The 52,562-nt window shown below is 36.8% G+C and overlaps 6 protein-coding genes and 1 pseudogene across 17 annotated transcripts; 5 read left to right on the top strand and 2 right to left on the bottom strand.

Moving 5' to 3' along the window:
- The first annotated feature begins 4,385 nt into the window (after nucleotides 1–4,385).
- On the top strand, nucleotides 4,386–7,943 carry LOC110745572 (uncharacterized). Its single transcript, XM_088245064.1, has 9 exons — nucleotides 4,386–4,744; nucleotides 4,859–4,968; nucleotides 5,646–5,764; nucleotides 5,878–5,975; nucleotides 6,171–6,258; nucleotides 6,349–6,501; nucleotides 6,651–6,759; nucleotides 6,970–7,100; nucleotides 7,446–7,943. The coding sequence occupies exons 1-9, from the start codon at nucleotides 4,683–4,685 to the stop codon at nucleotides 7,488–7,490; spliced, it is 915 nt and encodes a 304-aa protein (XP_088101190.1). The 5' UTR covers nucleotides 4,386–4,682; the 3' UTR covers nucleotides 7,491–7,943.
- Nucleotides 7,944–8,135: 192 nt separating this feature from the next.
- On the top strand, nucleotides 8,136–9,635 carry LOC110745579 ((1S)-1,7-diacetoxy-luvungin A aldo-keto reductase pseudogene; annotated as a pseudogene).
- A 1,652-nt stretch (nucleotides 9,636–11,287) lies between these two features.
- LOC110745575 (L10-interacting MYB domain-containing protein) lies at nucleotides 11,288–15,741 on the top strand. Of its 9 annotated transcripts, none has more exons than XM_021945685.2 (6): nucleotides 11,288–11,429; nucleotides 13,708–13,786; nucleotides 13,884–13,987; nucleotides 14,309–14,411; nucleotides 14,531–14,890; nucleotides 14,981–15,741. In XM_021945685.2, the coding sequence occupies exons 4-6, from the start codon at nucleotides 14,409–14,411 to the stop codon at nucleotides 15,587–15,589; spliced, it is 972 nt and encodes a 323-aa protein (XP_021801377.1). In that variant the 5' UTR covers nucleotides 11,288–11,429; nucleotides 13,708–13,786; nucleotides 13,884–13,987; nucleotides 14,309–14,408; the 3' UTR covers nucleotides 15,590–15,741. The 9 variants fall into 9 exon arrangements, with proteins under 9 accessions (XP_021801377.1, XP_021801375.1, XP_021801381.1 ...); XM_021945683.2 differs by having other exon boundaries at nucleotides 13,881–13,987; XM_021945689.2 differs by having other exon boundaries at nucleotides 13,881–13,987; nucleotides 14,309–14,434.
- LOC148291104 (phosphatidylinositol N-acetylglucosaminyltransferase subunit C-like) lies at nucleotides 11,301–12,772 on the top strand. The gene is made up of 2 exons (XM_088246185.1): nucleotides 11,301–11,429; nucleotides 11,709–12,772. Exon 2 carries the CDS (start codon nucleotides 11,716–11,718, stop codon nucleotides 12,625–12,627), a length of 912 nt encoding a protein of 303 aa, XP_088102311.1. The 5' UTR covers nucleotides 11,301–11,429; nucleotides 11,709–11,715; the 3' UTR covers nucleotides 12,628–12,772.
- Nucleotides 15,742–17,059: 1,318 nt separating the features above from the next.
- On the bottom strand, nucleotides 17,060–19,855 carry LOC110745582 (sequence-specific DNA binding transcription factor). Its single transcript, XM_021945704.2, has 5 exons — nucleotides 19,608–19,855; nucleotides 18,993–19,122; nucleotides 18,706–18,906; nucleotides 18,048–18,215; nucleotides 17,060–17,864 (listed from the first exon to the last, which is right to left on the bottom strand). The coding sequence occupies exons 1-5, from the start codon at nucleotides 19,739–19,741 to the stop codon at nucleotides 17,361–17,363; spliced, it is 1,137 nt and encodes a 378-aa protein (XP_021801396.1). The 5' UTR covers nucleotides 19,742–19,855; the 3' UTR covers nucleotides 17,060–17,360.
- Nucleotides 19,856–19,927: 72 nt separating this feature from the next.
- LOC110745580 (Polynucleotidyl transferase, ribonuclease H-like superfamily protein) lies at nucleotides 19,928–28,634 on the top strand. 2 transcript variants are annotated; one of them, XM_021945697.2, is made up of 15 exons: nucleotides 19,928–20,193; nucleotides 20,544–20,600; nucleotides 20,735–20,800; nucleotides 21,142–21,275; nucleotides 21,394–21,506; nucleotides 21,682–21,810; nucleotides 22,992–23,099; nucleotides 23,194–23,264; nucleotides 23,969–24,028; nucleotides 24,791–24,846; nucleotides 25,325–25,385; nucleotides 25,554–25,821; nucleotides 26,191–26,372; nucleotides 26,473–26,768; nucleotides 27,977–28,634. In XM_021945697.2, the coding sequence occupies exons 1-15, from the start codon at nucleotides 20,080–20,082 to the stop codon at nucleotides 28,098–28,100; spliced, it is 1,839 nt and encodes a 612-aa protein (XP_021801389.2). In that variant the 5' UTR covers nucleotides 19,928–20,079; the 3' UTR covers nucleotides 28,101–28,634. The 2 variants fall into 2 exon arrangements, with proteins under 2 accessions (XP_021801389.2, XP_021801390.2); XM_021945698.2 differs by lacking the exon at nucleotides 21,682–21,810.
- Nucleotides 28,635–34,605: 5,971 nt separating this feature from the next.
- SCL1 (SCARECROW-like 1) lies at nucleotides 34,606–38,031 on the bottom strand. 3 transcript variants are annotated; one of them, XM_021945701.2, is made up of 4 exons: nucleotides 37,880–38,030; nucleotides 37,405–37,582; nucleotides 36,395–36,699; nucleotides 34,606–36,274 (listed from the first exon to the last, which is right to left on the bottom strand). In XM_021945701.2, the coding sequence occupies exons 3-4, from the start codon at nucleotides 36,639–36,641 to the stop codon at nucleotides 34,881–34,883; spliced, it is 1,641 nt and encodes a 546-aa protein (XP_021801393.1). In that variant the 5' UTR covers nucleotides 36,642–36,699; nucleotides 37,405–37,582; nucleotides 37,880–38,030; the 3' UTR covers nucleotides 34,606–34,880. The 3 variants fall into 3 exon arrangements, with proteins under 3 accessions (XP_021801393.1, XP_021801391.1, XP_021801392.1); XM_021945699.2 differs by having other exon boundaries at nucleotides 34,606–36,699; nucleotides 37,880–38,031; XM_021945700.2 differs by having other exon boundaries at nucleotides 34,606–36,699; nucleotides 37,405–37,466; nucleotides 37,880–37,996.
- Between the last annotated feature and the right edge of the window lie 14,531 nt (nucleotides 38,032–52,562).

The following is a 52,562-nucleotide window of genomic DNA, read 5'->3' as shown; positions in this document are numbered from 1 at the left end:
GCAGAAGCCCTAAAAGTGAAATTTTCAATAACCCCGAAAATACCCTTGGTGAAGTAAAATATTAAAACATGCTAATTTTATTTATATGAGGGTAAAGAAGTAAAACAATAGTCAAATAAAATAAGTAAAAAAAGTAGATGGAGTAATTAAGAAAACCAAAATCTCAAAAATGAAATCCAACATGGAAATGGACGAAGCGGAGGTAGTGATCTTAGGTGGCGGCCCTGCCGGCATAGCAACCTTTGCATATCTTAATTTCCATAAAATCTCGAATGCGGTACTCGAAAGAGAAGATTGCTATGCTTCTCTTTCGAAGAAAAAGTCATATGATCATTTGAAGTTTCACTTCGCAAAGGAGTTCTTTGAACTTCCTCATATAACATTCCCTTCAAATGCCTCATATAATTAATGGCTTCTTCCTTCTTGGCGGCCTTTTTCCCAATAGAGTCTGAGGCTTCCATATTTGATATAGTATAAACCCTAAAACCAGAAGGTGAAAAGCCTCACCCGATGGTTTAGTGATGTTGCGACTCATGATAATATATATATATATATATATATATATATATATAAAGGCAAAACCCTAAAAGTGAAATTTTCAATAACCCCGAAAATACCCTTGGTGAAGTAAAATATTAAAACACACTGATTTTATTTGTATGAGGGTAGAGAAATAAAACAATAGTCAAATAAAATAATTAAAAAAAGTAAAAGGAGTAGTTAAGAAAATCAAAACCTCAAAAATGAAATCCAACATGGAAATAGAGGAAGTGGAGGTAGTGATCGTAGGTGCCACCCTGCCGGCGTAGCAACCTCTGCATGTCTTAATTGCCATAAGATCTCGAATGCGATACTCGAAAGAGAAGATTGCCATGCTTCTGTTTGGAAGAAAAAGTCATATAATCGTTTGAAGCTTCACTTAGCAAAGGATTTCTTTGAACTTCCTCATAAAACGTTCCCTTCAAATGCCTCATATAATTAATGGCTTCTTCCTTCTTGGCGGCCTTTTTCCCGACGGAGGCTGAGGCTTCCATATTTGAAATAGTATAAACCCTAAAATCAAGAGGTGCAAAGCCTCACCCGAATGTTTAGTGATGTTGCAGCTCATGGTAATATATATATAAAGGCAGAAGCCCTAAAAGTGAAATTTTCAATAACCCCGAAAATACCCTTGGTGAAGTAAAATATTAAAACACGCTGATTTTATTTATATGAGGGTAAAGAAGTAAAACAATAGTCAAATAAAATAAGTAAAAAAAAGTAAATGGAGTAGTTAAGAAAATCAAAATCTCAAAAATGAAATCCAACATGGAAATGGACGAAGCAGAGGTAGTGATCGTAGGTGGCGGCCCTGCCGGCATAGCAACCTTTGCATATCTTAATTTCCATAAAATCTCGAATGCGGTACTCGAAAGAGAAGATTGCTATGCTTTTCTTTCGAAGAAAAAATCATATGATCGTTTAAAGTTTCACTTCGCAAATGAGTTCTTTGAACTTTCTCATATAACGTTCCCTTCAAATGCCTCATATAATTAATGGCTTCTTCCTTCTTGGCGACCTTTTTCCCGACGGAGTCTGAGGCTTCCATATTTGATATAGTATAAACCCTAAAACCAGAAGGTGAAAAGCCTCACCCGATGGTTTAGTGATGTTGCAACTCATGATAATATATATATATACCGATGGTTTAGTGATGTTGCAACTCATGATAATATATATATATATATATATAAAGGCAAAACCCTAAAAGTGAAATTTTCAATAACCCCAAAAATACCCTTGGTGAAGTAAAATATTAAAACACACTGATTTTATTTATACGAGGGTAGAGAAATAAAACAATAGTCAAATAAAATAATTTAAAAAAGTAAAAGGAGTAGTTAAGAAAATCAAAACCTCAAAAACGAAATCCAACATGGAAATGGAGGAAGTGGAGGTAGTGATCGTAGGTGCCACCCTGCCGGCGTAGCAACCTCTGCATGTCTTAATTGCCATAAGATCTCGAATGCGATACTCGAAAGAGAAGATTGCTATGCTTCTATTTGGAAGAAAAAGTCATACAATCATTTGAAGCTTCACTTAGCAAAGGATTTCTTTGAACTTCCTCATAAAATGTTCCCTTCAAATGCCTCATATAATTAATGGCTTTTTCCTTCTTGGCGGCCTTTTTCCCGACGGAGGCTAAGGCTTCCATATTTGAAATAGTATAAACTCTAAAATCATGAGGTGCACAGCCTCACCCGAAGGTTTAGTGATGTTGCGGCTCATGGTAATATATATAAAGGCAGAAGCCCTAAAAGTGAAATTTTCAATAAACCCGAAAATACCCTTGGTGAAGTAAAATATTAAAACACACTGATTTTATTTATATGAGAGTAGAGAAGTAAAACAATAGTCAAATAAAATAATTTAAAGAGTAGTTAAGATGAAGACGTGTTGAAGAGAATAATAAGAACATCAATTAAATAAAAGGACTTGCCATAGTAATCTGCACCCCAAAACAAAAATCAAAAAGTGGAAGACTAAGGTAAACATCTGAGGATGAACACTTGTTACTTTATACTTTTAGATGAAATCTTGCAACTATCTGTATATTATTTTTTGCCTAAACCCAAGAAACTACTTAAATAAGTGAAGCTTGTCCCAGTACAAGAACAAGGCGAGCTAAGCTTGCTAGAGTTGTGCAAAAAGGAAAATGGAAGAGAAAAGATACCACAATAATGGGAAGTTCAAATGCACCAGCAAGTGATTTAGTTGCTCCATCCTCAACATCTGTCCCTCATGCATCAACTTAAGCTTCAATTGTAAATTCTTATTTATTGAGGAAACGACCTATGGTGACTTGAACAAGGAATGATGATGGTCTTGCCATTAGTCCTTTCGAAATGCACACTTGTCTTTGTTGTTATTTTGAAATCACAGTCTTGTATTAGCTGGTTGGGGTATGTTATTTGGGATTCACAAGACACTTTTAGCTTGTTAGGTTATATTGAGAACCACCTAAATCTTGCAAGGTTTCTTTTGTCGTTAGCCCTACAAAATAATAACATGGGTTTATTAGGCATGCTATAATTAGTTTTATGCTAAAGTGGCCCTTGTTTTACTATTGGGTTTAAATACTTGAGCGTGTAATTGTTTGTACACATAAAATCAAAACCTCAAAAACGAAATCCAACATGGAAATGGAGGAAGCGGAGGTAGTGATCGCAGGTGCCAGCCCTACTGGCAAAGCAACCTCTGCATGTCTTAATTGCCATAAGATCTCAAAAGCGGTACTCGAAAGAGAAGATTGTTATGCTTCTCTTGGAAGAAAAAATCATATGATCGTTTGAAGCTGCACTTAGCAAATGAGTTCTTTGAACTTCCTCATATGACGTTCCCTTCAAATGCCTAATATAATTAATGACTTATTCCTTCTTGGCAGCCTTTTTCCTCCAATTTAGCGAGCTGAGGCTTGGTCCCTTGAAAAAGTGTCAGAGCCAGCAATGGAGAGGAGACATAGACATCTGCACAATCCAAAAAGTCCAAAGAGAAAGATGATTTCAAAACAAGAAATGAAAGAACAAAAACTGAAAATTGAGGTTGAAGATGAAGATGAGAGACTGGAGCTCGTGAAATGAGCTCTGCTATGGCTTCAACGCCAGATAAAGGGATTAGAATTCCAATTCTCTAAATTTGTGTTATAATTTCAAGTTTGTTTTTTGTAGTTTTACAAAAATTGAATTCATGTTCTATGTTATTAACTGAAATATTTTTCTCAAAATTATTAATCCTTCTAAGTCTCTTATCTTTCTCTGTTTTTGTTCATGCTCAAAATTTTGAAGCCTACATTCTCGTCCTTACCAACTGTGGCTAATATCATTTCACCTCTAGCATCTCATTGCATATAAAGCGCGAAAGATAGATCTAGTTGCACTTGAGCTGTGAAAAATTATGAATTGGCAAATAAGTTGGTATACAAATTTTCTTCATAACCAACATGAAAAGTTGGTATCCAAAAAAAAGAAGGATCAACCCAGAATACAGACCAATAAATGTAATAAAAATAGACTCATTTGAAGGATCAACCCAGAATAATGATAACATTTTCACTGGGATTTCATACATCATATTATATTCAACGTACATTATCAAGCACACAAAGAAACATGGGAAGAAGAAAACAAAACGAAAAATACCAATGTTTTTCCAGAACGGTGAAATCCAATTACTTTCCTGCAACAAATCAATCCAAACATAAAATCTTTTAATTATGTTTTCACAGTTTTACCCCTTTTATATTGCTATTTTTGTTTTGGTGTTTTTAATAAAGCAAGGGTATTTTTGGGTTTCCAAATGTTTCACTATTAAGGCGTTCTGCGTTTTTTCATATCCCTAATTTTCTTCTTCTTCTTCCCCAGCACATCAAAGCGCCTCTTCTTTTTTCATAAAAAAAAAGGCGCCGTTTCTTCTTTCTCTCGCGTACTCTCTCTCTCTCTCTCGCTCGCTCTCCTCCTCCGTCTCGGCCTCTCTCTCTCTCCCTCTTCTCTGTCATTTTTTAGCAGAACCCTATTCTCTTTCTCTCACTCTTTGCCTCTGCAACTTGTATGGAGTTTTCAAATTTATTTATTTATTTATAATATACTGGGTCCGTTGCGGTCATCTGCTCAGCAAAAATCGAAATCGAAAGTGTTTGATTAAATATGCAGAACGACGAGGTCATATGGCAGGTTATCAGGCACAAACACTGCAGCTTCATGTCCAAGTATGACATTTTCTTTCTCTAATGCTCTTTTTGTCTGTAAATTTTTATAATTTGCCAGATTTTTTGGACTATTTTTTAGTGTTAATTGGTTTTTTTTTTCCTTGTTTTTGTCAGAATTGAAACTGGGATATTCTGTAGAAACCCATATAACGTCACTGGGATTTGTAACCGAAGCTCGTGCCCTCTGGCTAATAGTCGCTATGCCACCATTCGCGACCACGATGGTACTTGTTTCTCATTTTGCTTCGTGAATGGTTCTCTTTACTCTGCTATGAAGATGGCGAAGAATGACTGTATTTTAAGGTCATTTCCTGCTTTAACAAAGTGGTTTGGATAATATGTAGTTGACACTTGATCAGAGGTTGAGGGAATTTAGGTACTCTTTAGTAGAAATGAGGATAGAGGCCTGCATTTAAACCAAAGTCAATTATGTTAGCAGATTTTTCATAACCCTTTTAGCTCAGGGCCAGTTTTTTTATTTTGTTATGAATAGGCACCCATATAACTTTCTCCTTGATCAACACAAAAGCCTCTTAGCTGCTTCCGTTCACATACATAAACCTTCTGCCTTTCATCCATGGAGATGCCATCTTTGAACACGATATACTGTATGTCAAAAAGAAGCATCTAGAAAATGCTGCGCGCAACTTTCCCTCTGCAAAACTAAGAGCACTTGATGTACGACATCTTATAACTACAATATAAGAGATCAAACAATCTCCAATCTCCTTTGAAACCTATTTGTTTTCAAACTTATATCTGAAAAGCTTATATAGTCTTGTTGATTTTCTAAGAGTGTAAGTTTACTTAAAATTTATACTTATGCTGATACCAATGAATTTGTTTCTATACTTGCAGCAATGCATATAATGTTTTCCTATGTTATGTTTGTGTCCTGCAGGAGTCTTCTATCTTTATATGAAAACTATAGAAAGAGCTCATATGCCAAACAAATTGTGGGAAAGAGTTAAGTTACCCAGGAATTATGAGAAAGCACTTGAAATTATTGACAAACATCTGGTATTGAAAATCTGAACCCTCTTTTTAACTGTTTCTGATTAAATTTATGTTAGTTTTCATAAATTTAGAGGTTCTTGAAGTGATTAATCAGCATGACCTTCCTGAATTGGCAGATGTACTGGCCTAAGTTTCTTGTGCACAAAACAAAGCAACGGCTGACTAAAATGACCCAGATGAGGATACGCATGAGGAAGCTTGCTTTGAAAACAAGGTCTGTATCATCTCATTGTGTAATGTTTCGTGTCCATGTGGTAAATGTCCACTTCATCAAATAATTATGTATTTTAAAATAATAAAAATTTCTCCGAAAGTGACTTCAGAGAGCTGACTTCTTTACCTTTTTAATGTTGATATTGAAGAAGTTGTATTGAGCCATTGTATTGATGCAATTTATTGTGTTTACCAGGGAGAAAATAATGACGACACCAAGGAAAGAGAAAAAGAGAGAGGCTAGAAGAGAGGAAAAGGCTGAAAAAGCTGCAGTGTTGGATAAGGTTTTAACTTAACTGCCATACACTATAAATGTACTGGACTTGATCTGTTATTGTCGCTAGCTCTCATAAAGATTTACTGTCCTTCTGCAGAGCATTGAGAGAGAACTATTAGAACGTCTCAAGAAAGGAGTTTACGGTGATGCGTATAAAGATATATATAATTACCCCTTTGATAAATACCAAAAAGTTCTTGAAGGGGAAGAAATGCAGTTGGATACTGAGATAGAAGAAGAGGAGGAGGAGGTATTCTTTTGCAAGTTTATCATTTCCTTCTTTTTGGATGATCTAATATCTCAATTATTAGTATTTTGAAATGTGAAGAATTTCATGGTATGCTTACTTCAAATTGTATACTTTCATAATCTAAATACTTTTGTGGTTGGAATAAGCAGGAACCTGAGATAGAATATGTTGAAGGTTATGATGAACTTGAAGAGGAAGATGATATTGAAGATTTTGCTGGTTTTTCAATGGACAATTCTCATGCAGATGATGATAAAGGTAAAGCTAAATTCTAGTCTTAACAGAATATGAAATGAATGCATGCATAGTCCACACAAAATTTGCATAACAGACTCTAATTTTCTAGTCTGCTGTGACTAAAGAAAAAGGTTTATAATGCTTTGTTCCTACTGTTGTATAAAATTATGGGGAAGAGTTTGTGTGCTTGTGCGTGTCAAATGGACTCAATGAAGGATCTTATTGATGCAGTTGGAAGTGATGAAGAGGCAGAAGCAGTTACTCGCAAGAGAGAGAGAAAGGAATCTGCTTTTGCTTCTAGAAGATTTGAGAAAGATGAACCTGCTGCCAAATCGAAGAAGAAGCCGAGGGTACTTGTTGAGGTAATGGCTGGTTACATCTTTCAGTCTTGAGATCTTTAGTTGGTTCTGCATATTTTTCTCGCTTTTTCTTGTGTGAAAAGCATTGATATATCACTTTAACTAGAAATTATCTTTCCTATCCTTAGGACTAAGGGGTTGCTATTAGACCATATCGTATGTTAAATCCAAGCCGCATCCATCTTATCTCCCTTTTAGTTGTAATTGATTAGTAGAGCAGTACACTTAATGTGAATAATACCCTTTTTAAAATAATTGTGAAATCACTATAAATAACTTGCTACATCTACACGTCTGTTGTGATATGTAACTCATCCTTTGAATCTGAATCTATTCCTTATTTATCAGGTTGAGCATGAAGATGCTGGTGTTAGGCAAAAGGCAGTCCACTGAGAACTTTTGCTTATTTCATTATTTGATCTGGAAAAGAGATGGTTGCAACGCTCTTCTTCTTGTGAGGTTGGCCATCGATTTTTCTAAAAGCTTGCTGCGCAAGGAAGAAACTTGCTGATGGTGACCAAATTTTGAAAGATTTTGATAGCTGAACAATTTTTTTAAATAACCGTAGAAAGTTAATTTGTTGTTTTTAGTGTTGGGAAGCCATTGCATTGCTAGCTTTGAGTTGGAGCTGGCTTTGGCCTGTGGGTTGATTGTAGGCCAAGGGGCATTGTTAGTTAGTCCTTGGTTTTCTGTATTGTAAACGTCCTCTTTAACAAAGAAAAACAATAGTCTGTTGTTGGAAGGACCATAGCTTTTTCCTTATATAAACCATAGCTTTTTCCTTATATAATTAAATTTTCTTTTGTTTTCGATTTTATTTCTATTTATGAATCCTTGTTCTCTTTTCATTTGGGTGACGTTAATGAGTACTTCTCCTGTCATTGCCTTCGAAATGTAATTTAAAAAACATAGTTCTAAATTAGAAGGTTCTACAGTCTGGGTTGTTCGAGATCCAACAAGTCATATTCTACAGTCTGGGTTGTTCAAGATCCAACAAGTCATATTCTACAGTCTGGGTTGTTCGAGATCCAACAAGTCATGTCGTCTCTAGTTGGTTACCAACAGTTAAACCCCTTCCTTCGTCGTATCAAAAGAAAACCAGCAGCTGAGCAGCCGCCCGGTTGGAGCCCACAGGTTTCTTTAGTACTTTCCAGTTCTCTCCCCCTTTCTCTGCATATATGTTTCCTCTTTCTCCAACACTTTGTATTTCTGTCTCTCTCTCGAACTATCAATCTATTTGTCTATCATCTTCTACTTGTATAGTCTGAAAGAAATGGATCGACATTACTCCTAGGTGACTCTCATTTCCACTTTCGTCCATGTTGTTTCAATTTGGTCATTTGTGCTCTTGTTGTTTTATAATTGTAGCAATTCAAGACAAGTCATAATTTCCATCAATTTCTTTCACGACGTCACTACCACGTGCACCTCACATAGAGGAGTAAACTACAGGGACCAAAAATGACTTTCATTGAAATTTGATTTGAATTTGTGTATCTGATATTTAGGTTTTGAGTAATGGAAGGTATAAGAGCGTGCACCACAGGGCAGTGACCAACAAAGTTGAGCCAAGGTTGTCATTAGCAATGGACCCAACAAGTACACAGTCATTGGTCCAATTGAGGATTTGATTGACGAGGAACACCCTCCATTGTACCGGAGCTATAAGTATGCAGAGTTTTTTGAAGAATTCTACAAGCAAGAAGGAAAAAGAAGATTGGTGAAGGAAGCTTTTGAGTTGCACAATTGATAATGGCCATGAATCAATGAACCTTTTCACAATGTTTATTCTTTGAGCATCGATTTTAAACACTTTTGGAGTTGCACAATTGATAATGGCCATGAATCAATGATCAGGTTGATGTATTTCAAAACCATGAATCAATGCATCAATGAATAAACGTTAGCAGCCTCGTAGGAGGTGAGTTCAATTGATCATTCTCTCGTCTAATAATAATAAGCCAAGAATTTACTGAAATCTAGCAGTTTAAAAGCACCTTCACTTGATGAAAAATTAAAAACCAGACTTCAATACTTCATAAAAAACTTGAGCTAATTTCCAAAGAGAAGAAACTAAAGATGGCAAATGGTGCCTGCTTATTCAGCCCAAATCCCAGAGGTGGTGCTTGGCTCATTAATTGTTTTATAGCAAAACACAAAGTGTTATATTATTTTTCAATCAAAATTAGGAGTAGATAGAATCCATTAATTATTTTCAAGTGTATACATTTTGTGCATGGCATCAATTCAAAGTTTCAAACAAAGAATTTGTGACTCTTTCTGTTGGTACTTAAACTTTGGCAGGTTTGCATTAGATGGGTGTACCAAGCAGGGGCAACTCTTGCTGTTAAGAGCTTCAACAAGGAGAGGTTAAAGCAGAATCTGCAGGTGTTTGACTGGGAGCTATCAGAAGATGACCTTGACAAGATCAATCAAATCCCACAGCACAAAATGATGATGAGAGAAGAACTGGTTTCGGCTGATGGATCATCATCACCATACAAATCCCTGGAAGAATTATGGGATGGAGAGATTTAGGCCTGAAACCAACCCTTTGTTATGTAACATGTTTGTTTGCATCCAAAAAAAGGCGACAGGGCCCATCTCTTTGGGAATTTTCTCTCCAAAGTTTCTGTCTCTATCTAAATTTTTTTTCTTTTGCTTTACAGTATTTTATTTATAATATAGGATCAAGTTTATTATTAAGCATCGGATTGTGTTCACTTATCACTAATGTGTATTGGAATCATTCTATTCGTGCTTCTCTCGTGTTTACCCACACATTGATAGCGGAATGATTCCAATTCCTGGCTCTCCATTTGTTTACTAACATATAATGAATAATAAAAAATTATGTACGCTCAACGTTAAAATCCATAATCAAATACACTCAAAACTAGGAATGCGATCAATTATAGGAAGTAGTTGATCCAATTCCAATTCCTTGATTGTAGTATTTAAGTTCCACCATTCATGGCTTCTCCAGTTTAAATTCCATCATTCATGACTTCCCCAAATTCTTAATTAAATATGCTTAGTAAAAGGCATTGTACTAAAAACGATCTTTTTTTTTTCTTTTTACGAAGATAAAAAGCTATCTCTTTTATTTGTTTGTACTTTTTCCTCTTTTGATAAATAAAGTCTTGTATTTCTTTTTTCGTCCCAAAAAAAAAAGTCTTGTATTTCTTTTCATATTAATGGTAAACCAATGAATTTATAAATACCATAACAACAAGAGCATCATAATGGGCTCTCTAACACAAATTTTAGGAAGGAATTGGAAAAAATACCAATAGAGAGAAAGGCCTCCTAAGAGCAAGTGCAGCGCAAGCCATTCTACCCTGGCAACAGGCCCCCCAGAGAGATTTGGACCTCTAGCATGCAAAAGGCAGCCCAGGCAAGGCATGGGACCCACTAGCCCGGGCAAGCCCACAGGCAAAAATGGACTGGGCTGTTGACATTTGCGGCTGATTTTCAATATTTTTTTACTGTTGTGCCACGTGGCTTCTCCTAGAGCCTCCGATCAAAAAATCTTGCCCAATCCAACGGCTGTCCAATTTTTAGCTAAAAAAATTGAAAAAAAATTGAAAAAAATTCTAGAAATTTTTTCTATAAATACCTACCAATATTATTCATTTACCTGAAAATTTAATTTGAAAATTTTATCCGAAAATGTTATCTAAATTTTTAGGTAAGTATTTTATAATAAATATTGACGTGTGGCAATCGTAAATCTTATCCGAAAAGCTTATCAAAATTAATGGTTTAAGTATAAAAAAAAAGAAGAAAATAATGTAAAGTAAATAGTGTTTGCCCTTGCCATTTGGGGTGGAACCAAAAAAGGCAAGGCTGCCACTATTCATGTGAATAGTGTCAAATCTTGTTTTGCCTTTGCCTTGCCCTTGCCTTTTGGGGTGGAGGTGCTCTAATAGCTTTCTAAAATTTAATGTTGATAATTATAGTATTTATGGCCCCTAATTAGGAGAAACACTTACATAAAACAGGATAACACTATTTTGCTATCCTCAACTAATCATGTTATGCCACATGTGATAATTTTTTCACATGCTAGTCTGTGATTAATTGGGAATATGAAAACAGTGCTATTACCGTTTTATACAAGTTTTTATGCTAAATTTGAGAGTAGATTCGAAATTTGTGTGTGTTTAACGTGCTATAATAAAGGAAAGAAAAGAGGCCAAATATACAGTGCATTAGTTTCTGTTCCGTAACTCAGAACACCCAACTCAGCGGTAACCTAGAGAGTGAGTTCTCAGATTTTTCCGGTGGAGATGGGATCCTTAACGAAAAGACCGTCCTTTTCTCTTTGAGGTATTTCCTTTCCTTATTCACACCCACACGCACACCCACACCCACATTTTCTTTTTTATATGGAAATCCTTGGTGTTACTTCTTTTCACACAATAAAATTCAAGTCTGCAGATTGTGTTGTCTTCTCTTATTCTTCTCTTGTTGTCTGGCTTGTCATATTTTGTTCTTCTTTGCCGTTGTTCCGCATACTTGTGATAATTAATAGCAGTATCATGGAAGACCCACATGAGGGTGGGATTTATATAACTGAGTAAAGATTTCATTTTTGCTCAACAATAGGATTTTGATGGATACATTCTTGAATGATATCCTATCTCCCACTCGACCCAGATGGAGAAAAGTGGCATATGGAGGGATGCAACCTGGGTTTGATGACAACCATACAGATGACTCTTTTCTTGAAGATATGGTTATGAATGCCAATGTTGTCAAAAGGGACATTCTGAAAGTGATGCTGGATTCTGTTTCCATCTCCCAATATCTGTGTATTGTAGCTCTTGTTGGCTTGGTTTGGACCTACACCCTCAGATCAATTCTTAATGAAAATTCACTCTTGCTTCTTGATGTCACTCTTCTTGGATTGGGTTTTCTGGTTCTCCTTTTAACTAAAGAAATGCTTTCCTTCAATCTTTTCTTCCGTTACTTACTCAATATTTCCTTTTTCATCAGTGGCTTGTATGTTTTAGCTCCCATCTATCAAACACTTACAACATCCATTAGCTCGAACTCCATTTGGGCAGTAACCGTGTCACTCCTTGTGCTCCATCTCTTCCTCCATGACTATTATGGATCCACCGTAAGAGCTCCTGGGGCTCTACACAATCCGACCTTGACAAGTTGCATCTCTTTAAATGCTTCTGTGGTGGCCTCAGTTTTCATTGCTTCATGCCTTCGTTCAAGGCTTCTTGTTTTTGCTATCATGCTTTTCTCCTTGCAAGTTTTCCTTTTCGCTCCATTGGTTACTTACTGTATTAAGAAGTATTCCTTCCGTTTGCACCTTTGGTTTTCTTTTGGTCTCATGATCGCAACCTTGGCTTTTGTTTATACCCTGCATTTGTTACTTTTTGTGATGTTGTTAGGATTGTTGATTTTTGTAACTGTGGTTTGTCCATATTGGCTTATAAGGATGCAAGAATACAAATTCGAAATCAATGGTCCTTGGGATGAGGCTAAACTTTGTTTTGATATAACTGATTGAGATTTTCATGCCCTTTTGAGTATTTGTGGTTATCTCCCGCTTCTCTTGTCATCCATCATATTTAGTCGTATGTTTCATCTGCATAGCAATTTGCTCTCTGCCATTTCTTCGTGGATGGATTTCTTAGTATTCCATTGTCTTTGCTTTCAAGGAGATTACAGTTGGGATATGTTAGGTTGATGTTATTAGGGAAACACAAGCCATTACCCTCATGTGATAATCATAAGCACGCCTCGTCTGTTGTTGGCGGTATGGGATAACAGAGGTGGCTATTCAACATTATCTACAAGTTCTGGAGGGACATTACAATGGCGCGAAAGTTCCAAGGGTAATTTGATATAACCCCTTGTGTTCATAGTTCATGTGGTATTCAGCAACTTTGGACCATCTGTCAACTAATCTATGTGAAGATGCAAGCTGTGTGATTCAGAGAATTGAATTTGAGTTGGCTAATTCCAGCCAGATGCTATTCTCACCTGTGTGAAAGGCTTAAGGTGGATAATTTGGGTGGAGTAGCAGAAGAGGATTTTGACAATTATATTAGGGTGGAGGTGGAGCTGCTATGGGATAGAGTTAGATTTTGATCTTCACTTTGGGCTTCAGTTTCATCTAAATTTTGGGTTTTACTTTCTTTTACTATTGTAGATTGGAAAGCAGCAGTTATGTAATAGTCCATTATCAGATAGGGTTTTTTTTGTGGGAAGTCTGATGGTTTTTGTTGTTTTGGATGTGTATCTTTGATGGACCACTTGCCCACTGCGATTGTACACTATCCTTATTGTTTAATAAAATTGTTCTTGTTTCTCATTAAAAAAAATAAAAAATACAATCTGTGTGCTACTCATTGTGCACACACTTAATTACGTTGATATGAGTTTTGACCATAACTTGTTGATTTTCATATTTGAAAAGCAGACAAACAAATTGAAATGGATGTCAGTTTTGACGGTTAATTTTTTTCCCCTCTGCATTTATCTGAGTGATGAAGATATATGTGATGGATAAACTACTTTGTATGTTTTATCAGTGACTTAAAAAATTTGCCAACTTCTATACATTTACTTTTCTTTTTCTCTACAGATCTGTTTCCGTGAACTCAAAATCTAACTTGTCCTTTTGACACCTTCATCACCTTCCCCAAACATTTTAAAGTTTAGAGGTTGTAACACTTTTCTTCTCATCTTAACATAAAGTTTTATTAATAGTTTGGTTAAGCAGTTTTTGTTACAAATTAGTGCTTTTTTTTTCCACAGCAGGCAACCTCAAAAGTTCATTAGTATAGAAATAGTTCTTGCCAGATTGCTAAAGACCGGCTGATGAGACTGAAGGTGACATCTTCAAGAGCTTTGAAGGCCTCACGGTAATATTCTCCACCTAGTGATCGTGTGCTAAAACTGTGATGTAACCTCACCATATTTTATCTGCATGGATGACATATCAACCATGTTTTTGCTATATTATTGAATTCAACTCCATTGGAACTCTGGAAACAAGCATGAAGAAGTACTTTTTCATCACCCATCTCATGCATCAGATATCAACTAACTAGACTAATGATCAAAATTTCAAGAGCAAAACAAATATTAGGAAGCATGTTCCTGAGTCCTGGTTTGACAGCACACCAAAGCTGGTGGTATTATACTGCATATAATTCTTATTGGATGAAAGACACTTTTTGTAGGCTTGTCCAGTTGACATCATTAATGTACTTGAAAGAAACAAACCAGAGGCCATCAAACGTGAAAAGGAGCTTTACAGTTGTAATGTGAAGAAAAACAAAAATGGTGGCCGTTTGTCTCATATCTCGGTTTGACTATATATATATAATTGTATACATATGATATTTTCTTTAATCAATACATTTGACTTACAGTTATATACATGTATATGCATATACACACAGATGGGAAGGAAGAACAATAAGATGAATTGTGCTGAAAAGGTTGGAAGTGGATCACAAGCTGCAACCATATGGAATGATCTAAGTGTAGCTATATTCTGTGACCTGTGTATTAAGGAGGTGGAGGCAGGACATCCTCCTGACACTCACTTTAGCAAAGTTGGATGGAAAAATTTGGTTGCACACTTAAGTAAAGAGACAGGAAACAACTATGATAAACCACAACTGAAAAATAAGTGGGATTCACTTAAAGCTGAATGGAAAATGTGGACAGAACTAATTGGAAAGGAAACTGGTTTAGGATGGAACCCCACGAAGAATACCATTGATGCATCTGATGAATGGTGGCATAGTAGAGTTCAGGTGTGTAAACTTCTTTTTAGTTTTTAAAGTTGTCTTTAATTATATCATCATGAATCTTTTCTAATAGTCGCATCTCTCTCTAAAATGTAGGTAGATTCTAATTTTGCAAAATTTCGAAACAAAGGCATTAAACCTGAGATGGAGGAGAAGCTAGATAGGATGTTCCTGAAGACCAGAACCACCAGGGAACATGCTAAGGCATCCTCGTTTGGTGTTCCATCTGAAAGTGAGGAAGCATCCAAAGATGATGCCATTAAACTCAAAGGTAGTGGTGATTCTGAACAGTTCATCCCAATTCTGACCACTCAAGCTACAAAGAGGTCATCAGGGAGGGGGAAAAGGAGAACAGTTCAAGAACCTGATACTCAAGTTAGGAAAGAAAAGAAAGGCAAAAGAGTTGCTATAGGTGGGCAGAAGGCTGGAGGCACTGTGAAATTGTCAGAAAAGATTGATCACCTTCTTGAGTCAGTTGACAGTAGTAGTTCTGTAACTTTTAAATTGGAGGAAGGTGTACATGGCAGTAGCATTCCTGAAGTGATGCAAGCAGTTCAATCTTTACCTGGAGCAGAGCCAGGGAGCAAATTGTGGTTCTTTGCAACTCGGTTATTTTTATCTGAAGACAAGAGAGAGATGTTCACTTACATGAAAGATCCTGACATCAAGCTTCAATGGCTTAATTATGAATTCGCTGAAAAATAACTGGGATGCACTTATATTATGAACATTGTTGTATTATGTTGTTGATATTATGGTTTAAACTAGTGACTGTTGTTTTGATACCATATGTATTTGTTTTGCTGTTGGTGTTAATTCGTATAATTCATGTTCGGATGACTGCACTGCATTTGTTTGACATGTTAGCATTTATTGTTTTGCATCTGTGGAGTGATGATGAAAAATGGCTATAAATTGCAGATTTATTTTTAAATGTGGACATTCCATAAGATGAGGAGTTTAACCAAGCTATATGTGTTTGTGCTCGCACTACAAAAAAGCTTCTGTCATAATATGTATTGAGTTACTTGCATCTAAATTATGAGTTGAGGGTTGAAGGAGAACGCTTGTTACTAAAATGGAATGTTCTTGTACATTATATTAGATTGAATAATCAAATATATCTGTGTTTGGCAAGGAAATATCATATATATACTACTTGCACAAAGCTTCAGTCGAGGGATTTCTCAAATTTTACCACATATGCGATGATATAAAGGGATAGTCGAGGGATTTCCCAAATTTTATCACATATGCGATGATATATAGGGATGGTGTCATTTTCCAAAATTTGTCACATATGGACACCCGTTGCCACCCAAACTCGTAAACTCCGCTTGGGCCAAAATTGCACCTCAATCTTTTGGATTAATCTAAACTATTCCCCCATGTCAAGGCGTAAATGTTTCTTCCCATTCAAGCCTTTTCATCGCAACTATCTCAGATCTGTTTGCTAGAAAATCCTTTTACTACATAAAATCTGAGGACATAACTGCTCGGCCTATAAGAGACTCTGGGGACAAACGTATGAAAAACCGTTTTTTTTTCTAGAATGCATGGATAAATACACTACTTGAGTTACAAGCCCCTTACGGTTAATAATGTATAACTTATTATACTCATGCCCGTATAGTGGGGAAAAAAACTACCCGAGAAACCCATTTGAGTTCCATTTCACGGCAAAGCTCTCTCCTTTCTCCTTCCCCACCTCTTTACCCATCCCACCTACAGGCTACAGACTACAGACGAGCCAATTCATCTTTGACACACGATAAAAGAGATAACACACTATTTTCTACATAAAAAAGATTAAAGGGTAAAGCATAAAGCTCAGATGAAGAACTGATATTTTGATTAATTTTCTTTGGTAGAAGACCAAAAAACGCAAGTGTCTCAGGCAAGGAAAATTGACCAAGAGTTGAGGATTCAACCAAAGCTGGGTCGTCCAACCAACGAACCAATCTGATGTGCAATAAATATTACCCAAACCAAATAAAACCATACTTTCACTTCCCACTCACTAATCCGTGCTTTCTACAACAAAGAAATGGCTTAGAACCCATTGCTTGTCTTAGCCAATTTCTCGACTTCCACATTCCATTCCTTGCTATCTTTCTGGTTGTGAGAGTCGACTGCACACTCAGATTGACAACAGTAAAGAAATTGAAAGAAAACTGAAACGGGTTTGTACGGATTTATATTAAAACGGGTTCATGGGCTACAGAAATTTACATACGTGAGAAAAATTTGTAATACAAAGATGCATAGGAATTTCAGTCCATAGGGAACACTGCCTCATACATTGGCTTTGAGATATAGGCCAAGAATTTCTATTATAAGTTTCGGCGTAAATAAATCTCTTGTAAAAACAGATTCATTCATCATCTCTAATCAAAATTAACACAGAAGTGTATGTCAGATTTTGTAAATCAGTGACCAACCATTTCAGGCTTTCAAATTTTAACATCGACGTCCATTAAAAGGAATAATCCTTCAAATCCGCCTTATGGTCATCCATTTCCATGTCAGCCGCACACTCATCTTCAGTAAGGGGAGCAAGTTGTCTGGTTTTGCGCTTCAAGTTATGCTTGTGCCACTCACTCTTGAAATGATCCCTGTACTGCTTGGAATCACCCACAAACGCATTGCATGTGTTGCATTTGTTCTGCTTTCCCTCCGATGCAGCAGTTCCATTCCCTGTAGAGATGCTCTGTTTTTGCATTTCATTGCTCAGTTTTAGTACAGGATCAGCCAACTCCTTTTTCAATAAGTCAGAATCAGTAGATTCTTTTTTCTTTGATAAGTCAAAATCAGAGGACTCGTTGAGCGAGCGTGACGGTTCATCCTCATGATCATCATATTGATCAATAACAGTGTCACCCTCAGCATGCACAGAGAGTGCAAGAACTTCATATCTCCCATGCAACTTCATCATCAATCCCTCGCACTCACGATAAAAACCAGGATCCAATTCACAAATCTGCACAATATAAAATACAAGATGAACAGACGATAAGAGTTCTCGATTACTCCCACAATGGAAGAGTATTGCATAAACAATTGTATATGCGTGACTTGGTAAGTAGCATGCTTAAAGTACATCAGTCTCTATTGCACTTTAAGAAATTAATTTGAAAAAGACAAATAAAATATCAAGACTTACAACAGATATCTGACTTCCAGTTTGATCTTTCGAAACTATTGTAGCATTCCAGGCAGTCAGCTTCTCCGAAAGGGATGAAAATTCTTGTTCAGGTACTATGAGTCGCAATCTCATTGGAGACCGTTTTATCGGGAAGTGCTTCTGAAGCTCATGAATAACTTCCAGAGCCTGCATAAGAAATGGTATAATAGATATTCAACAGACGGTAACACCATGTGCCATATTACCTAAATCAGAAACGTTGCACCTCACACAATTAGAGAGATATATGTCCTACATTTGTACAGATATTCCACAGACAGCAACACCATGTGCAAGCACGCATGTGCACACATACGCAAGTCTACACATTATACACATATTTCACAGAAGAGGAACACCATGCACATGCACACATACACACATACACACATACATATAAAAATAAATGAATGCTTATATTTCACAGACAATAATACCCTGCAACATAATTTGCATACTGGCAGACTCATTTAGAATGCACCAATCTTTTTCTTTTCCCTGGTACTTACTTGTGGTATTTAAGTTAATACAGTAGTTATCAATAAAAGTGGTTGAATTCACATCTATCAGACATTTATTAAACTCCATACAACTATATATTCTTATGTAAGATGCAACGAAAGAAAAATTCAGACACCTGCTTCTTCGAACCTCGATGTGGATCTACAGCAAAGTGAATTTCATGCATTAGACTCTCAATCAAGCTAATAGTGTAAGGGCGCCGAGTTTCGGGATTATAGGTTTTCTGCATAACAATGGTGGCAATGTCTCGAAACTGACTGGACAACTGAGATTCCCTCTCCTTCCCAGCCACTTGAAGCTCTCCTTTGTCCAAAATCTACAACAACAAAGCTTACAGGTCAGCCATACATTTACAAAGCTAATTGACCAGATAAATAACACAAACAAATTTATTTCACTGACCTCCAAACAAATCTTGGTCTGATCATCTGAATCAAATGCAGCGTTCAAATCTTTTGTCTTGGCAAGAATACCTTTCGAGACATTCGTGTAAACGGTATGTGATTGTAGCACTTCATCCAAATCTTTCTCTCTGTCCCAAACATATAACATAACCACTTTCTTAAATTATTTATATTAGAACATATTAATGCCTCCAATGATACTAAATTAAATTTAAAATGTTCTAGACCCAAACAAAAAAAAAAAACAAAAAAAAAACAAAAACAAAAAAAAACAAAAAAAAAAAACTAACGAGAACACATTACACAAGTTTCCTTTATATCCACAAATATCAATTGACAACAGAAGTCTGCCCAACATTTTGCTTCTGCAGTTAGACTTGTATATATAAATCAACACACATGAATACATTTACTTGTATAGAATATGTTACAGACTGTATGATACACACTTGACACTTGTTAAATATTTCTCAATAAAAATGGTGTATACATATTATTCTAATTCTTCTAGGAAAATATGCTGAGGGAGCAAAGCACTTCTTGCAAATCCTTCTTTAGCAATAATTTGGCATTTAACTTAAACAGATTTTAGAGGTTGAGAAAGAGAGCTTACACGCCAGAACGCCATGAGAGGACCTTGTTCTTGTAACAAGCGATTTCGAAGCGAGTGCCGCGCTTTTTCAGACGCACCACCGCCACGTTCGTTAGCCTCTTCTGCCCTACGGGCTGCACCAGTGATCTAGACATCTCTCTCTCTATTTCTCTCTCTCTTGCTCGTCGTGCTGCTGTGTGTGAATTGTGAAATCGATTACTTGTACATTCCAGAGCCTTCTTTAAGTGTAGGGCGGTTTGGCTGACCGACTAACTTGTCATAGGCCTTTATACTAACAGTGGATAAGGATATCCTTATCCTGGATAGGACTACAACCCGCGCAAATTTCAAGCCCAGCCCAACTCAACAATTGGGTTGTCGGGTCTAATTTCGGATTGACCCAGAAAAATACAAGGGTTTATACTCTCTCTCTCTCTCTCTCTGCTCTCTGTTCTGTGTTCTCGGGGTTGATTGGTTAAGCTTCACAGAAGCCATGCCTTCTTCCCTCAATAAATGCGAAGCTTTAGTTTCTGAGGAAGAAGTTAGCTCCAGCAGCAACAAAAATGATAGCAAGCGCTCCACTTTCTTCGATGTTTATGGCCCTCAAGTACTCTCTCTCTCTTCAATTTTATTTTATTTTTCTTCTTTGTTTGGCTATGAATTGGTTTTGGGATTAATAATAATTGCTGATCGTTATATTGCATTTGAATATTGAAATTTTTTATATAAACAAAATAGTAAATATAGAGGTGGCATATATTCTTGTATCTAAAAGAGGTGTGTTTATAGCTATGCATTCGATTGTTGTGGTGTTAGTGTTATGCATGTATGCAGTGCAGTAAACTTTAGCTTATACCAGTAATACTTTTGTGCCTGCCTTATAGTTGCTCTGTCTGGTGGCTTTTGATAAAGAATGAACTCTAGTGCATTACTTATAATTTTTTTTCCCCTTTTCAGAGTAAAGCAGAGGTGGTTTTTAAGACGCCAGAAGCCAACTCAACTCTGAACTTGCAAGTGGGTATTCTCAATCACCCAATTTTTTTGAAATATTGTTCATTTTCTGTGAATTGGTTGGAAAAGTTTTGATTTGAGTTTGGCCATTTATTAATTAAGAAAAAAGAGTCAGCCCAGTTTGTGTTTTGGTGCAGGAGGTTCAAGAACTAGTGACATGGGTGCTTGGTGAAGGATTCATGCCGTCATGGGTTTTTATTAAGGTAAAGGATGCTCTCATTCCTTATCGTCTATTTTGATCATTCCAGTGTATGAATGGTTACAGACCAATGAACCATAATGAGCAATATTACCAAAAATAGGTGGAAGAGTTGTTAATATTCCTACCAACATGGTTATATCCGTTGATAAGTTGTAGAGAGTTTGACCATAGATAATGTTAACACATCCCATCAAATAGGTGAAAGACTCATTAAACTGTGAAATGTTACCCTGTTCTATATATTTCCCAATCTGTTTGGCTTTGGTGCATAATTTACAGACATGCAGTGGAAAGAAACATGAATCCTTAGAGTTATTTATACTGTAACCTTGCATTTTGCAGAACAAACCGCTCATTCCCAAAGTGGTTATGCTTTATGTCCCAGGCCTGGATGCAGCTTTGTACTTATCACAGCACCGACTACTTAAGAGTCTCAAAGAATTTTGTGGCAAGCCAAGACCAGTTTTAGCTCTCAGGTAGGTGATGAATATGATTTTTTTCCTCCGCCTTACGAGGTTATTATTGTGTATTTTCCTGTGCTTGCACTTTTTATGGCTTTATTCTTTTTTTTTTTTTTTTTTTTTCCTATGTTAGCTGTATGTCAGATGGAATGCAGACGATTGATGCCCTCCTAACATGCAAAGTGAAAAGAAAGAGGGAAGAAAATAGTACAGCTACAGAGAAATCTAACCTGGCATCTCAACAAGGTATGTGACATTGATCATACCAAACTTCTTGCTCTAATCTTAATTTGCTAATTTGCATGAAAAAATTGGTAATTGTACGGGGTTCAAGGATAATTTAATTGGGGGAATGCTATTCCAACTTGTCTGAGTAGAAAAGCAAGCCACAAGCACCCTGAATCTCTGCGTATTTATATAGGTCTCTGGTGTTTCAGTAATATGCATGCACTGAAAAGAACACTGCTCAGGTGGCTGTCTACTTATTGCAGCGCTCTAGTTGCTTTTTTAAAACTACTCCATTCCAGTTTGGCTAGAAGTCCTCTCTTTGGTAATTTTGTTCATTATAGTTTCATGTACACTGTTCTGAATTAACGAGTCCCTTGTTGGGAGTGTATTAATGTTATGTAAGAGGAGAAAAATTTCTCATGTGAGGAGGAAATCTTGGATTGGAACTATTAGGAAAGAGCCTACAGGGTTGTGATTAAAAATAAGAAACCAAATGCAGCATGTCATATGGATGAAGCTAATTTCGCATAGCCAACTTTGTTTGCTTCCAGAAGTTGAAAAAAAAAGCTTTTGTTGTTTTCTTCACGCTGTCAAGTATTTACTCTCATTGTAGTATTCCCAAGTATTTGCATGCACAAAGCATGAACAAAAACACAATGCCATCCGGAAAGAGTAGTTTCTGCTTCATATAGATTGCTAATGATTCCTAACATTGAAGTGTAACATCAAAATTATTACACTATAATATTGGAGTGCACCATAAAAATCCTTGGATTTCCCTTTTGAACTTCATGCATTGTTTCATCAATGTGAATAGAGTCCAGATATCTTGGAGATCTCTTTTGTATGTGTTACTTAGCCATCCAGAAAGAGTAGTTTCTGATTCATATGGTCAGCTAATGATTCCTAAGATTGGAATGTCTCATAAAAAATATTACAATAAAATATTGGATTTCACCGTAAAAGTCCTTGCATATGGAAGTGTAGAAAAGCTTTCGCTTTTGAAATTCATGCATTGATGTTAGTATGAATAGAATCCAAATATCTTGTCAGTTTTCTCTTATCTTTGAGATATCTTTTGTATTGGTTATTTAGTCGTACAGTTTTTGCATTTCTTAAGTTGGTTTAGGTTTTTATCATTTGATGCAAGCTGCATAATGGAAGTTATGATATTTTTATCTTTTTACTTAAAATAAGTAATTTCCTTACTGAAGTTATGCAAGGAAATTTAAAAGGTCCTGTACTTGAACCATTGTTGGTCTTATTCCTTTGACCTATGCATTTTTATTTTTCTTGCACTTTACTAAGATATATTTAACCTTGCTTGAGGTTTCATCCTTCACGCCTTAAATTAACTTTTACTATTAGCTGTTTGTGACTGGACATGAATGAAGGTTTTGTTCCTTTATAACAAGTATGTCCCTTCTGAAAATTATGTTGCCACTCCTTGCGGATCATCTTAACATTCTTTTTTGGTTGTCTATACATGTCATTCTGGTACAGATGATCCATCCTCTGTGGACCTTATGAAAGATCTACCTTTCCCTATTACATTTTACACTCTTACAACAAAACAACTTGAAGACAATGGATATTGCTTCAATCAGCCAGGTAACAAGACATGTGCTGTTTTAGTTATTATTTAAACTTTTCTCTGAGTTAATTTGTGGGTAGTTCCTTAAACTCTTATATTGTTTCAATACAGGTTTTCTTTCAACTCTTCCAGCCCTTTCAGGATCATCTCATTATGAAATGTTGGCACTTGATTGCGAGATGGTAAATCCTTGAATGTCAATTTTTTGAAGAGAGGAATATATTTTAATTATTTCCATAAAGTACTAGATAACTGTTAGCCTGTGGGAAGTTCATTGTAGGGCACATTCTTCCTTTCAATTTATTTTGTACTTGTTAGCTGAATCCTAAATGGGGGGTTTATCCACCAGTGACTTCGTATCTGAGCCAGTAGCTGCTGATTAAAATGTTTAAGAGCTGTTTGTTGGTGATCTTGAGTTTAACTACTTTGGGGTTGGGGTGGTTATGTTTGATAGGTATATTTTTTGGAGGTAGTGCAGGGTGCTTCTAGGCTTTTCTTTTCCCTTCACCTTGGGACAGTTTCATTGTGGGAGGGATGATGTTGGTTTTGGTGGACACAAGGTGGCTTGGTGTCTTGTTCAGAAAAGAGAAAGGACAACATGGGAAAAGGAATGACAAGTATAAGACTTGGTTATCGATAAGAGGTCACGTACTGACATTTGAGCTTGAAGTTCTAAAACTAGATCACTACCTTCTGAAAGTTGCTTATTGAATGCACATGCTTCTACTTTTCTTAAAATCATACATGCTAATTTTTTTGTTTTTAGCTGTTAATCTTGTCACCCTGTATATGACGTGTTCAGATTGTGGAAATTTAGTATTTATTATTTTCTCATAAAGTATTGGTGTACTCATGTCATCCTGGTTGATCCATTTTGTTTTGTTAGTGTGTCACAAGTGAGGGTTTGGAGCTAACAAGAGCAACATTGGTGACTATCAAAGGAAAGGCAAGTTCTGAATATTTTGTTTCCTAATTCTGCAAAAGTATCTGGGTTTTAAATGTGGGTTGGATGCAAGAATTTCATACATTTTTTTATAAATTTATTTAATCTAGAAGTTAGATTTTAATGTGACTATGCAATTGTTGAGTGGTCTCATTTAAATTGGAATGTTTCAATACTTGTAAATTCAGTTGAAATCTTGCTCATGTCTCTTCAACTTTGGCCTGTGTGTCATTTTAGTCCCTAAAATCTGAATGTCACTGCTTACACCCGTAAATCAATAATCCTTCATGGAGTTGGTCCAAATCTCAACTTTTGTTAGTTTTTCAATAAGTGATTGTGTGAGTAGCACGTGGTCACTTAGTTAAGGCAAATTAGTCATTTCCTTTCCTTCCCTATGTGTGCCATGCCAGCGCATTAACAGAATTTTAACGGAAATGAACGGAAAGGACCTGTGGAAAACATGAAGACGTCATTGATCAATTTTAAACACGAAGACGTCAGGGGCCATTTATGATATAAGCCCTCTTAATAGTATTGCCAAAGTCCTGTTTAGGCTTTTTGGAATTCCTCATATAAAATTATTTCAAGTTCTTGCCAAGATTTTTTGAAATTTTGACTAGTATATATGATTCTGAATGCTTTGAAACTCTTAATGTACTCTAGAGTGTTAAAATTTCTTCTATGTAGTTTTGTTCTTATGGCTTTGTTACCACAGCTAATAACTTGTTTTCTCAATGTTTGAACTTTCCCTTTGATGAATCTCAGGTTGTGCTAGATAAATTGGTTAAACCAACAAATACTATCGTAGATTATAACACCAGGTATGTTTTTATTGCTTTTGTTATTCCTTTAATGTATTTGCTCTAGTCTTTAAACAGTTATGGCTGCTGATATTGCTTGGAAATAATTAAACTCGATAGGAATTGAGAAAGGCAAGGAATCCAGACATTTTGTTGTCTCACAGTGCTGGAGTAATGAGTAGATAAAAGAAGAGGAAGTAACTTCTCTGGAAAAAAAAAACAATTAGACAGAATGAGCTAAACGTTTATGATCTTTATGTATGACTCAACCAAACTTGGGCATTGATAGTTTTCTATTCAATATGAAAAATAAAAATACCATAGGAAACGTGTACAGCTTTAATCAAACCATCAGTTTTTCATTTTTTATTATTTTATTTCTTGGTATAGGTGATTCTTAATGTTGATGCACTTTTGGATAAACATGAGCCCTATAATTTGATTGCAGGTCTAATATTTGATTTACTGCTTAGTGAATGACAAGTGACTTTCTATGCAGGTTCAGTGGAATCACAAGTGAGATGTTAGATGGCGTGACTACAAGTCTTAAAGATATTCAGGTTCATTCTTGGGTCTTGCTCTCCATTTTGTACATATGTATATTGTATTGGTGCTTACTGGTTTTCCATGGTAATGACTTGTGAGATGTTACTTCACTTATTAATTTTATCATATCATGTTAAGACACCATTTCATTCTGATTTATAACATTCCTTTTGTATGCTCAGGACGAATTTCTAAAGCTGGTTTACAAAGAGACCATCCTAGTGGGGCATTCCTTGGAGAATGACTTGTTAGCATTAAAAATCTCTCACAATCTAGTGATTGATACAGCAGTGTTGTACAGGTACTCCCGTGGTGGATCTTACAAATCTAAACTTCGGGATCTTGCCCGGAAATTTCTTTCTAAAGAGATACAGCAGTCAGGGGATGGCCATGACAGTATTGAAGATGCAAGAGCTGCTATGGAATTGGCACTTCTAAAGATTAGACATGGTAAGTGGCTATCTTTTGCATTTAAATCGTACCATTAGTGGAATTTAAGGACATTGGTGGAAATCAAAAAGTGTGTGTAGTTTGTAAATTCACGAACAGGAAGATATGTAGCCTGCCAAAGAGTTTAAATCTTGCAAAACAGCTTTCTCTTACACCCTTTTTTCTGTATCACAATGCAGTGTGTACATATCAACAGCACTACTTTTCTTAATTTATATGAATTTTGTTTTGACTTAGATTGAACCTCCCTATGGTCAGCACATACATTTATGTAGCTGAGATAATTATCATGTGCCTTTGAATCCGTCAATGTCTGTTAATGTTGAATTTAGTTTTGATCTTATATGCATGCCCTCTTTCTTGGATTAGGACCTGACTTTGGCACAAGACCATCACTGATACGGAAAAGACTCCTAACTGTTTTGAGTGAGAGTGGAAAGACCTCCTCTATCATTGATGATGTTTCTATTGTGAAGCGATATGCTTCTGAATTATCCCATGCAGTTCCTGTGTCCTCTGATGATGAAGCTTCTTCCAAAGCTCAAAAGGAGGTAAATTGTAATGGCTGTGCCCCCCGTACTTTTCTTGTATTTATTATTTGTCTTGGCTACATCTTTTTACATGCTTGTCTTCATCTACTGTTGATTGTAGGCAAGGAATGATAGAGTGCATTTTGTCTGGACTCAGTTTTCTGAATTGAATTGTTATTTCAAGAAACAAGCAGAGGATCCGGAGAAGTTAAATGGAAAACTTGCAGAGATGATATCCTTGCTTACATGTGATAAGAATTCAGGCAATAAAAAAGGTATTAAATGCAACTTGGCATCTGAACTCAAGGAAATTCTAAAGCGAGTGGATACTAGAATACGTACCCTCTATGCTGCATTACCCACTAATGCCATGATTATTGTCTGCACCGGTCATGGAGATATAGCAACTGTCTATAGGTATGTACTGCATTGCACCTTGATCATTACGATGTTGTCTTTTGTTTGTCCCTTGAAAATATTTTTAAAGAGCAATATATGAGTTATTGATTCTGCATGTTGAGGAAATTTGCCTATCGCGACAGTCAGATTGTTGGTGATCCCTTAGTGGAAATACATTTGGTGTTGTTTAAATGGCAATCAGCGTAGTATTCTGTTGACGCCTCAGCTTAACAGATTTGTTATATGAAACATTGATATAAGCAGTAATTTTGAATGTTGATTCAACTACTAGTAGGCTAGAAGGGCAATTATTGACTTAACATTGGAGATGGCATGGGGGCTGTGAAATACCGGTCCATTGTTACTGAAGTTGATTCCATTAGTGAAGATACCCTTTTCCTTAGCATGCATTTCTTAGTACCACCATGTGACCCATAAAATACATTAAGACCATAAACCAGATGCATGCTTTTTAAATAATAGCTTTTCTAAAATCGTCAATTTCAGAAATATTGTTTAAGAAGAAGAAATTAAGATATGTGATGGTTAGAATATTCCAAAGTTTCATGGTGATCAAACAGGTTATTTTTATAAGCAAAAAATGTTATGTCAACCAACAATAAAGTTTTTAACAAAGTATGAGAAGACAAAAGAATGTGAAACTGATGTGCAAGCTCAGTAACTTTTAGTGTGCATGATAGTCTGCCCTTGAAGTTTATCATGGGAAAGAAGGTTAAGTGTTTAAATTTCTGAAACTCGAATACCCTTAAACCTCAAGGGAGGAATACTTAATTGGACATGAGGTTGAGTTTGATTGTGATGCGTGACTTTTTGCTGCACAATACACAAGCTCTTAGTGTCAAGATCAAGACTGCCTTGGTCTTCTAGAACAGAGCAAACTCTTGGAATAGTGTAGTCACCTCTGGTGATAGATTTTTGTGAACATTGTGCACAATATTATTTCTTGCAAGTACTGGTAGCATTCAAAAGTGTAGCTTGATGAGTTCAATCCTTACTTCTAGTGTATGTCCCAAAAGAGATGCAGCTCAAGGATAGAATTTTCTTCGACTGGTGAATCTTGTTTCATTGAAATCTAAGGCTTTAATATCAACTATTTGGTTGACATCTTATAAAATAATACAAATTTATTTGGATTGTTGCATGTCAAGTTGCTTAATGGAAGTTGATTCGTGTCTGACCCTGTTAACTCTTGTGCATGGGTGAAGATTAAGGAAATTGCTTTTGGATCGTAGTGAAACCACAATGTGCCGCGAGAGCATTGTAAAGGTATTGGAAGAGCTCCAAGCCCAAGCTGAGGTAGCATTGTGTTTTGTTGGTGTGAAGAATTGAGTAGAGATATCAAAGGGTTGTAGGAGTGACTTCCAGAGAGAATTAGGTGAGGAGATCTTATGGACAAAAATGAGCACTCCGGCAGCTTTTTCTACTTTCTACTTATGATCAGTGTTCACAAGAGCGCGACGGTTACATATCTTACAAGGTTCAAGCAGCTTCTTGTCCGAATGATTTTTTTAGGAGGCTTGGATAACTACTAAATTCCCTATGGAATATCAGAAGTCAGCAAAGGTATGAAGGAAAATCTGGAATGAAAACAGGGTCTCTTACAAGAGGGGACGAGAAAGTGCTGGAAAAGTTGAAGAGGTAGTTTATTCCCATGCTTACCAGAGGGAAGTCCTAATTGTATTTTCTGATCTTGTAATTTATGCATAATATTATTTTTCACAATTTTGATGATTTTCAATCATATTCAAAATTAATCGTCACCTTTTTCTCGGTGGCTGGGAGGAATGTGTTAGAAATTATCATTGTAGCGGCTGGTATTTCGGATAAAATATAAAAGTAAAAATTGATATTTTTCTCTACTTAGGTAGCATTTGTATTGTGTAAAGATATTTTTTTTCTTTTTTTATACAAGCAATAGTCTAAACTATTCCAAATTAATCTAATCTAAGGGATTTGAACTTGGGCTTACTGCTCTGGTTAACTGGTCTAATCCACCTGTAGAAAAGATACTTTTTCATATATGCAATTCACGGGTACAGGCCTTATATACAGGCATAGGAGGTAGGTAAATGGTTTTACAACGGTAGTGCAGTAATTATATCAAACCTAAATGCTGTAATTACAATACAATAAAGCTATAATTAAGATACAATAACAATGTAACGGAAATACTCCTTGAATGGGCATAACTATGATTGAATGTCATGATTGTGGTGGTAACTCCCTAACACTCCCCCGCAAACTTGACGCCGGATAGGTGACAAGGTTGGACACAAGATGCGCAAAACGGGCTGCAGGTAGGCCTTTTGTGAATACATCAGCAAGCTGATCTTGAGATGAAATGAACCGCACTTGATGACTTCCAGCAGTAAGACGTTCACGGATAAAATGATAATCAATAGCAACATGTTTAGTGCGGGAATGAAAGACAGGATTGGCAGCCATGTAGGTTGCAGATAAATTGTCACAATGAAGAAGAACTGGTTTAGAAAGAGAGAAGTGAAGTTCATGAAGAAGACTCTGAATCCAAATTGTATCAGCACAAGCATGGGCAAGTGCACGATATTCGGCCTCCGCACTGGAACGAGATACAGTGCGTTGCTTTTTAGCACTCCAAGATATAAGAGTCTTGCCTAAGAAAACACAATACCCAGTGGTGGAGCGTCGAGTATCGGGACATCCAGCCCAATCAGCATCAGAGTATGCGACAAGAAGAGAGGGGGCAGGAGAAAGGTGAATGGGTAGACCATATCCGAGCGTGCCTTTCAGGTAACGGAGAATGCGTTTGACAGCCTCAAAATGAACATCAGTAGGGGAGCCCATAAATTGAGAGACATGTTGAACGGCATAGGAAATGTCGGGTCGTGTGAAGGTTAAGTATTGCAAGGCACCCACAAGTTGCCGATAAGGAGTGGGATCTGAAAGTGGTGAACCATGAGAGCGTGATAGAGAGGTCTTGGAAGCTGTAGGAGTAGTCGCAGGTTTGCACTCAAGAAGGTTGCTGCGTTTGAGAAGATCAAGAGTGTACTTGTTTTGAGTAAGATGAACTGAATCCGGCAAATAAGAAACTTCAACACCCAGAAAGTAATGCAATCTACCAAGATCCTTGATTTCAAACTCAATGCCCAATCTGTGAATGAATGTACGGAGTTGATTGGAGTCGCTACCTGTAAGAACAATATCATCCACATAAAGTAACAGAATCATCATAGAATGTGCATCTTTGTAAACAAACATGGAAGAGTCAGCTTTGCTATTAACAAAACCAACACGAAGTAGGAATGAGCTAAAGCGATGAAACCAAGCACGAGGGGCCTGTTTGAGACCATAGAGAGCCTTATGAAGCTTGCACACATGGTGAGGGCGACTAGGATCAACAAAACCAGGAGGTTGTTGCATGTAGACTTCTTCAGTAAGAAGGCCATGGAGAAAAGCGTTTTTGACATCCAACTGTCGGAGAGACCAACCAGAAGAGATAGCTAAACTGAGCACAGTGCGAACAGTGGTAGGTTTCACAACGGGACTGAAAGTATCAAAGTAGTCCACACCGGGTTGTTGATGGTAACCCTTGGCAACAAGCCTAGCTTTGTGACGTTCAATAGTCCCATCAGAATGGCGTTTTACTCGGAAGACCCATTTACAACCAACTGTATTGAAATGAGGGGATGAGGGAACTAAAGACCAAGTCCCTTGTTTAAGAAGAGCATTGAACTCTTCAACCATAGCATTTTTCCATTCAGGAAAGCGAGAGGCCTGTGTGTAAGAAGTAGGTTCATCATCAGTAGTTAAAAAAGCAGCAAAAGCTTGAGGCAGGGGATAACGGGTGGAGAAATTGGCATGATATTTGGGATTGGGTTTATGTATCCCAGATTTCGAGCGAGTGTGGATCGGGCTGGAGCGTGAGGGTGGTGGTTGAGTAGAAGCAGTAGAAGGTGCAGAGGCAGGGGCTGTGTCCAGCGCTGCCGTTGAGGATAAGGAGGAGGACAGAGGCTCGAGAGCTGGTCCAACGTCTGGAGCAGTCAGGCAAGAAGGGACGTTGTGACTGGCACTGCCGGATGCTGGGAGCAGCATGGCGTGCGATCTGGGGAAGTCGGGGGCAGGGTTGGAGGATGGGATTAGAGGCACGGGATCAGGGGATGGAGGCGTGATGGCTGAGGACGGAGAGAGGGCAAGTGATGAGGTATGAGATGTGGCTTCGGGGTGAGTTAGGTTGGTGGATGAAGGAGGAAAAGGCTCATGGGCTGAAGGCAAAGAGGAGAGGGAGGATTGGGCCGCAGAGAAGGAAGGAGGGTTGGGCTGGGCCGTGGTGTGGGGTTGAGGGGAGGGGCTGGAGCTGGGCTGCTGGAGGTGTGGCTGGGCTCCTGGGGCTGTGGCGTGGGCCGGGTGCACTGTGGGAGGATTTGATGCTGGTGGGGGTAGCGGAGAGAGCAAAGGGTCAGGGTCAATGCCAGCAGGAACAATATCGAAGGTGTGTGATGGAGCCGGGGAGGAAGCAGCAACAGGGACAAAATAATAAAATCTGTCTTCATTGAAAACAACATGCCGAGAAGTGTAAAGGCGACCGGTTGGTGGATGGAAGCATCTATAACCACGATGACGATCACTGTAGCCAACAAAAACACACTCAAGAGACCGAGGTTGTAGTTTGTTAGAAACATAATCACCTAAGAAGGGATAACAAGTAGAACCAAAAACGCGAAGCAAGGAATAAGCAGGAGGATGACCAAATAATTTGTGATACGGAGAGACCCATTGGAGAACAGGAGTGGGTAGTCTATTGATTAAATAAACTGCCGTACAGAAGGCCTCGGCCCATAAATTATGAGGGAATTGGGCAGTAAGAAGGAGGGTGCGACCCATGTCAGCAATATGACGGTGTTTGCGTTCGGCCAAGCCATTTTGTTGAGGGGTATGGGGACACGAGAAACGATGAACAATACCATTTGTAGCACAAAAATGGCGAAACTGAGAGTTGTCAAATTCTTTGCCACCATCACTTTGAAATGTTTTGAGAGAGATGGAAAAATGATTGCGAACATACATGACAAAAGTGGAAAAATGACCAAAGACTTCAGATTTAAGACGCATGGGGAAAATCCAAGAATAACGGGTGAAATCATCAGTGAACAAGACATAGTAACGAAAACCAGAAATTGAAGCAGTGGGAGACATCCAAACATCCGAGTGTATTAAGTCAAAAGGAGCAACAGTAGAGTGTTCTATGGGAGAGAAAGAAAGTCTTATTGATTTTGCCAATGCACAATGTTTACAATGTTCACGTGGTAAACGAAAGGAGGAACCAAGTAAAGATTGAGAAACAAGAGTGCCGAGCACTTTATTGGAGGGATGTCCAAGACGGTGATGCCAGAGAGACGAGGACGAGACAACGGTGGTAAGAGCAGTTGGAGAGGTAGGCAAGAGCTGGGGAAAGATAGGATAAAGACCATCTTTACATGGGCCCTGAAATAGAACAACACCAGTTTTCAAGTCACGAATAATATAACCCCATGGAAAGAAAGTAATACTGACAAGGGAATCCTGAGTAAACCGAGCAATGGATAAGAGATTTTTACGAAGAGAAGGAACACGAAGAACGTCGAAAAGACGAAACAAAAAATTGCCAGAAGAAAATGAAACGTTACCAGAATGAGTAATGGGAAGGGAGTCACCATTACCAAAGACAACTTGATCATGAGGGGAAATAGTGGCGGAGGAAACGTTGGTGGAGCGACGGGCATCATTGGTCATGTGATTGGTCGCACCGGAATCCAAGTACCAATTAGGATCAGATGAGGCAGCAACATGCATGCCGGCGAAAGCACGGGACTGAGGGCACTGAGAAGCAATGTGACCATACTGGCTGCAAGTCCAACACTGGACAGGGGAACGAGTAGCAGGAGACGGACCCAAAAGGCCAGAAGAGTTCTGATTAGGACGCTGGCGGCGGTTGGAAAAAGATGACGGAGGATTCGAGCGAGGCGAACGCGAGTCCTTGGGCGCACCGCGGGGGCTACGCTGATAGTGCTGGTGGGCATGGTGCTGGGTCAAAAAGGCAGTGGGCTGTGGGGAAGGCGAAATGGCAGCATGGTGTTGTTGCTGGGCTTCAAAGGCCAGAAGGCGGGCACGCAATTCAGCAAAGGAGGGTAATGGAGAAAATGTGGTGATGGCAGTGACAAGCATCGCATATTCCGGACCTAATCCCCGGAGAACATAAGTGACTAAGTCAATAGGAGAAACGGGAGAATTGATAGCACTGAGTTGATCCGCCAGATTCTTGGCAAGAGAGAGATATTCTGTAATTGGTTTAGAGCCTTTGGTGAGAGAGAGAAGCTGAAAACGAATGTGCGTGGCATTCGCAAGAGACTGTTGGGAAAAATTTTCCCGAAGACAATCCCAAATTTCCTTGGAGGTAGAACAGCCAACAACCTGAGAGAGGATGGATTCCTTGAGAGTGGAGCGAAGCAGACTCATGAGATAGTGGTCAGTTTGAAACCAAGTAAGATACTCAGGATTGGGCGTGGGATCAGAAGAAGGAATGTCGGTTGCTTTGGCGGAATCAGAGGAAGTATCAGGAGAGAGGAAAGGGGAGGGGCAGACATAAGAGCCATCAACGAAACGCCACCAATTTTGCCCAATAAGAAAGGGCTTGAGTTGACTTTCCCAAAGTAAAAAGTTGGATTCTGAAAGTTTGTAGGAGGCAAAGGAGGAGATGTTAAAGGGAAGAGTGGGACCAGTGAGAGAAGAAGACGAGGAGGCTATAGTAGAGGCCATGAGAGTAGAGAAAAAAAAAAGAAGAAAAGAAGCGAGGAAAAAGAATAAAATGCCGAGGCTCTTAGGCTCTTGATACCATGTAGAAAAGATACTTTTTCATATATGCAATTCACGGGTACAGGCCTTATATACAGGCATAGGAGGTAGGTAAATGGTTTTACAACGGTAGTGCAGTAATTATATCAAACCTAAATGCTGTAATTACAATACAATAAAGCTATAATTAAGATACAATAACAATGTAACGGAAATACTCCTTGAATGGGCATAACTATGATTGAATGTCATGATTGTGGTGGTAACTCCCTAACACCACCTTTGCTTACAAAGGGAGTTATAGACCCTTTTACTTTGGGAATGCAAAACTCCAATTTTTTGGGTTTCAGTAAAGGAATCGTAATCTTATTAATTTACCCATAGGAAGAAAGGAATCCTTGGTTGGAGAATGACTTTCATGAAATGTACTATCCTAGTCAATTACGCTTTGACACTTGTGATAACATTTCTACGTGGTATGTCATTATTGACCTGAGATAGCAAAAGAGTGCTATAACCGTTGCCATTGAGTTGTTCTTTCTTGTGGAGGGGTTGCTCCCCTGTTGACAACTCTAGAGTACTGGTGGTTTGCTAACACGTTTGCATGCAACAGTTATGTTTTCATCTCTCTTCATATGACCCGAGAGATGCAAACACAACCTGTGCATGCAACTGAGATGGTCAAGTTTTTATTTTTATCAAAGGGAGAGGAGATTCGAATTTGGAAAGGCCAAATTTATTTAAACAAAACCACAGTGGACTTTATGACAATTGAATTAGAATTAGGTTAAATTTGTCTAATTCCAGGAAACGAGTGCCTGGTTCAAATATGACAATTGAATTAACAGATTGTCACCCTTGAATGTAATCTGAAGGTGACTTGAATTACTAAATCATTTCAATTGAAGTGACGTGTTCTATATTTGGCTAATGCAGATAGCATCAGAAACCTGGGCAATGAAAACACCTGAAAACACTAAATTTAGGTCATACAGTGTTTGGATATTAAATTTGAAAGGCCTCAAAATGTCAAGATAATACTATCATTTTTCTTACAAGCAAAAAAGAAAGCAATAAAATAATAAGACGGAGAAGAGTATAGAAAGGTTATTCTATTACAAGCATAGAGATCATATATCAGTGTGTTAGATACGTAGCAGCTCCTTAGGTCCTTATTTATTAACTCCGAATACGATTACCTGTATCAGTGTACGTCTTGATCTCACACAAAACTATAAGTACAAGACTGAATGAAAGCATAACAGTAGTTTGGAACTAAATGATACATATCCATCAACATCATCACCTCCATGCTGAAGCAACAATCAAACTTTTGTTTTCCCATCCAAAATGAAGTGCACCGGCCTCCTCCTTCACCTTGTACCTGTCACAGTACTGTCTGATAAGTTCCCGAATTGAATCAGTTATACTTGTGCTCATAGGACATGAAGTAAATCCTGCCATGGTCATCCTAGCCCTCCACTTTCCAGCTACCTCATAACGCTCTATTCTTTCCTCTCCTTCGCATGCAACAATGTTCACTATGTCCCGTGCCAGGCACTGCCTTTCAACATTCATCCTATCCTGACTCTCTCTTGGGAGAGCTGCATCAAGGGAATCAAAAACAGCAGAGTAGTAATTGTAGGCTTCAATAAATCTTGGGAAAAAGGGGGTAGTATTGGTGTTCACATCTTGTTCTACAACTGTAACGAGTTTTGGCCTCAAGCTCTTGACCATCCGAAGAAGCTGGTCCCTCTGGTTTACTGTTGAAACACTTTCATCAGGCATGTGGTGAAGCTGAAAAGCAAAGTTTACCAAAAGTGCTTCCCCGGGCCTGCAGTCCAGCATTGAGGTATTGACGATTGAAGTCCTCGAGGCCACTGCTTGAAACTCAAATGGAACTTTAAGTGCTTCGGCAAGCTTCTCGAGCCTTTGTCCAATGATGTTAAGGCCCCCAACAGGACGTTGAACAGACTCAGGATCATCAACCCCTGTTAACCTCAAGTGTGGTGGCTTACCTAGCCGATTAGCAAGTGTTTGTATGAGTGTTATGTATTGATTCCCCTGGCTTATGTCGAAATCTATTATGTGAACTTTTTTTTCATCTTTACATGCTTCTATAATGGCTCCATTTGCAGCCATAAAGCCAAATTTGAAGCAAGGGCACACCTCAAAAAGGACTTGCATGGCTGCAAGGCGATAAGAGGATGGGGGTTCCTTGCATTTCAAAGATCTGTAAATAATTTTTCCTGACGAAGCCACGCGAGCTGCGAGGCCTTCTACCATGTAAGCTGCAATCCTCTGAGCAGGATCTCCTTGAATCGAGACCATCTGCCGGAGCTCACTTATCATTGTTGATGCTCCTTTGATGTTGCCCTCTGAAAGTGCACCAGCACAGTTGTAAAGCAGCTGCTTGGGTGTCTGAGGAGAAGCTTGTGTTATTTCTTTGTTGCTGCTGATGCTGCTCACATTAGACTCAGATGATGAAGACTCCTTGGGTGAGTCATGGAGCAATTCATTCTGGATTGGATCGGTCCATTCACCATCCACTTCCATGCTTTGACTACTGCAGTTTATTTCCTCATCATTTTCATCATCATTGTCCTCAAGAAGTGCTCGCTCCAATTCTTGAAGCTTCAGTCTCATCTTATCTTCATCAAAGCTATCTGCATCGGGGCTTTGACTCTCAAAGTAATCTGATTCAAAATTGGATTGATAAGCATCATGTTGCCTCATGGACATTAAAGAAGTGTTAAATGGATTTTGAGTGTTCAAGGAGGAAACTGATCCAGCTCTGAGCTGGTAAGATGAGTCACCTTGTGGATTAGTTGAATTTCCAGAAATGCCAGAGCTAGATGGTTTTGCAATTTCTTCCATTGGGGAGTCAAGCAAGTTCTCATAGCTCTCAGCGGAGTCAGGATCAGCCGCATACAGAGTCTTATGCTTATCGGAGATAAATGTTTGAGTGGACAAGGTGGAACTGTCATTGCTGCCCTTTAGAGAGTAGAGTTTGAAGTTTCTGTAAGATGTGGTGGAGAGCTCCGCTGGCCTAACTAAAGACATGGTCTTGTTTTACCTCTTCAGTTGTTGAATAAGACTAGTTCTGTCACACAGTTGAGTTCTGTATCACAAATTGTCACACATTAGACGGTAAATTACTGTCAAACTCTCAGTAAGACTGGAAATTAGCAAAACAGATCAAATCAATCTGGTGTTAGTTTCTACGATGCAATAAGCAGAAATTCTGCGGAGACACAGATAGAAATAATAATCCATTGAAATTAACAATGTATTCTAAACTTTTTTCAAAAAATTGTATTCCGTATGTTCTTTTGCACTTTCAGGTAAAAACTTGTGCAAGGAAGCAAAATGAATGAAATTGCATGAAACTCACAAAAAGTATAAGCGACAATTAAGTTCTGTTTGCCGGGATGGAGAAGATATAGCTTACAGAAAGGCCCTGGGATGGAACACCAGCACCAGTTGTTTAGTTTTCTTTAAAATCATGTATCTGAATTATGAAAGCCTTGAACGACATGGCAACTCCAAAGAAACCCAAAAACAAAAAAACAAAATTGTTGTTTCGTGGCAGCTGGCAATTACAGAGGAACAAGTTGCCAAACTGGAAAGGACTAAGTCAAAAAAAACTTTCTGAGATTACAACATGCATAAACATCATCACAGGAAGAGAGAGATCCATGCCTAAGCCAATGATTTCATTGACTTTCTGTAAATATAATATGCAAACATAGCTCATGACAGTTCAATTCATCAGAGGAGAAATTTAAGAAATCTAAAATAGAAGGAGAAGGAAAAAGAGATATACCTGATGCTGCAAGATGAAGACCTCTATGAAGAAGGTGATGAGATGATATGAGCAATCAAGTCCTGTATAATTAAGTAGACAGCCCAAATGAAGATGAACCTCAAAATTTGCTTTGTAGGAAGGGGAAAGATGGAGGATTTGACCTTGGGATTAAGACAGAGGAAAAGGGCCAAAATACCTGCTTATATTTATTTAAATAATTTTATTAGATTGTTGTGAGGTTAGGTAGATTGAGAAGCAACAAACAAGTAGAAAAAATAACCCAAAACAAATTTTAAAGAAAGACCCACATAACGAAAATTAAAATATTACAGGAAACTATATGCCATTTGGGTGGATATTTACTAGCCATTTCAAGAATCTGACTATTTTGGAGAGCCATTTATCAAAGGAGACTTTGTACAGAAAATTCCAACGTTCTGGAATTTCAGAAAGACCGAAAAAAATAAAAAAGCAGTGAGAAAGAGAAACTTACCCAACAATTCTCTTCTTCAAGGAAACTTTCAATTCCACATTCTCCTGGCCTCTTCCTATGGTTTTCACCTTTTCTTTTGCTTTCATTTGTGTTCATCAGTCTGCATGTTTATACCAAATTGTCTGACTAACTTTGTTTTGTTGACAGGAGAATGTCACATTGTGTACTTCGAAAGCACAACTATTGGGGTGTTCCTACTTTGACCAGCCAATCCTGACCATTCAATCTGCAATCTGCACAAAAATGGATGAAACCTACGGTGACAGATTGGGTTTGCAAAAGTCAAGAGAGTTGGGTAAAATAGTACTTGAACTGGTGGTCTTCGACTGGTATGAGCAACTGTTGTACGGTAATGTTTGAAAAATGGTAACAAAGTTGTGTTATGTGGTTAGTGACGATTGGTGGAACAGAATCGAATGTGTTCATGGTGGGGCTGCTATTCTCCTCGGCATGGAATTATTATAGCACCTTTATGACAAAGTCAAAGTGATGTAGGACGAAATATGGTCACTTATGACACTAGGAAAAGAAGGAAGGCGTATCGTTGGGATTTTCTAATTGATTGAAGAAGAATTGGAGTGAAGAAGAATTGGAGCGAAGAAGTGAAAAGGGACATAGCAGGAATTTGCAGATTTGGCGTCCGAGCTCCGATTAGGACGCAAAATACCATTTCGGAAAGGGAACGACGCCACGAGTCAAACTCACAGCTTTGCTGTGATGTATGATGGATTTTGGCATTCTGAGGTCGTTTGGCCTTCCAAAACCGCATTCAAAGTTTCGTAGTTAATTTTCGGAATAAATTCAGTTTTTCAGTTTTTCAGTTTTAATGTAATAACTCCCCTAGCAGTTACAAGGGTTGAGAGTTGTGTATTTAGGCAGGTTTGTCTAACGTTTTTGTACACTTCAGATTTTAATACAATTAATCAAAGAGAGTTTCTCTTAATTTTCTGGTGGAATCCAGTTTCCTTGTTACTCAAGGTTTTCGTTTGAAACCTTTATTGCTTGTGCTGCGTCAAGTGGTATCAGAGCGGGTCTCTCCCGTCTCGGTATTATTGGCTTGTCTTATCAGAGTAGGTTTTGCCTGACTCGAGGTGCCTCCAATGGCTCGTCCAGACGAAGAAGATAGGACCCGTGGAGACGGGGAACCAATCACTCTTAGAGAATTTGATGTTGCAGTTGTTCCATACTTCATGGGGAGCGACTGCATCGAAGGCTTTCTTCAATGGGTTGCAGACATAGAGGAAATATTTGATTCAATAGCGATCCCAGAGGAGAAGATGGTGGAAATTGTTGCATCCAGTTTAGAAGACGATGTTGCTTTTTGGTGGGATCAGTTGCGAAAATCTAGGAAGCAACAAGGTAAAAATCCTATTAGTTCTTGGCATTGGATGAAGAGACTTCTTGTGAAAAAATTCTTTCCTTTTGAATATAATATATATTTATTAAGGAATGGTTACAAGATTGTTCAACCCAATATCATGGTGGGTCTAGAAAAGATGGAGGAAGTTCTCGAAAAGGAAGAAACTGTGATGGATGCTATATTAATTGAAGATCCAATCATCCATAAGATGAAGGAAGAGATTCAAGAAAAACAAGATATTGAGCTTATTGAAACTCCTGTTGTTGAAACATATATTTCAAAAGATGAAGAACAACAATTGGATTCCTCTGAAATTAAAGGCATGGATGAATCTGTATTTGGAGAAGAAAATAATTCATACAAGGAGTTTGATTCTCAACTAGCCTATTCTAATCTTGTTTATGGAATTAATTATATGATTATTCCATCCAAATATGAGCAAGTCCTAATTCTACAAATTGAAGAGTTTATCTACACATCAAGTTCTATGCCTACTCAAGTTCATTTTAACGAGAACTCGAGGTCGAGTTCTTTACAAGTGAAGGAGTCTGATGTAGGACGAAATATGGTCACTTATGACACTAGGAAAAGAAGGAAGGCGTATCGTTGGGATTTTCTAATTGATTGAAGAAGAATTGGAGTGAAGAAGAATTGGAGCGAAGAAGTGAAAAGGGACATAGCAGGAATTTGCAGATTTGGCGTCCGAGCTCCGATTAGGACGCAAAATACCATTTCGGAAAGGGAACGACGCCACGAGTCAAACTCACAGCTTTGCTGTGATGTATGATGGATTTTGGCATTCTGAGGTCGTTTGGCCTTCCAAAACCGCATTCAAAGTTTCGTAGTTAATTTTCGGAATAAATTCAGTTTTTCAGTTTTTCAGTTTTAATGTAATAACTCCCCTAGCAGTTACAAGGGTTGAGAGTTGTGTATTTAGGCAGGTTTGTCTAACGTTTTTGTACACTTCAGATTTTAATACAATTAATCAAAGAGAGTTTCTCTTAATTTTCTGGTGGAATCCAGTTTCCTTGTTACTCAAGGTTTTCGTTTGAAACCTTTATTCATTCCTCATATGGTGTCTTTTTTTCTCTTCTTTTTTCTTTGTAGGTCTCATGAAAAACCTTTGGACCTTTCCCTTCACGCTTAACATCACAAATTGCTTTCGACCAAGAAAAAAAACATCATAAATGGTCTTGATTATACCTTTCACACGCATTCCACACATTCCGTGAGAATGAGAGTGAGAATGAAAACATTTCTATGTGCTAGTGTTTGGAAATATTAAGAAACGGTTTCGTTGAGACTTCCCTGCCAATATGAGTGGCATGATGAACTGCTAAATGCTAATGTGATCATGTTATGTTTTGACTGGACAACGTGTCTCCCGCTCATAATAGAAAGTCCTCACCCACGTTTCCATTTTTGGTTTATTCAAGTTTCCAGAAATACGGTTATAGAAAGGAAAAAAAAAATTGATAATTTTAGTCAAATCTACAACTTTCTTAAATTTGTGTAACAGAGCATGCACGTGTGTGTGTGTGTGTGAGGTTGTGTCCCTTCATTGTTTGGTATGCATACTTTAGTGAAACAGATGCAAATGACCGAAGTACTTGTAAACATGATTTTCCAACGGCAAATTAAACAAGAATATATATATGCAAAATAAATTATGTAGGGCCGTTTGATAATTATTTTAATTTTAGTTTTTATTTTTTATTTTTTGTGCTAAAATATAGAGGAAAAAGAGGGAGAATGGAAATGAGAATGAAAGCGGAGATGGAATTGAGAGGGAAAATGAGAGGAGAGGATGGGAAGGATGAGTAACAAAAGTGAAAACAAAAACTAAAAACTGAAATCAATTTCAAATTGTTTCCGTTTTTGTTACTCCTCCCTCTCATCCTCTCTCAATATTATCCTCATTCTTATTTTCCTCTATAATCTAGCATAAAAAATAAAAACTAAAAATAAAAATTGAAATGATTATCAAACAGGCCCGTAGTGATATTCTTTTCATTCTATTTTCAAAATTTGAGTTTGCACTACTACAAAAATTGAAATAGACGACGGGGAAACGCCGTCGTCTTTTTCTTTTTCAAACCATCGTTAAATCGACAGTCGTCTTTTTGAAATTCAAACTACGACGGTAATTCACCGTCGTCTATTATATGTAAAAACGACGGTTTTTAAAAGAACCGTCGTCTATTACATGTAAAGACGACACTTTTTCTGAAAAAACCGTCGTTATTGAATGTAAAGACGACACTTTTTTTTATAGAACCGTTGTCTATTAAATATAAAGACGACACTTTTTCTGAAAAAACCGTCGTCTATTTAATGTAAAGACGACACTTTTTCTGAAAAAACTGTCGTCTATTTAAATGTAAAGACGACACTTTTTATGAAAAAACCGTCGTCTATTTAATATAAAGACGACACTTTTTCTGAAAAAACCGTCGTCTATTTAAATGTAAAGACGACACTTTTTCTGAAAAAACCGTCGTCTATTTAAATGTAAAGATGACACTTTTTCTTAAAAAACCGTCGTTTATTATATCCAAAGACGTCTATTAAATCTAAAAAAGACGGTTTTGTTCCAAAAAATCGCCGTTTATTATCTGTAAAAATGATGTACTAATTTCATTTTAGATATCCTAAAAAATTATTTCTTTCATAAAACTTGAAGATTCAATTGTAATTACATTGTTTACCAATCTTGATTCCTACTATATCCATACAAAATACCATATTTATAACATTATACCCTATAATTACAAAATACCATATCCAAAGCATTAACCTATGGTTGTTGTATCTTCCACAATTTGTACTTGTTCTCCACATTCAGCTGTCATCTTGGAGTAGTGTTCTAAGTCATCTTGGTCAAATGGATCTTATATTCTTCTAAGTTGTCATCTTGGCCTTTGAGCTACACTTGATATAAGCTGCAGCACCTATTTGCCATGTCATCTTACCTGAGCAATCAAAAACCACAATAAGATTACATTATCTTGCTGTCATTTTAACTAACAAAAAATATGCATAAGCTTATGCAGGAAAAGTTCATTTGTAACACAATACAGAAGAACATTTTGACTAACTTAGAGTTGCTTCTGTGACGTGGATGGCGAGAGCTCACCAAGAAGGCGTGATGGAGATCTGTCATCGAACCTCAGGCGACATCGAAGACCAGATCTGATGTTCTAGGATTTTCCCACCTCGCAAGGTCTCTAGATATGTTTTCAAGGACATCGTCGTCGTTGACTGTGAATATGGCGTCGATGGCGGCTAGTGATGACTGATGCGAAGAACGATGGCGTTGATGGCGTCGCTGCGTCGATGGCGTTGACGGCGTCGCTGCTTTGATGGCGTTGATGGATGGTAGGTACGTATGAGGAGTAGAAAGGTGAGAGATGGAGTGTTTCAGATAGCTCAGGAGGGTTTCAAGAAGAGAGGAGCTCAGGAGGTTTCAAGGAGGGAGAGATAAAGTTTTCAGAGACGGGGGAAAATCTGAAAATTTGTCGAGCGCAAATTCACTTAAGTGGCCTTTTTTTAGCGTGTTTTAAAAGACGACGCTTGTTAATGAGAGATAAGGTTTTCAAAGACGGGGGAAAATTTGAAAATTTGTCGAGCGCGAATTCACTTAAGCGGCCTTTTTTTAGGGTGTTTTAAAAGACGACGCTTTTTATAAAAAAATCGTCATCTTTACATATAATAGACGACCCTTTTTAAAAAAAAACCGTCATCTTTACATATAATAGACGACCCTTTTCGTAAAAAACCGTCGTCTTTACATAATCCGTCATTCGTTTGTTTTAAAATTAAGTCGTTTATTATGATTTACAACGTCTTTAATTTCTTAATGCCGACGTGGTTTGTGGGTTTTATTAATAATATTTTATTCTATTTAATTCAAAATATTCATAATAAATTTAAAATAAATCCAAAAAATGCAACGTCAACTCCTATGAAGTGATTGAGATATTTTCTTCCCCCTTAAGCTTTAAAAAATTAAGTTTGAGTTATACAAATTTAAAATTACCACCAAAAAGAAAAATGTTTTCATGAGTCACAACATCACTTATACTTTAATGGTTTAGGGCTTAGGGTTTAGGGGGATAAAAGTTTATTTTTGGGGTTTAGGGTTTATGGTTAATATATATTAGGCCGTAAAACCATAATCCCTTTTCTAAAATTATTTAAACATATATATATATAATTTAGGGTTTATATTTTATGGTTTAGGGTTTAGGGTTTAGGGTTTAGGGTATAGATGTAATAAGCGTCATGTTTATTTATATTGTTAACGACGGTTTTTTTGTTTTCCGTCGATGATTATCTAAGAGCGCATTTCTAAACCATGATTTCTTTAAAATGACGTTGTACACACATAACAACGTCATAGTTTTTTAAAAAGCGACGTAAAAGGTTTTTCAAACGACGCTATTTTTCAAACCGTCGTCTTTACATATAATAGACAACCTTTTTTATTAAAAAACCGTCGTCTTTACTTCATAATAGACGACCCTTTTTTATAAAAAAAACCGTCGTCTTTACATATAATAGACGACCCTTTTTATAAAAAACCGTCGTCTTTACATATAATAGATGACCCTTTTTATAAAAAAAACCGTCGTCTTTACTTAATAATAGACGACCCTTTTTATATGAAAACCGTCGTCTTTACATATAATAGATGACCCTTTTTATATGAAGACCGTCGTCTTTACATATAATAGACGACCCTTTTTATATAAAAAAACCGTCGTCTTTACATATAATAGACGACCCTTTTTATAAAAAAACCGTCGTCTTTACTTAATAATAGACGACCCTTTTTATATGAAAACCGTCGTCTTTACATATAATAGACGACCCTTTTTATATGAAAACCGTCGTCTTTACTTCATAATAGACGACCCTTTTTATAAAAAAACCGTCATCTTTACATATAATAGACGACAGTTCTTTCAAAACAACCATGTCTTTACCAAAAAAAGGACACTTGATTTTTAAAAAACGACGCTTGTCATACTTGCTGTCGTTGTTTTTTGGTTAGATTTTAACTCTAAAGAAAAGCTTTTTAATAAGACGACGCTTTTTTATTTGTGTGCGTCGTTATAAAAAAATTCTCAACAGTATCTCCATTTTTTAGTTGTTTAAGTCACTTATTCACGATGGTTTTTTGTTATCGTCGTCTTTTTAAAAACAACGACGGTTTTTTGTTCTACCGTCGTCTTTTTCTGGTCGTCTTTTGCCCTTTTTGTAGTAGTGTTGATTCAAGGGTAACAAGCACTTGTTCTAAAATCACATGATTTGAGTTGTTGAGGTTTCACCAAGGCCCGCCAATGCTTGATTTTGAACAAACGAGGAACACAAGGAGTGTCACGTGGTCGTAATCATCTACGGTTTTGGTGGTGGAGGAATCGACATGTGTGTGTTGTTCTTGGTGAGTCTCCACGAGCTTGATGAAGAACACAAGAGACTTTGAATGTTTAAGTGTTTGGGTGTTTGTTTTGGCCTGAGAGCTTTTCTAGTTTTCCCGAAGCTTGAGTTTTTTTTGTTTTGTTTTTTGGTTTCCTTAAAGTCATTAAACCCTTTTTTTTTTTTTAATTGTTTAATACATACCATATTTTACTTTAATCTAATTTAAATTATTGGGAATGGGATTCGAACTCGAATGTAGAGTAGGGAACACATCCGCTCTAGCCAACTTAGCTAAGCCCATATCTACGAAAGCCTAGTATTCTTCATAGACAAATAATTGAGTCTTTGTTGTAAGCCTCCCATTCAAATTTCTTAATTTTGGGAATTGATTTGATTTAATTTGAGTTAATTGATTTATTATTATTATTTTATATAAAAAAATACCTATAGCATTCCCTAGTAACCTAAGTCAGCCAAAAAGATGAAATAATTTGGAGCACTCTAAAAAATAACTTTTCTATACTCCTTTCAACTGCCATAATTTCACCGAATCTAGTCCAATGACCTCAAGGACAAAAACTAGCAGCTAACCGGTATGACTCTTCGAAAGAGACTAAGAACACTCGACAAATTCAACTAAGTTTCTGAAATCATGGGAGAAAAAAACCACATAAAAGGTTCCGCACTTTATTGAACAAACTAAACCAAAATAAAAAAGCTAAAACAACGCCGGCAAAAGGAAACCAATTGTCACGAATTTTCTTTGGGACATGACATCGAGAGCGCCACCTAGTTACTCATATGGCTTTCATCTATGGGCCAATGAGTAGTGGATCTACTATGACCAAGCCACAACATCTCAAAGAGTAACTTCGCAAGATGAGGAACAACCAAAGCCAACCCAGATCTAAGACAATAGATCTGCCAACGTAAGAATAGATCGATGTAGGTCCACCAAAGCCGAAGAACACCGAAGATTCGATAGGATTTGTGGGAAAATCCCCAAATTTGAAGCTTTCTCTCTCTCTTAGCAGCTAAATTTAGCTTTTAATTTAAATCAAACTTCTTGATTTGGGCGACTTAACAATCAAAGCTAAAGTATCCTCCATTCACCTTGGTTTGTGATTTGATTGAGTAAATTAATTTGATTTAACTCTTGATCTGAATAAACCACATAGGTTGGCCATTAAGCATCATCTACTCTCTTTTTGGCATTTAATTGAATTGCTAGAGCTTTTTCAGATGGTGACATGTGTCAAAACTTAAACCCACGACTTGTCCTAATAAGCTCTAACGAATCACACGGTGAATCCTTTGAATTGTTCATCATAAATCATTGGATCCATCCATTATGACACCTAATGACTTGATTCAATCCAAAGAAGATTAACACGGCGATTTGATACATAATAAAATCTAACCTAAGAAAATTAACAGCTCTCTTTATTTGTTATTACAACTTTTTTTTTTTAAATCTAAAGGAAGAATTAAAAAAAACAAAACAAAAAAGAGGTAAAGTGCTAAAAGACGTTTTGTTTTTCTGAAAGAGGAGTCTCTAGGGAACGGAAATTTTCAACTGATTGATGAATATATTTAGAAAACATAAATAGAAAAATAGTTGAAAGATTCTTTTGGTTTTCTGAAAAATAAGATGTAAAGATAACTAAAAAGAACTGGAAAGATCAATCATTAGTGGTATTTGCTATGTAATAAAAAAAAAATAGTGGTATTTGTTATTTAATTTTATTATTATTATTATTATTTTTGGGTATAAAGGAGGTAAGAGGAAAAGGGAAAAGGTTGTATAATTGCATTGCATCATGTGAGGGTTGATACTCATTAGTTAGTACAACTAACTTAGTGATATTTCTCTTCCTAATGTTAGAAGAGTTTTAAATATCTTAATTGACGTGAGAGCGTTTTATTTTTACATGACTCACTCTCGACCTTATTTATTTCTAACAATTAAGATTACCTATCCACACCGTTGGGGGATTAAAATTTCGAATTTTTTTTAATAAGTCACATTTTATTTTATTTCATTTCGCAGTTGAGCAATAACAACAAGAACAGGAAAATCAGTTTAAACTGTGCCTCTCTAATGTGAAAGGAATCAAAGATGTCATCAATCATGCGTTGGGGCCTAGCTAATGGAGTAATTATATATGCATTTGAAAGTTTTATAGGATGAATAGTTAATATCCCTACAACTTGTAATTTTTTTAATCTCAGTCCTAATCATCCTTACTCTATCTTATCCAATACGCGACTGCAGTCCAAATACATGGATAAGCAGAGAGATTGAGGGAAAATTTTGTTTTCATTTTTTCTTGAAAAGGACATGTTTGTGTTGACACTAGAGAGGTTAGATTAGATGTTGAACTTGTGTGATAATCTAAGTATGAGTCTAATTAAACTACGCATTTGACGAACATTTTTAAGAATGAATGGCTCATCAACCAGGCTTTTGGACACAAGACCCCACTCACAAGGCTTTTGGACACGATTAATCAACTTCGTGGGAATAAAACAGATAATTAAAGGCTCGTTTGGTAACCATTTTAGTTTTTTCAAAAATTGAAAACTTATTTGGTAACTGATTTCAATTTTTTTAAAAAGTGAAAAGCGAAAACTAATAATAGTTGTTTGGTAACTGATTTTAGTTTTCAGTTTTTAATTTAATGTGAAACTTGGAAATGGAATTTTTATTGGCCAATTTGTGAATTTGAGATCGTAGAATGAAAGTGCATGTTACAAAGAGTTTGTAGTATTTTTTGTGAATTTTTTGGAATTAGGATGATTTTTATTTTGTGAATTTTGGATTTGGAAGTTCCGAGGCTTGGATTGGGTCCGTGGTCGAACGCAAAAATCGGGCTACCGAATCCAAGTCGGGAGGTCCCAAATGTTAAGTTTTGTAACTGAAGTACATTTCATGTGTGGTGATGTAAAATTAGTGAATGAAAAAGGAGCGCAAAAAAATAAATTTCAAAATTGAAGAACAATTTCAAGTTGTATTAAAAAATAAGGGTGATTTTGAAAACTAAAAACACAATTTGTTACAAAAACATGTTCTTTCAAAAAAATTGAAAATGAAATAGTAATCAAACGGGTATATGCCTCAAAAGCTAGATAATAAATGCGTTTCAAGAGAAGTATATGCCACGAAAGCTAGATAATAAATGCATTTCAAGACAAGTATATGCCATCTTTATGATATTAAAAAAAAAGAAAAGCAAGCAGTTCTAAAACAATGCTGATGGAGGCCCATGACTGTGGAGAAGTGCAGACAACATGTCAACATTTGCTAGTGCTACGATGGGATAAGAAAAAACAAAAAAACAACAACAAAAAACAAAAAATGATCTTAAAATGTAATAGCGGGGAAATGCGAGATGAAGGTATTGGAAGGGCTTCAAGGACACCTATAGGATATGGACAATTCGATGCAATGCAACTCGATATTATTTACAATGGAAAAGATAAAGACACATAGGGATAGGGTTCGTGGTAATGATGGTTATAACAAAATTCTAAATGTCAAATCATTTTTTAGTAGAAAAGTTGAGTTTGTATGTATAAGGTGGTAGAAAATTATTGGACATTATATACAGAGAAAGCTTTTGAATGTAATTTGAACTTGGGCTAAGCCATACGCGTAGGACTTTGCCATAGGAGCAACAAAATTTTGAATAGACAATCCGTGGCCAAAGAGTGTTGACCATGAATTGGCCACAATTCATCAATCATTACTAGAAAATCTCATTATAAGCCATAAGATTCCTAAATAAAATAATGGCGCATATCCTATACAATGTTAATGGCTATTTGTTTACCAGTTACAGAGTCACTGTGACTTATTTATTACAAGCCTTTGATGCACAGTAACCGTTGCCATTATACATTAATGACTAATGCTGGTTCGCTGTGACTAAGCAAATCATGGCCTTAGCCCCTTTTCCTAGTAGTGAACCCACTTTGGTATGAAAGAATAGTTACTTTTATTAGTATCAGGCATAGATTGATATGTGTTCAATTCGGAGGTTTTCCAGTTTCATGAAAGTTAATGTATGGTTTATGACTTGAAAATGTACCTTTCTTGTGAAGCAATATCTTGTGTATATAAAGACTGTACTAGTGGTGATTTATGAAAGCAATATCTTGTGCACATAAAGACTGTACTAGTGGTGATCATCATAGAATTGTCGCAAAAAGATACTAGTGGTGATCATGAGCCTATGGCTTGAAAGTTAAAAACACTAGTTTTAAAATTGATGTTGCACGTTAGCTTCGATCACATAAAGATATATATTGAATACAAGTAATGTATATAAGGTGAGGGGGAATTTCTTACACACACACTATTAAGATGTCATAGAAGTTCAAACTTAAAACCACTAATTTGCAAATCGAAGTCCTTTTTTATTGGGTAGACCCCGTTAGCCACAAAAAGATATTTAGAATTGAATTGAAGTTGTTTTGGACCTTTAATTCCATAAAATAACTTTCATTGCTAGGTTGTTTTTTTTTTTTTTTTTTCAAAAACACACTTTCATATACTAGTTTGAGACAATGCCCAGTTTGATGAGTCTATGAAACCAATGATATGCAATTTATCGATTGACTATCACAAAGAAAAATAATAATCATGAATTGGGCCTCTTTTGTAAGGGGCGGTGGCCTTGTTGACCATTAGTAGTGCTTTATTGAGCCCAAAAGTAGTCAAGTTTGGCGTGGACCTGATTGGATTTATTTGAATTTGGACAAAAAAACAAGAAGAAAAGTTGACATTCCTCCAAAATACTCTTTCTTCTTTCTAATCAAGTAATTTCAGTTTGTTATTTTTATTTCAAAGTTATATACATCATCATTAAAAAAAGGTTGATATTATTGGTTGTTGAATATCAAAACTATCATCTAAAACATGAAAGCCTGAGTCAAGGTAGGACTCTCTGGCACACCAAGCAAGTAAAATTTATGATCATTTGGATTGGACTCCATGTAGCAGTGCTGTTTCAAATATTTCTCATAACTATCATAAGAAGTTTTAAATATGGGTCTCTCCGTCAAATATTCTTTTAATAAAAGTCCATTGACTTCTTTTGTTTTTCTTGTGTTTTTTTAAGACTAATATGTATTTGTTTTACGTTAAAACTTATTGGAAATTATAAGGGGTTTGTAGCTCAAAAGGACTATAGAAACGGTAAGTACATAAAAAAAAGATCATAGATTTTTAGCTAATAACTTTAGCTAGCCCACTCGTTGAAAAATTTCCTGATTCCGCCCTTGTTGCTCCTGCATATATGTGATAGTGAATAATTGTGTTGCCCATGAGGATAAGTATCGATCGCATGAAATAAAGAAAAATATTTGGTAGACACAAAAGTTGACCCTTTGAATATATTTTGGGAGGAATGAATTGAACACATAACCTCGAATGCAGTGTAAACGATCTTAACCACTTATATTATAAACCATTTTGAATATTGAACAATATATATCAAGTTACATAGCATATATATATATATATAAGTAGCTTCATGAAACAAATTATTGAAACAAGTGGGTAAGATTACAACTAAAACATGCGTTCCTTGATTATAATAATCATGATATGGACAGCCTCTATAACTTATAGAATCAAAATGATTTAATACATATTTTAATGTGGCATATTGCAATATGTATAGGCCTAACTAGTAGGTAGGATGTCATACCATCACTAAACGTTAACCGTAACAATTCATGACTATAAAGAAATACTATAGACTTGCAATAAACATGCCACAAAGCTTCATATGCATACATAATTAAGGAAGTTGAGGTGTCACCCTAAAACTAATTGGTTGCACTTTTTAGGTTTGTTAGTTTTCCAACGTGGGACATTTTCACTTTTACATTCGAATTTTCAAGCCACGTGGACAATACAAATTGGGTGACGCAGAGCACGTGTGGCCGTTAGGCTTTTACACGTGGCAAACCTGCTCTAATATATACCATAAAGGAAGTTGAGGTTCCACTCCAAAATCAATTTGCTTGGTGGTGGTGGGGGCGGGGTTTAATCTTAAATTTAAATACTCTAATGGAATACATAGGAGATTTGCTCAACTGAAAGGCTGCGCAATGGTAAAATTAATCAACATATACCTAATTTGATTGGATTGCTGATGCATGTTTGTTGATCACATCCCACATCTTACATATATCATAATTAATCAACAGTTGGCAATATGCAGAGTTAGCTAGAGATGGGTTCAGATTTGGTAGGTTTAAGCATGAAATTATCATCATAATTGATTTATAAAAAAAACCCTTTCATGGGTCTGCTAATTTTGTGATGAGTTTGTGCTGTATGATTAAGAGTTTTGAGATTAGACACATTGGACAAAGTTTAGAGAATGTTAATTCTTGAACAGCCCCAGATAAGATAGAGGTAACCACCAATTAAGGTAGCTAAACTGTCCTTGTCTTAATTGTCTCAAGCCACTAATTTTAAATCAGTGTTTAATAAGAGACATCGCGATCAATGTGGTTTGTTGGGATTAGACTTAATCACCACTGAAAAGCCAACTAACTGTACTTGACTCTACATAAAACGCAGTATTTTATTGCCGTTTATTAGGCGTTGGGTTATTGTTATTGTACAAGGCATGCATGAAAGAAATAACAAGCTATAAGAAATAAATCCTTATGGGTCACTTCATTGTTGTGTTGGATAACACGTCACACTATAGTCTAAGAAGAACCCTCTTAGTTGGTTGTCTCTCAAAATTCGTTGCCGTTTAAGAATGCTCATATATATATATATATAATATAATTAATACATAATTGCATCTCCACGTATACTACCTGTATTGATTCATTGTTTCTCTACCATGAAACCAACTACGTAAGAAGGCGACATTTGCTAATTAATGAACAAAACATATGCTTCAACGGTTACTTGGTTGAATTGGTTTAGAAAACCAAAACAGAAAACATTGAATTTCACCCGAGCAATGACAAACGAGAGATGGAATAAAACAAAGGGTGACTCGGAGGAACCGTAAATTGATTAATAAAATGATGTGATGGTTTTCATTGATTTAAATCCGGGTCCACTTCAAACTTAGTTTATTAGTATAACAAGTAAGGTATTGACACATTTACGTACGACCTAACACATCATACATAGAGAATAAATCTGGTGTTTCTATAATTAACATTATTCATAAGCATGATTGTGCTTTTAACCATGTTTATCATGTGACAATTCCTTCCAATTAATTAGTTGTCCAAATAAATATTGTTTATGAAGGCATGTTATGGGAATTTAATGAAGCCAACATGAATTCATATCATGAGCTACCATGCAACAAAATGCATTCAATGAGGACAACAAAAAGGGTAAGTATTAGAAAGGTAGAGTTCACACAAGGCAAAAAGTAGGTTTTGTATGATGTGGAACAGTGGGTGCATTGATCATGCATATGTGAGAGAGAGAGAGAGAGAGAGAGAGAGAGAGAGTTGGATAGGAGTAGTCAAAGTGGTTTGTTGAAAATTTTTCAAGGGCTCTGTTGATGTTTACAATAGGGTGTGTGTATGGTTGGGAAGATCATAAGAGTTTGGGTTGCTTGTATGGGTTTCTATTGGGAAGGTGAGAGAAAAAGGTATATAATTGTTTTCATATAAAGACATTTGAAGGAAATGGATTGTTTGGCTGTGCAAGTAACTGAAATGCTTTGCATTTACTGTTTGAAAGCTCTTTCAAACCCTTCTATATATGCAGCTTCTTTCATACACACAGAGAGTTCATGAGAGAGAGAGAGAGATGTGCTATTCTTTAACGGTCTATTTTGATATGTGAGTAGACAGATTGGGAAGTTGGTATATGCACCTCAAGAACAGCATAACATGACCTTT

This window comes from Prunus avium, chromosome 8 (genome assembly GCF_965620075.1).
Source record: "Prunus avium chromosome 8, drPruAviu1.hap1.1, whole genome shotgun sequence".
In the NCBI taxonomy this organism is placed as follows: domain Eukaryota; kingdom Viridiplantae; phylum Streptophyta; class Magnoliopsida; order Rosales; family Rosaceae; genus Prunus; species Prunus avium.
This window is presented reverse-complemented; position numbering and strand designations above follow the sequence as displayed.

Bases quoted from the DNA above. Each gene is read 5' to 3' on its own strand.
- LOC110745572 (XM_088245064.1), top strand. From the start codon at position 4,683: ATGCAGAACGACGAGGTCATATGGCAGGTTATCAGGCACAAACACTGC. The intron at 6,259-6,348 runs GTTTTAACTTAA...GTCCTTCTGCAG, and splicing joins AAGCTGCAGTGTTGGATAAG to AGCATTGAGAGAGAACTATT. The intron at 7,101-7,445 runs GTAATGGCTGGT...CTTATTTATCAG, and splicing joins AGCCGAGGGTACTTGTTGAG to GTTGAGCATGAAGATGCTGG.
- LOC148291104 (XM_088246185.1), top strand. From the start codon at position 11,716: ATGGATACATTCTTGAATGATATCCTATCTCCCACTCGACCCAGATGG.
- LOC110745575 (XM_021945686.2), top strand. The intron at 14,891-14,980 runs GTGTGTAAACTT...TCTAAAATGTAG, and splicing joins GGTGGCATAGTAGAGTTCAG to GTAGATTCTAATTTTGCAAA.
- LOC110745582 (XM_021945704.2), bottom strand. From the start codon at position 19,741: ATGTCTAGATCACTGGTGCAGCCCGTAGGGCAGAAGAGGCTAACGAAC. The intron at 19,123-19,607 runs GTAAGCTCTCTT...TGTTTGGGACAG, and splicing joins CTCTCATGGCGTTCTGGCGT to AGAGAAAGATTTGGATGAAG. The intron at 18,907-18,992 runs GTCAGTGAAATA...TTGTTGTTGTAG, and splicing joins AGACCAAGATTTGTTTGGAG to ATTTTGGACAAAGGAGAGCT.
- LOC110745580 (XM_021945697.2), top strand. From the start codon at position 20,080: ATGCCTTCTTCCCTCAATAAATGCGAAGCTTTAGTTTCTGAGGAAGAA. The intron at 25,386-25,553 runs GTTCATTCTTGG...TTGTATGCTCAG, and splicing joins CAAGTCTTAAAGATATTCAG to GACGAATTTCTAAAGCTGGT. The intron at 26,373-26,472 runs GTAAATTGTAAT...TGTTGATTGTAG, and splicing joins CTTCCAAAGCTCAAAAGGAG to GCAAGGAATGATAGAGTGCA.
- SCL1 (XM_021945699.2), bottom strand. From the start codon at position 36,641: ATGTCTTTAGTTAGGCCAGCGGAGCTCTCCACCACATCTTACAGAAAC.